At 35.6% G+C, this 72089-nt stretch overlaps 1 protein-coding gene and 1 long non-coding RNA gene across 2 annotated transcripts; one reads left to right on the top strand and one right to left on the bottom strand.

Moving 5' to 3' along the window:
- Positions 1 to 23369: 23369 nt before the first annotated feature.
- LOC127075813 (uncharacterized) lies at positions 23370 to 25654 on the top strand. The gene is made up of 4 exons (XR_007786689.1): positions 23370 to 23761; positions 24708 to 25015; positions 25104 to 25209; positions 25288 to 25654. It is a non-coding gene; the product is annotated as an uncharacterized LOC127075813 (long non-coding RNA).
- Positions 25655 to 33496: 7842 nt separating this feature from the next.
- On the bottom strand, positions 33497 to 54397 carry LOC127075731 (cation-chloride cotransporter 1). Its single transcript, XM_051017231.1, has 14 exons — positions 54232 to 54397; positions 53941 to 54121; positions 53190 to 53321; positions 52732 to 52810; positions 51347 to 51438; positions 50423 to 50537; positions 47580 to 47680; positions 47373 to 47434; positions 41325 to 41546; positions 38744 to 38858; positions 37025 to 37219; positions 36277 to 36677; positions 35644 to 35805; positions 33497 to 34746 (listed from the first exon to the last, which is right to left on the bottom strand). The coding sequence occupies exons 2-14, from the start codon at positions 54111 to 54113 to the stop codon at positions 33659 to 33661; spliced, it is 2937 nt and encodes a 978-aa protein (XP_050873188.1). The 5' UTR covers positions 54114 to 54121; positions 54232 to 54397; the 3' UTR covers positions 33497 to 33658.
- Positions 54398 to 72089: the final 17692 nt, after the last annotated feature.

Here is a 72089-nt window from a genome sequence, read left to right as displayed (position 1 = left end):
GGGGGGGGGGGGGGGGGGTGAATCATGGTAATCAAAATTTGTGATTAATATAGAGTTTGTATTACTTAAAAAGCAAACTGTATTAGTGCCTTCAAGATCAGAGAGAAAAAACAAAAAATAAATTAGAAAAAAAATAATTAAAATAATTAAAAAAAGATAAGGGTTAGAGAGATGACACCAAAGAATTATTCAGTTCGACGAAAATTTGGCCTAATCTTATCCCTGAGAGATCTTCTTAAGATAACACTATAATATTGAGGTTTTATAAGTTATGCCCACAAACCTTTGGTACAAGTTAATCGAGAGATTTTACACGAGCTTATTCCCCAACTAAAAGATATATTTTATACAAGATGAGCTCATGAACTGAGTAAGGATTTCATCGACTAATCTCAATAACCAAACGTAACTTTTACAGGTTGAGTTTTATAACCAAAATAGATATTTTTAATGGTTGATGTCAAGAAACGAACATAATTTTTAAAGATTGCCACACTCTTGAAATAACCACAATGGCACGACACCGATATAATTATTTCCTCATGAGTAGTTTTCACTCACAAAGTACTAAGGCAACTTTCGTGAAAGAAAATATTTAAAGAGAGAGAGAGGAGAGAGAAAATTGTAAAGAATTAGGAAAACTTTGAATTCTTATGTAAAATGAAGTGATGAGAAGCCTTCTTTATATAAGAAAAATATTGACTCAAAGTGGAAACAATCTATGGGTTGAATTGATGACTTAATCGATTAGGCTAGTCGATTTAGTTCATTAAGTAATCAATTATTATGGTGCAAAAAGCAAGGTTTTGATATATAACTTATCGATCATTAAGAGACTGTCATAATTAATTATGGAATCTATTAGGCATCATTTAATCGATTAGGCATATAGTTTAATCAATTAGATAACTTGAAAAATTCTCCCAATCAAGCAAACAATCCCCTAAGCAACTGCTCGAGCCTTCAAAACATTTTTAGGTGATTTTGTTAGGTAAAAATAGGCTTTAAAAAATATTTTGAGTGTGTGTGTGTGAGTTTCCTCAATATCATAGGAGTTACTCTTTTACCTTTACAAGACTCTGGTCATTAAGACGGGCACGACCAGGTGAGCTTTCACACTTCCTCTCTTTCATAACTCTGAAGCTTTCAAGTTCCTTTTGTCAAATAGACCGATCATTTAAGCGCTTAATTATAACCTTGAATCTCATACTTGATGAGGCTTGAGATATCTTAATGTTAATCATCGTCATCATAAATTTAGAAAGATATCACTACCGACTTCAACATTTATTAGCATTGTTGTCATCAAAACATCAAGAAGGTTATCAGCACCGAAATCATCAGATTTATACCTGCAAACACATAGGTCAATATTATTCCTATTTTTGATGATGACAACATATTTGTCGTGGAGGTGGTAAAATAAATAAAAACATATAAATACAATTTTGGAGTGGTTAAACTCCCCCTCACATGAGTAGAGAGTATACTTTATTCCCCTTAAGAGTACACTTCTCCCTCTTTAGCATAATAAGAAAGGCGAGAAATAAACATATCACGTAGATCATTATTTTATATAAAGGGAATAAAAAGAAAAGGAAGAATAAGAAGAGGCATATAAGCATACTAATCCATGCATGATTGATTTAGGATTCCTAGTTCGACTCTTATGAAAAATAAGCTTTGTTTAGGAAGTAGTTTTGTTAAAAATGTATGTGAGATGATTAGATGAGATCACAGACTCAAGTATGCATTCCTCTTTTTCAACATGGCCCCTAATAAAGTGGTGCATAACTGAAATGTGTTTAACCCGAGAGTGAAGTATCAGGTTTTTGGTAAGGTTTATGGCGCTAATGTTGTCGCAATTTATTAGGACAACTCTGAGATGAATATTATAATAATTGAGTTACTACTTCATCCAGATAATTTATAAGCAATAACAAACCACATCAATGTATTCTACCTCGGTTGTGGATAGTGCGACACTTTCTTGTTTCTTGCTATTCCACGAGACAAGCGAGTTCCCAAGTAATTGACACGTACCACTAGTACTTTTCCTATCCAATTTACACCCAGTAAAATCAGAATTGGGGTACCCACCTAAGTCACAATCTGATCCCTTAGGGTACCATAAACCTATTTGTTATGTTCTAGTGGGATATCTTATAATGTGTTTGACCGCACTAAGATGTGATTCTTTTGGAATGCTTGAAAACAAGCACTAAGTGTAGATGTTTGATTGGCTGCATTTTATGGTAAAACACTAGCTGGATTCTAATGTCTTGACTGATGTCATGACATGCTGTGGAGATGTTTGTTTGACTGCATTGTGTGTTAGATCATCTAACTGTACTCTGATGTCTTGACTGATGTCATGACATACTTGAGTAGTATGTTGCAGGTTTAGCTAATACAAGACTTACTGAATGTCAAACTAGATGTTATGACATTCATCCCTGTCAGCAGATACTGAGGAATAGAACCGTTGGTGTTCTTCTATAACTCAGTATTTATTTTCAGTCTATTTATCAAGGGAATAACAGACCTGGCACAAGGCCTACTGTCTGAATGTCAAACTGGATGTTATGACATTCATCATTGACAGCATATACTGAATAATAGGCAGGTTGGTTTTCTGCTACACTTCAGTATGTATCTCAGTCTGTTCTTCAGGAGAACAACAAACCATGGCATAAGGCCTTATGTGTAAATGTCAAATTGGATATTGTGACATTTATTAATGTAAGTTGATACTGAAGTATGGACAGACTGGTCCTATACAGTACAACAAATTTGTACAGTCTGTTTTCAAGAAAAACAGACTTAGCATATGGTCTATGATGTGGACGTCAAACTGAATGTTGTGACATTCATTCCTGACAGCATATGCTAAATTGTAGGTTGTTTAGTTTTTCTGTTTCAGCATTTTTCTCAGGCTATTCTTCAGGAATTCAACAACTGAGCTAAAATCTAGGAAACTAACAACTAAGCTACAATTAATGAACCTAACAAATAGCATATTTGTTAGTACCCTAAGATGTGGAAATTAGGTTAACTTGCTTGACCTTAATTTCAGGAAATACAAGTACAAGGGCTAAGTGCTGCAATATAAAAGGATGGCTATCCTTCATTCAGAACGCGGGGATTTTAGGCGTGAAGATTTTATTGTTTCATATACTTCACTGCTATATTTTTATGTGTGTCTTGTATTAGGTGTATCTTGTGAGCCAAGCAATTATCACCTAGATGATTGCATTGGACTAGGGTGTTCATTGAGTTGTAAGTGTTGTGTCACTCTAAGCTTTTAAGCGTGAGTGTTATGTATCTTGATTAAAGCTGTTAAGCACAATCAAGAGTTGTTTGAAGTGTGACTTCATAATTATCTTTAATCTTAATTAAAGGTTGTAATCACTAAGGTGATTGAGGGGGAGTGAGTAGGAACTCTGATCTTAGTGTAAGATTGAAATTGCATTGGGTAGGTATTAAGTGATAGGGTTAAACAGTTGGTTTAAGGTCTGAATTAATACTACTAATAGTGGATTTCCTCCCTGGCTTGGTAGCCCCCAGACGTAGGTCATGTTGGACCGAACTGGGTAAACAATTCCATGTGATTATTTATTGCACTTACTTTTTAAGTTCTGCATAATTCTTGTTTGCGCAGAATTGGATGTCATAACATCCCGTGTGACATCGAAAGTTTGTTAACTAGAATTTCAATTGGCATCAGAGCAGGCACCCTGCCTGTTAATTTCTGGGTGAGATCTAGGGAAGTTACTTTCTAGTACCATGGACAAGGATGTAGGATACTCAAATAGACCACCCATGCTGGATGGGTCTAACTATGATAACTGGAAGCCTCGTATGATAGTCTTCTTGAGGTCTCTAGATAGCAAAGTCTGGAGAGCTGTCAACAAAGGATGGGAACATCCAACGAAGACAGGTGAAGATGGAGTCAGTGTGCAAATTCCTGAAGAAGAGTGGGATAGGGAGCAAGAGGCATTAACCCTTGGAAATTCTAAGGCCTTGAATGCATTATTCAATGGAATAAGTAAGAACATCTTCAGACTGGTGCATCACTGTGAGCTGGCTAAGGAAGTCTGGGATACCCTCAAGATAACTCATGAAGGTACCTCCAAGGTGAGGATGTCTAAACTTCAGATGCTGACCACCAAGTTTGAAAATCTGAGGATGAAAGAAGATGAGACTATTCATGACTTCCACATGAATATTCTTGAAATCGCCAACACTTCTGGTGGCTTAGGTGAGAAAATGGCTGAAGAGAAGCTGGTAAGGAAAATTCTCAGATCATTTCCAAAGAGATTTGCCATGAAGGTCACAGCCATAGAAGAGGCTCAAGATATCAGCAATATGAAGGTTGATGAGCTTATTGGTTCACTCCAAACCTTTGAAATGGGCTTATGTGAGGATGCTGAAAAGAAGAACAAAAGCATAGCTTTTGTGTCAAATACTGAAGAGAATTCAGAAGTAGGAAACATTGGAGGAAATGAAAGCATTTCAGAAGCCATATCCATGCTTGGAAGACAGTTCAACAAGTTCATAAAGAAGGTTGATCAATAGGGTAGACCTAATGTCAAGAACTCTCCATATGACATCAGTAGAAAGTCAAAATATGAAGAAAAGGTCACTCAAGGCAAGGGAATCCAGTGCCATGGATGTGAAGGTTATGGTCATATTAAAGCTGAATGCCCTACCTTTCTCAAGATGCAAAATAAAGGGCTATCTGTCACATGGTCCGAAGGAGATTCTGAGAGTGAATCTGAAGGAGAATCTGCTAAACATGTCACTGCTCTGACCAGTGTATGTGCCTTTGATGATGACTCAAGTGGAAATGAACTTACCCTTGATGAACTTGTTGCTTCATATAAAGAACTATGTATTAAAAGTGCAGAAGTTTGCATCCAAGGAGAAAAGCAGAAGAAACTCATCAAAGAGTTGGAAGCTGAGAAACAGAAGCAGCTGACAGTCATAAATGGTTTGAATGGTGAGATATCTGTGCTGACATCTAAGCTAGAACAAATGACTAAATCCATCAGAATGCTGAATAAAGGAACTGACACCTTGGAAGAGATTCTAAAGGTGGGGCAGAAGTCAGGAACCATGTCTGGTTTAGGCTATGCTAAGAAATCCTCAACTGAACTCAAGAGATCAAAGGCTGAAGTTCAGAAACTCAAGCAAAAGTCACAACCGATGTCTCAACATCAGGGAACCAGGATAAGTAACCATCAGAAGAAGAAATTTCAAAGATGGAGATGTCACTACTGTGGTAAATTTGGTCACATAAAACCTTTCTGCTACAGGCTGTATGGTTATCCTAACCAAACTATTCAAGTCAGACCTAAGCTGAAGGCATCTAAGCATAATGCCCCCATTAAGAAACAAAAATGGGTTGCTAATAAGACACCTCAAGTCAGACCTAAGCAGAAGGCATCTAAGCATAATACCCCCATTGAGAAACAACAATGGGTTGCTAAACTAGCTCACACATCTCCAAGGGCATCTACCAGACAAGACTGGTATTTTGATAGTGGCTGCTCAAGACATATGACTGGGATGAGCAACTTATTGGTGGATTTACAACCCCATGCCACCAGGTATGTGACATTTGGTGATGGAGCTAAAGGAGAAATCAAGGGTGTTGGTAAGCTGGATTGTCCTGAAGTTCCAAAACTGAGTAATGTGCTGTTAGTAAAAGGACTAACTGCTAATCTCATCAGCATAAACCAGCTATGTGACTAAGGATTCAATGTGCAATTCACTAGGGGAGGATGTGTGGTGTTGAATGGTTGCAATCAGGAAGTGATGAGAGGAGCCAGATCCAAAGATAACTGTTATCTATGGGAATCTAAAGACTCACGCTACTCCTCCAAGTGCCCCTTCGCCAAGGGAGAGAAGGAAGTGAAGCTGGGACATGGAAGACTTGGACAATTTCATTTAAAAGGAATGAAGAAGATCATATCCAAGGGAGCAATTAGAGGAATCCCAAATCTGCTTATGGATAAAAGAACAGACTATGGAAAATGTCTGATTGAAAGCCATGAGTCATTGTCACCTATTGGTCATCATACAAATGATGCAGTTGCAAGGGATAAACAGATGTGTGTATCATTGTCCATGGCAGAAGCTAAGTACCTAGCTTCTGACAGCAGGTGTTCACCTCTGGTATGGATGAACCAGATGCAGACTGAGTACAATGTCACTCAGAATGCCATGACATTGGATGCTACTCAGTCTGACGAAGTTAGGGGCAAAGAGGGAATGTGCTCTTCTGAGAAATTATAGCAACTAATGATGTTGGTTATTTACTGTTTAGTAAGTCAACTTATTAAACAATTAATAGTGCACTCTGAGTGGTCAACAAATAATAGACATTGCTCGTGCAACAAGTGTTTCCTATTCCATCGTTTCAACTTTCAATCTTGCAAACTTTCTCCCAAAGAAACTGTTCAACTCTCCTCCGAGATATTCATCATGTCGCACCAATCCGACTCAACCTCCTACACGACCATGTCTGATTCCTCCAGCTCTGAGTCTTGCAAACCTAACCGGGAGGATCCTGTGGCTGACGCTGCAACTTCGCCTCATGCAAGAAGACCTAAAGAAACGGTCTCCCGATTCTCATCAGCAATCGCACGCGATGAACAACCCAGGGAAGGCTCGAGGTATGTGCATAATGCCATTGCAACTATTGTCACTAATATACTATCTGGAAATCAGAATGTTCCGGGGGTTTCCGTTCCCTTGAACATTATCATACCTGATAATGTTGCATGTCAAGAAAACGCAGTCGTCTTAAGAAAGAATGTTTCTGACAATGCTGAGCAACCTGAGGGGTCAAAATTTGACAAACCCTTAGACAATGTGAGAGGTGAGAAGGTCCGTGTCACTCAAGATGTCAGTGACAACCCTAAAGCTGACACAGTGAATTTGGAAGAATTCTCTGATAATGAACTGTTGACCTCAGTTGTCCCTAGCATAGCCAAAAGGGTTAGGACTAGGAGAGGAAAGAAGACTGTGGTGCAGAGGTCCCCAACAAGGAAGGCTGATGTGGCAACTTCTCCCACTCCAAAGGTGACAGAGAGTTCCCTCAAAAGGAAAGGGCATGGGCCTGCAAAATCTTGGAGCAAAGAGGTGCCCAAGAAAATGAAGACCAAGACTGTTGTTTTGGAGTCTGATTCTGATGTCCCTTGTGATGTCACAACATCTTTGTCAAAGAAGAAGCCAACCACTAGCAAGATGGTTGCTAGTGTCCCTGAGGTACCTATTGACAACATGTCATTCCATTTTGCCTCCAGTGTAAACAGGTGGAAGTACGTCTATCACAAGAGGCTGGCCTTGGAGAGGGAACTGACTCAGAATGCCCTGGAGTGTGAGGAGATTGTAGACCTGATTCAAGAAGCAGGCTTACTGAAAACTGTGACTCAACTCCCAAAGTGCTATGAGACCTTAGTAAAGGAGTTTATTGTCAATGTGTCTGAGGAATGTGCAGATGGAAAGTCAAGTGAATTCAGAAAGGTATATGTGCGAGGCAAGTGTGTGAACTTCTCTCCCTCAGTTATCAACCTGTATTTGGGAAGACCTGATGTAGTTCAACCAGAGCTTGAAGTGACTGACAACATAATTTGTCAAGTCATCACTGCAAATCAAGTCATGAAGTGGCCTCTTAAAGGTAAGTTGGTGGCCAGCAAACTCAGTGTGAAGTATGCTATGCTACACAAAGTTGGAGCTGCCAACTGGGTGCCCATAAATCACAAGTCCACTGTGTCTGTGATGCTTGGAAAGTTCATCTATGTTGTTGGAACCAAAGCAAAGTTTGACTATGGAACCTACATTTTTGATCAGACCATGAAACATGCTGGGAGCTTCAGTGTGAAGGGGCCTATAGCCTTTCCTTCCCTCATATGTGGCATTGTGCTGAATCAATTCCCAAACATCTTGATAGACAATGACTTTGTGAAAAGAAGAGAGAGTCCGTTGGCCTTCAATTACAAACTGTTCCTGGGTAAGCATGTCCCTGACATTGTCATGACAAGTGGAGAAACATCAAGTGTTGGCAATCAACCAGATAAGGCTGCTGTCGTTGCCATACTCAGAGAAACTTGCAAAGAGCTAGAGGCAAGGAAGCTCACTTTGGAAAGGTTGATTATCCAATTGGAGATGTCTGATGATGGTGTGCTTGGTGAAGCTGCTGAGGGTACAGAAGGAGCTGCAAGGCAAAGTGCAGAAGGTGAAGAGGAGGCCAGTTCTGATGATGGCACAGATGATGAGGCTGACTCTAAGTCAGATGAATAAATCATTTTCTGTAATTATGTTATTTGTGTGTAATTCTGTTTATTGTGGTCTGTAATTTAAAGTGTTGCTTTGGCAACATTTTTGACAAAAAGGGGGAGTAACCTGTGATGCCCCAGAACAACAGATTTTTTCTAAACAGATATTGAAGATCCTCTAATCCAGAGGTTGTGTTGCAGCTGATGTTCCACTTCCATGAGTGTGAGTGTGTTTTTGTGTGTTGCTATTAGAAGTTTGTATTTAACTTTTGTATGTGTGCTGATATGTGAAGTTTTTATTTAACTTCTATGTGTGTGAATGTGCTGCTACTCTGAGTGTATTAGCTAGGTCAATTTCCATGTTAGATGTGTGTTTTCCGCTGCTGTGTACTCTGTTGTGAGGCCAAAGTGTTTTAGCCAAAAAAATTCCAAAGGGGGAGTTTGTAGATGTTTGACTGGCTGCATTTTATGGTAAAACACTAGCTGGATTCTAATGTCTTGACTGATGTCATGACATGCTGTGGAGATGTTTGTTTGACTGCATTGTGTGTTAGATCATCTAACTGTACTCTGATGTCATGACATACATGAGTAGTATGTTGCAGGTTTAGCTAATACAGGACTTACTGAATGTCAAACTAGATGTTATGACATTCATCCCTGTCAGCAGATACTGAGGAATAGAACCGTTGGTGTTCTTCTATAACTCAGTATTTATTTTCAGTCTGTTTATCAAGGGAATAACAGACCTGGCACAAGGCCTACTGTCTGAATGTCAAACTGGATGTTATGACATTCATCATTGACAACATATACTAAATAATAGGCAGGTTGGTTTTCTGCTACACTTCAGTATGTATCTCAGTCTGTTCTTCAGGAGAACAACAGACCATGACATAAGGCCTTACGTGTAAATGTCAAATTGGATATTGTGACATTTATTAATGTAAGCTGATATTGAAGTATGGACGGACTGGTCCTATACAGTACAACAAATTTGTACAGTCTGTTTTCAAGAAAAACAGACTTAGCATATGGTCTATGATGTAGACGTCAAACTGAATGTTGTGACATTCATTCCTGACAGCATATGCTAAATTGTAGGTTGTTTAGTTTTTCTGTTTCAGCATTTTTCTCAGGCTATTCTTCAGGAATTCAACAACTGAGCTAAAATCTAGGAAACTAACAACTAAGCTACAATTAATGAACCTAACAAATAGCCTATTTGTTAGTACCCTAAGATGTGGAAATTAGGTTAACTTGCTTGACCTTAATTTCAGGAAATACAAGTACAAGGCCCAAGTGCTGCAATATAAAAGGATGACTATCCTTCATTCAGAACACAGGGATTTTAGGCGTGAAGATTTTATTGTTTCATATACTTCACTGCTGTATTTTTATGTGTGTCTTGTATTAGGTGTATCTTGTGAGCCAAGCAATTATCACCTAGATGATTGCATTGGACTAGGGTGTTCATTAAGTTGTAAGTGTTGTGTTACTCTAAGCTTTTAAGCGTAAGTGTTGTGTCACTCTAAGCTTTTAAGCGTGGGTGCTGTGCATCTTGATTAAAGCTGTTAAGCACAATCAAGAGTTGTTTGAAGTGTGACTTCATAATTATCTTTAATCTTAATTAAAGGTTGTAATCACTGAGGTGATTGAGGGGGAGTGAGTAGGAACTCTGATCTTAGTGTAAGATTGAAATTGCATTGGGTAGGTATTAAGTGATAGGGTCAAACAGTTGGTTTAAGGTCTGAATTATTACTACTAATAGTGGATTTCCTCCCTGGCTTGGTAGCCCCCAGACGTAGGTCATGTTGGACCGAACTGGGTAAACAATTCCTTGTGATTATTTACTGCACTTACTTTAAGTTCTGCATAATTCTTGTCTGCGCAGAATTGGATGTCATGACATCCCGTGTGACATCGAAAGTCTGTTAACTAGAATTTCACTAAGACACATAATATACATGATATCCAACCAAGATGAAATGAGATAAAGAAGAGAGCATATCATACCTCTGTATTTTCTCTCCTCGTCTAGTTTTGCATCCATGTCTTTGTCGAGGTTACATGAGGTTTTCATTGGAGTCGTTATTATTTTGAACTTCTCCATGTAAAACTTTTTTAGTGGCTCTTTGAAACATTTGACTTGATTTATGAAGGTTGCTTCCTTAGTTTGATGATTTTGAAGCCCTAAGAAGTCTTAAATCCCCTCATCATTGACATTTCAAATTCGTTCTGCATAATTTCATAAAACTCCTTACACAAGGATTCGTTAACATCATCAAAGATGATATCATCGACACAAATCTGAATTAGTAAAATGTCATGCTCGATTTTCTTAATAAAAAGAGTTTTTATCAACTTGTCCTCTTTGAAACCGTTTTTAAGCAATAATTTGCTTAGAAGATTGTACCAAGCTCTAGGAGCTTATTTTAGACACTATAAAACTTTATTAAGCTTGAAAATATGATCGAGAAAGGTCGATTTGATAAAACCTGAAGGTTGATCAACATATACCTCTTATTGGATGTACCCATTTAGAAAAACACTTTTTACATCCATTTGAAAAAGATTGAAATTCATGATGCAGCAAAAAGTTAATAACATATGTATGTCTTCTAATCTGACTACATGTGCATATGTTTTAATGAAATATATTTATTCTTGCTGATTGTAACCCTTTCTAACAAGTCTTCCTTTATTTCTTATAATATTGCCATCTTCCTCCAACTTGTTGTAATCACTTGATTAGCTGAAGCTTTAGGAACGAGTTCCCTAATGTTGTTTCATTCAAATTGTTTTACTTCTTATGGCATGGCAAGGAACTAATTTTCATCAATGATAGCCTGATGATTTCTTTTGTCACAATTTATTAAACAAAAGCCATAAACTTACATGCCTTATTAAGGGAGTGTCGACTAGTACTCCCTTAGAGATATCTCTAATAAAATTATGGATAAAATGGTATTTGGTCTCCTAAATTCTCTTGGAAGATCTTGACGATCTAAAGGAGTATCTATATTTGGATCTTGAAGAGGTTCTTAATCTTAGACTAGATTTTGACTTTGACCTTTTTCTACTTCCTGATCATTTTCTTTTAGATTTTTCCTTTCCAAAATACTTGCCCAATTAATAACTTCTAATTCTAATGGCTTAGGGTTAGTTTCATAAAAAGTAACATGAATAGTTTTAAAGACTTTGAAAGCTTTGCATCAAATTTTCTGAGGTTATTTTTCCCATTGTTAAGGATAAAGCATTTGCATCTAAAGACATGTAAATGAGAAATATTTGGATTTATTCCTTTATATAGTTTATAGGGTGTCTGCTTTAGAATTTGTCTTATCAAGATATGATTCATAAAGTAGCAAGAAATGCTTATCGCATCAACCCATAAATATTTATGAAGATTTTTCTCATTGAGGATCTTCCTCGCAAAATCTTCTAGAGATCTATTTTTCCTCTCCACTACCCTATTTTGTTGGGGAGTTCCTGGATGGAAAAAGTATATCGAATATCAATCTAGTTACAAAAAAATTTATATTTCCTCATTTTGGAATTCTTCATCATGGTGTTTTTTAATGGATGCAATGCTTACTCCTTTTTCGTTATGGATAACCTTTGCTAGTTTTCGAAAGGCAACAAACACATATCTTTTATGAGATATAATAATGTTTAGGTGTAGCGAGAGTTGTCATCCATAACTACGAGGGCATAAATGTTTTTGTAAGTATTGAGTGAACCTAAGAAGGGGGGGGGGGGGATTAGGTATTTGAATATTTTTGGATTTTAGAGTGAGTGTTTTTCTATTGTATAGTTTATAGTTACATGATGAAAGCAGTAAAGTACAGAAAGTAAAAAACACCAAAAGTTATAGTAGTTCTACTCATAATTCGAGAGTACGCCTAGTCTTCTTACACATTATTAGAACTCTGTATAAGCCTATACCTAACTTCTATACACAGGCTTCTAAATTAATCACCAAGGAAGACCGACTTGTGATTTTACAACACAGAAAAAGAAATACACTTTATTTCTCCAACCTTCTTGTTTCCAATAATCCTGGACAACAAGATACACATACAAGTATTTGAGTGTTTTATACATATAAGTTTTGTGCAATAGGATAGAATAAATCCTAACAGAATAATTTCTTCCCTTTCAAAATATGGTATATCACAATATAATTTTAAGTGCTCAATAACTTCCATGTTATTTGAATATGAAAATAATACACAAGTTCTTGAAGATTGAAAATGACAGATGCAATGAAATACTCAGTAAATAAATTTTTGAAAGAAGTGAATTTGATCAGAGAAAATATTACATATTTATATGGCAACTTACACCTTTTTAATCAAGACATAACTCTTGTTAAAATGTGATAAGGTGTAATTTTTATTTTAAAGGACACAAAAGAAGGTGTCATGATAAGATGCAATGCGTAAAAGTATTTTTCTGAAATTTACCAGTGGCAATCGATTGAGAGGGATGGTCAATCGATTGCTTCTTTAAAATGTTTAAAAAAATATAAAATTTTAACTAGTGTCAATCGATTGGTCATCCATCACATGCAATTGATTGCCAACCTTAAAAAAAATTCAAATTTGAATGATGACAATCGATTGATGCATACATACAATCAATTGTCTTGCTTAAAAAATGGTTTTTCTAATTTAAAGACTATGCAAAAATTTCTAAGTACAAAATGCAAATACATGAATTTTTATGAGATATCATGGTTTGACTTTAGATAGTTTGAGCACTTAATGTTTTATGTAACTATGAAACACCATATTTACCATCTTATTCAATCATCCAAAACACTGCCATTTGAGTAGATTATTCCATCCTTATGCATTTGATCATGTCTTCACACTATGTATTATCTTCGTCAAAATCATCTTCATTAAAGTATTGACTTCACATTTTCCATCAAAACTTATAGTTCTGGATGGGCCAAAAAGATCCATGTGAAGCTGTTATAAGGGTTGATATGCAGAAACAATATTTTTGCTTTAAAAGAGGCCCTTACACCCTTTTGGAACAAATCACAAAATCAGTTCTTTTTGAAATACAAGTCTAGAATACCATCTACGAGATCCTTCCGGACCAAATTTTTAAGTGGTCCATATACATGTGAGCTATTTTCTTGTGTCATAGTCAAGATTTATCCTCGTTACTTGGAAGACATATATCACTTGAAGGAATTTTATTTAAATTCACTGTGTAGATATTTTCACTTCTTGAGTCTTGAGTTCATAAAAAAAGTTTCATTTGAATTATATTTTATAACCCAATATAAATAAGAATCAAAGGTTACATTGTTACCTTTGCCACATAATTGACTTATGCTAAGTAAATTATGTTTTAACTCTTTAATCAATAAAACTTCCCATATTGTTGGATTGGGTAATTCATCGACAATACAAAAACCTAATTTTTTCCTTATTGTTATCATCATAAGAGACAAAACCTCCCTTCTTGCGAAAGAAGGAGGAGAACAAGGTTTTATCACCAGTTATATGCTTTGAGCAATCGCTATCAAGATATCATTTAACATTTGCAATTGTAAAGCATTCCTCCAATAAAAACACAGGTCTTGACTTTAGGTACCCATATCATTTTGAGTACTTTGTTGTTAGTTTCGTAAATGTATTTATCTTTAGATTTTATATCACGGGTATTTGAATGGGATAATATATTTTTCATTTTGCACTCACAATGTTTTTTATAGAAATATGAAGGAGGATTTCCTTATTTACTTTCATGGCTTTTTTTAATGAAATAAAACACGGTAATACGACCCTTTTTATTACAATAACTTCATTTTAATGTTTTGCAATGTGAGGTGGATCTAGAATTATATATATTACTAAAGTTCTTACTATTGTTGTTGGGTTCATAACCGAGACCGATTATATTATAGGAAACTCTTTGGTTCCCCAAAAAAATATTTAAGTCATCTCGTCTCTTGGTGAACTTGACAAGTGTTATTTGAAGATCACAAACTTCAATTTTTAAAATAGTACATTCATCGCATTTGACATGTTCATCCACCTCTTGAGAAGGAGGAGAGTTTTCGAATATAACACTTTGTCTTTCTATAGGATTTTCTATTTCTTTGACAAAGTTTTTATTTTTAGAGTCAAGTGAAGAAATAGTATCCTTGAAGATGGAGACAATTTGTTCTAGTTTACTCGTTTGTTTTGTTAGCTTTTTAGAAATGAAAAAAAAATATCTTGATAAGAGAAGTAAGAAGTCACCTCATCATCTTGATCATTTTTCATGAGACATATGTTGGCTTCTTCATTGTTTGAGGATTCCATGTCATTGTCTTCCTATGCAATGTAAGTTTTCTCGCCCTTTTTCATAGGTTTCCTAGATTTTTTTTATTAGCACTTTTCCCTAGAGGAGAGTTTGGTCGGATGTGCCTTTTATTTTCACATTGAAACCAAGTAGGAATGAATGAAGTCTTTTCTTCGCTTTTGTCTTGCTTCTCTTGCTGTTGTTTCTCATGTTTCAAGAATTGTCTAAAGTTTCACACCATGAGTTACATATCTCTATCATAATCAAAATCTTCATCTCTGAATGCTAGACTTTATATTTTATTTTCTCCTCCTCATCCATGGTACGACTTTTTAGCTCCATTTCATGTTCCTTCAATTTCCCAAAAAGAGTGTGTGTCCATGGTTGCTAAATCCCTTGATTCAAAAATCACAATGACTTTAGAATGTTAACTATAATTTAGGCATCTAATAATATTCACAACTAATTCCTCATTTGAAAGTATTTTTTCTAGAATTCTAATATGACTCACGATATTTGTAAATCATGTTTGCATTTGGTATATGTTCTTTCCAGGGTTCATTCTAAAAAGTTCATATTTATGAGTTAATATGCTCAACCTTGCCCTCTTTAACTCAGTAGCTCATTCATGGATAATTTGGAGGATGTTCCACATTTACTTTGCAGTCTCATAGTAAGAAACTCACAAAAATTCTTCAAGACCAAGAGTGGTAGTGATGACAGTTTTTGCCTTCAAACTATGCTGCACATTTTCTTTATCATCTTTGTTCTAATCCTTTTCAGGTTTGTTTACTACAATACCATTTACTTTGTGTGTAGGAACAAATGAACATTCCTTCTCTTTCCAAAAATTGTACTCTTCTTTATTAAAGGATAAAGATTTGTTTAGTGAATAACTTATAGTCATTCTCCTCATAGGACGATTAGTTTTTAACATGAGTTAGGCTATGGTGCCACTTGTTGGAAAATTGACTCAAAGCACAAGAGAAGGGTGAATTGTGGTATTCAAAATTCATGATTAATTTAAAGGTATTAATACTTAAAAAGTAAATTGTGCTAATATTTTGACGACCAGAAAGAAAAACAGCATAATATAAAGTATTAAAGTAAATAACAAGAATTAAAAAATATATGGGTTAGAGAGATGGCACCAGAGAATTATCCAAGTTCGGTTAAATATTGACGTAATCATGTTCCTAAACGATCTTCTTAAGATTTCACTATAATATTGAGCTTTTACAAGTTATTCCAACGAATGTTTCATATAAGTGAATCGATAGAATTTACACTGGCTTATCCTCCAATCAAAAGAGAGATTTTCCATGGGATAAACTCATGAACCGAGTAAAGATTTCACAAACCGGTCTCAATAAATGAACATACCTTTTGCAGGTTGAGTTATATAACTAAAACAAAAGAGATGGCACAAGGAGACATCTTCATTTCATCTTCCGTTTGGGGAGATGACTATAACTTTAGATAATATCTCCTCCCTGTTCCATCTCCCCATCAGAGGTAGATTTTGGCTGACTCATGTTCTTAGCATGCCACTTGCATGTATGATTGTTGCACGAGATTTGGGGGTTTATGAGGAGGATGTGCAAAAGGAGTTTTCCATCAACAAGGGCGCCCACCTTTGCATGTCTTGGCTTCACCAGACATACGAAGACTTACAGTGACTGGGAGTTATGAGGATACTGCTAGGTTGTACATGCTACATCTAGTAGTATGTACTCTCTTTGCAAACAAGTCATGTGTTTATATTGACGCCCGATATGTGTGCCTATTCAGTAGCCTCAATGTTACCAATTGGGCTTAGGGTTGTGTTGCATTGACCATCTTGTATACAACACTTGGAGTGGCGACAATATTTGAGACCAGATAGCTTGTTGGTTATTTGAGTCTGTTACATGTATGCTTGAAATTATTATTTATTGTTGATTTCTTATTTAATTGTTCCAAATAGCATTTCTTATTTACTATTTGTTATGTCTGTGTTTTGATAACAGTGTTGGATATACGAGCATTCCCCTACCATCTGTGACAAGAGGGTGTACCATTCCATAGTGGGGGCCCACGGGCGAGGAGATGGAAGAGGAGACAATCACATCTGAGTGGTGGTGCTGAGTATCGGAGGAGGCTCGATACACTGATTGTAGATCATGTCATATGGGCACCATACACTGATCATAGAGTCCACCGTGAGTTCGTGGAGTCTTCATTATATTCAGGTTATATGAGATGGGAGACCATGGTTGCTAGACACTTGCTTGAGAGGTGTCTGCAGCAATATGGTTATGTTTAAAGTATCCTAATACCAGTTCCAAATATACCATCTGCGGACATTGATTAGTGGTTTAGGAGTAACTTCATCAGCTCTGATCGTGCCATTAAAGATGAGCAGTTGGGGTTGAACACCCCTCGTAGTGTGAGGATGGTGACTTAGAGTGGTACCTCATTGTATCACGCAATCACATAATTCCATCTATTGAGAATCCGGGTGATGATGGGCCTTCTGATGCTGAGGTATTTGTTGATGACGTGTCGTCGCTGCCTTCTACAGCTGATGCCGATGACCAGCAGCGCCTATAGATGATTTTAGTTATTATGGATAACCTCATGGATTTGGTGAACCCAAATGGCGAGGTTTATATTAGATTAGTTTGGGTTGCACACATAGCCCGTAGGGGGGCATATTTAGAGGTTTTTTAAATATTATGCATTATTTGTATATTACTCAGACATCTTTATCAGATTTTTTTTACATAATATTTTTGATCTTCCATTCATGCTACGTCAACATAAACTAACATTTGATAAACAATTACATAAATTAAACATAACTTAAAAAATGATGATAAATAAGAAAACCTAGGCACAACTAGATGATTCTGGACGTTTCATCATCTTCACTATATCGTCGATAGACCTTGAAATCTTAACATCTAACTCGATCGGCCCCTTTGTTATCCTACGAAGAAATGATATCCACATATCCTTCACATCTTCATCTGTCTTCAACTCAACAAGGTTGTATTTCACCCTCCCGTCAGTATCAATTCATTCTTCACGAAACTCAATCTTTCTCACCTTTATGTTTTTGATATCGGGCAACAATTCATTCAACTCTACAGAAGGTAAAGCTCCATTGAAGTACACTTTTGCCTTAATAAAGAACTAAGGAAGAGGTATTTTTTGAGATGTTTTTATCAAACAACGGGTCACCCCTTATTTATACAACTTTGCACTTACTCTAGATCATACAAAATTGTCGGTGCAATCACAACTATCCAAAACTGATGACAAAATCCCGAGCGTTAAAAAATTTCACACAAATAACCCTACCATAAATTTCATTTTGATTGAAGTTCCCGGTATAACCTCGTAAATTTCAAAAAAAAATCTAAAATTATTTGGAACATACCGAAAATTTAAAATACACTACCGAAAATTTCATTTTGATCTACCGAAAATTACAAACGTAAATTTCATTCAAAATACAATCAGGGGCTGTTTTGACAATATGAAATTATGAGGGGTTTCGAGTTTAATTGGAGGCATGTCAAGTTAAATGCTCGGTTAGATAATATCCAAACCCAGATATGGTTAGATAATATCCAAACCTATTCATTTGATTATTTTCTGATTGATTCCTTTTGAGAATTTCTTAATGCTCCCTAGATACTTCTTAGCCACCATGCAAAATTATTTAAATGCCCTTAGTTTCTAGAGATGCATCTCCAGATGCACCTATTTCTGAATAAACATTGAAATATTCTGAAGATGCATCTCCAAAACAATTTCAAACATTCAATACAACCAACTCAGAATACATTTACATTTGAATTGTATCGGAGATGCATATTCGTGGATATTCCAGAGATACATCTCCATAATGTATCATAACAGGTATTTAATGTTATAAGTTGTTTATTTGTGTTTAGATGAAGTATAATGTACGATCGAAGATAAAAAAAATTGACGTACATAATAATAAGAGACTACTACTATGTGTGTAAAAAATAAAACGGGAATACATGTCAAAAATTTCGTTCAATCGAGATCCAAAATGTAGTAAGACAGTCAAAATAAAGTACATACTCTAGTACTACAACAAAATAATAAGAGACTACTATTGTGTGTGTCTGACAATCTCTCATATACCTTCTCGACCCGCTCTACCTCCTCGGCCATCAATTTGCTCATGTCCTCTAATGATGTCTCCAGTACAATAATGCCCCATGTGGCTTCGCCATGACGACATCTAGGACTCACCTGACGCCAGACCCATCAGGGAAGATACCATTGTCAATGTCTTCCCGAGCAATCTCCACTATGCAATGACACCTAGGCAAGACATCATCAGTATGATCTAGCTGAGCATGTTCCTCTTATAGTATCTCCTAATGAGTTGGTCTTGACGGATATCTTGGAGCAGCATGCACCATGTATGAATGTGACACCTTAAAGAACCATTTGAGATACCATTCAACGTAATTATAATCTCTCTCAACTATGGTAGCCCATGCCTCATCCGGTAGTAGATAACCCTCATAATCATCAAACATCTCCTTTATCTGTCTACATGTCAAAGCAGAGGGAACCGAAGGCATCATAGTCGCCATCAAACTTTATTTATTCTCAAAGGAAAGGGAAAACATCGATAAAACTCGGGGAAAGATGAATTTGGGTAAGGATGTCGGTTATGCAAAGGAATGGTATTAGAACTCATAACATCCGTTGTACTAAACGGGGACTATTTTGATTGTTCTTACTCGAATGGGTGTTATATCTAAGATTACTCGAGAAAGGATAGGGAAGAAGAAAGAATATATAAAGTGCTCAGTGAGGACTGGGGTCCTCATGCCTACGCATCCTTATAGTGCAACAAGGAATTCAGAGCTCCGTAGTTAATAGAACTAATGATGAGAGGTGAAAAGAAGTTGTGATAAAGGTATGGTCTTACCAAAGGATTATATGATTTGAACTCCAAAAGGGATGAAATCTGAACCCAAGAGTAAAACTGGTGTTGACCAATATGCGAGTAATCGCAAGCGTGTGCCATTATATATGGTATAGCCGAAAACAAAGAGAATTAAGTGTTTGGTGTGACAACACAAACATCTCTTGGTTCACAAGAAGACACTAAATGGAGCTCAAAGAGATAGTGTACTTGGCTCAAACCAATAATATATCATATGAAGTGAATAAAAGTAGAATTATGGATACATCATGGAGATGAATGGAGTGATAGAAAAAAGTAACCAAAGTCACAGAAACAAAGATTTGGTAAAAGTGTCTGAATGGTATAATTTGGAACCAAAGGTAAGGGTATATTAGAATCCATAGGAAAAATGGAATTTGTACCATAGAGGGAAATGAGCTTATTGGCCAAAAAAGAAGGAATACAATGTTTGCGTACGAGACAAACAACTATAGGTACAAATGCGAACTGCCGATATATCGTCCTAAAAGGGTATATATGGAATTCCAAAGAAAACTGTATTTGTTTTCAAAGAAACAATATGTTAATGGGGTTAATGGTTCAGTGATTGAAGGTAGATAATGAATTATGAAAGGCATGAATGGTGCCCTAAGGCAGAAGAAGGAATAATTAGGATTGTAATCTCTAAGGATTCGCATCCTCGTGCCTACGTATTCTCACTATGTAATGAGAAAGTCAGAGCATTTGTAGTTCGTGGAACCACGAGAACAAAGATAGAGGTTGAAAGTGATGAAAGTATAACTTGCACCAATAGAATGGTAACATGGGAACCCATAAAGGATAGTGAACTTTGAATCAAAGAGTAATCAAACGTCTTAGCCAAAAAGAAGGAATAAAGTGTTTGTGTACGAGACAAACAACTCTTGGTTCATAAGGTGGACTGTCACTATATCGTCTTAAAAGGATGTGTACGGGGCCCAAAAGAAAGTATTGTTTGGTATAAGGAACAATATATCATTGTAGGAAACAAATAATTTGAAATCAAAGAAGAATTGTATCTTGGATCCGTGAAGGAATAATCTCTGAACCGGAGAGTAAACAGGAATCTTTGCCAAAAAATAATAAAGTGTTTATCTATAAGACAAACAACTCTTGATTCACAAGGTGGACTACCGCTATATCGTCCTAAAAGGATGTGCATGGAGTCCAACGGGAAATATGATATTTGATCTCAAAAAGGTGGTATTGATTGATGAATCGAGAAATGAAGGATTTATAAATAAGAAAGAAATAAATAGGTAGCTCCCAGAGAATTTGAATGGTCGTGCCTACGTATTCTCACCATGCAATTAGTAAGTTAGAGCTTTCATAGTTTAACCAAATGATCCGCTGTCGCACGCGGATCAAAAACGAGTATTTTTGACAAAACGTAGTTAGCGACAAATTGACTCGGATTATCGTTCTCACAAGGATTCTTGAATGAATTAACCAATGATAGTAACGATTAATGGGGTTTTGGTTGGTTTAGGATTCAATTAAAAAAATATATTAAAATAAGTGATTATTGAAATAAGCTTTAACAACAATTTACTGATTCGGTCTTTGCCTATCATCGACTATCGTAATTCCAACCGCAGATTAACTATTCCTATTCGATTATAATATCAACTGACAAGCGCAATTGATAGTATAAGTTGTATGTTCCTATTATCTGAATTAAGCAAACGGGATTAAGTTTCATGAATTAAGCAAACATGAATTAAACGGACTCGATAACGAATTAAGCAAACGAAATCGTGACTATAGTTAGGAACACACAATCAATCAGATTAAATCAATATAGCATATGTAAATCGGATTAAGCAAACAAAATACATATATTAATATTGAAAGGAATAAAAAACCTGAATAAAAATTACTAAAATCTCAAGGTATCGGAACCCGAATACAACAAATTGTTTAGATCGATTAGTTCTTCATGAGAATTCTTGCCAAAGTTTTCAAGTATTTCGGGAATAGTGATCCCCTAATGTTATGCGGCTGCTAGATATATGGAAAACAAGGAATTTGGTTTACAACCCAACTGGATCGAAAACATAACCCAAGCCCAAAACTAATGACCCAAAATTTAAATAAAACTAATGTTGCAACTTCAACGAATTTCCTGGCCCTGCTACAGTCTGATTCAGCTCTCGACTTCTGAACAAAAGTTGTATATCTTTTTCTTAGCTTTCCATCGACTGGTAGCACGTCTCAATTCGATACTCCTAGCTCAAGATATGATTTTTCTCGCGAAAGCTGCTAATGCTGAAAATTAAATACGAAAATTAAATAAGTGCAAAAATAAATTAAATTATGAAAACACATTAAAACATAAAGATAATCAAAGCAAACCGAAGAAATGCTTAAGTACAAACATGGAAGAACGTGCATCAAAATGCACTGATCACCAAACTATGGCTAACACTAAGAGACTGAGGCAAGAGATATGATTGATGATGAAAGATGAAGAGTACTTGACATTCATTTGATATGAACCACACTAAAGTCTATGAATGAAGACGAATACTTTGAGTAGCTAGGGCTTATGCCCCGTATGCAAAGTCATTCTAGAAAAGGGTAGGAGAAACTCCATCTCAACATTCTTCATTACTTAAGGCTCATGACATGTGATATTTATCATAACTGACAAGTTGTTGGAGAAAAATCCTTGTTGCTCCTTGGGTTGATTTTGCTCTAGTGAAGAAGACTTGACAATTTATTTTATTTGTGTTGCATTAAAATATATGAATGAATATGAATGCTTTGAATAGCTAGGGCGTACACCCTGTATGCAAAATCACTCTAGATAAGGGTAGGAGAAACTTCATCTCATCATTGTTCATTACTTAAGGCTCATGGAATACAATTAGAACCACAATTGCCAAGTGTTGACCTTTCTTGTATCTTTGCATAATCCACAACTTGATTTGTCTAGGATGCCTTGCATGAAGGTCTGAACTTGAAGCCATGAGATCCACATCATTGAAATAGTCTTATCAAATGATCAATGAACTTTTGATCACTTGAATAGAATGTGAGATTATACATGATCAAAGGATTTAGTAAGTCATAATTTCTTTTGATCAACTTGAATCGAAGGGTTTGAATTAGTTGGTAATTATGGTTAACCTAATCTAAAGGTTAAAATATGTACAAATTCTACCTGAGGGATCATGCAAAGGTTAAGATCAAACCAATCAAATACCACAAAAATTAATTTGATTAAAATGGATAATTATTCTAAGTTCATTCCTAATCTTAAGGGAACATGGAATTTGCTAAAAACCCTATGGTTAGAATTATTAAATCTCATGGAAAACCAATATGGAAACGAATTAAAATCTATTAGAAAAACAATTATTCTAATTGTCTAATTAACCTAATGATAACTAAAACCTAATTAATTCTACCTAAAAACAATTAAATTCTAAAATTCCTAATACTCTAATTAATTATAAAATGCTAATCAAGATTAATATCTTTAATATATCCTAATTACCCTAATTAACCATAGTCAAGACTAAACAAACAATGATTAAAACAAATAATAGAGCGGGCCTGCAAAGGGGGTGCAAGCCCTGAATTAAGGTATGCCAAGCAAATGACAATTGGGCTTAGAAGCCACAAGCCCAAAATCAGAGTTATGCAGGCAGGGGGTGTTGAAGCATTGTGGTAGTGATGAGCATTCCAGGACTGAGCCCAACATGCAGGCTCAACACACCAAAGAGTCAGTGCACATGTGGACCAAAGTCCAGTCAACACCAAGATTACCAAACAACAACAGGCACATGTAAACTGGAAATTAAATTTAAACTTGACGCACCATCCAACATGAATACTCAGACTTCAGATCCTTCTACTACCACCATGTCAGAGCTCATCACCGGCAGCAGTGGAGCATCCATACATGAAATCATATACTCATAAATTATCCAAATTTCGAGCTCATTTCAAATCCGCAATCAGAATCCACTAATAAATCCTCCAATCTCCAAATCGAAAGGAATAATGCCAGAACCCTAAATATTTCAACAAAAATTAAATGGAGGATAGAAAGAATCAGAGCCTTATATGTTAGGGCTTATATTTGTCTCAGCAAAGTTACATCGTGGTAACTTACTCGAAGAAATAGGATGAAGATTGAAGATACACTCACTGGAACAAGAGCAGGAAAGCCCAGGTAATCTCTCAGAAACTTTTCGTATCTTCTTCTCCTTGGTTCTTCTTCCTTTGACCCTCTTTTGAAACTGAGAATCACATGAGTAGAAGATGAATTCGAGAGGGAGAGGAACTATGAGTTCTGAGATTTCAAAAACGGAGAGTGATTGAGAGTTATGCAGGGAGAGATGAGATTGTGATGATGCTTGTGAGGGTGATGAGAGATAATGACTGAGCAACCAATAGAGAGAGTTTAGATTCAGAAATTCTTGTGTGATAATTGTGTAATGATTCTCAGTGAGTGTCAAAAAGTGAATGATTCTAAAGGCGAGGGATTAATTTATAGAAGGTTGAGTTGTAACAGAATGGGGCACTCCGGGTAGTAGTTAAGTTAGTTTCACATCTGTTAGACTTTCCAAAGCAATTTGGTTAGGGGTTATAACTTTATTATCTTATGTTAAGAATCAAGTTGAATTTGTTGTGATGCTGAAGTAATTCAGTTAGTGTCAGTTAGGTTGTGTTATGCTAATTAGTTGGAATTCGATTAGTTCAGTTAAATGTTAACTTTTAGTTCTGAGTCAGTTCACTTTGAATTGAGATGTTAGTTAATGACTTGGTGTTAGTGAGACTAGTTATGATTGACTCTGTTAATAATCTGTTAAGTGTTCGTGTTAACTGAAATTACTTAGTTAGATGAACTGAAGTTAGTTGTTAGAAGGTTGTGAAAAAATCGAAATTAACTGGAAGTTAATAAAAATGAAGATGTAGTTGGCTAGTTAAACATGTTAAATCTATTAAAGCTTTGTTAGAAACAATTAGCATTAATTAGGGAAATATCATTTGTGGTTGCTATCAAAAGAAAAAATAGTTAGTTATTAGTTCTGTTAGTGATGTTATCATGAATCAGTTAGGTTAGTAATGGTTATTCTTACTACTGATGATGCAATATGGCTGTTGGTATTTTGAAGGTTATCTAAGTGGAATGCCTATGGTTATGAAATGGTGATGACATGTTGCATCAACCTTGGTTCAAATGTAGGTCGTGTCTTTAGGTGGATGGAAGTCTGAGTTGATGACTTGTTGAACTAGTGGCTCACAAATTATATTTGTGACTCAGTTGCAAGGTGCTTGGACATCTTTGGACAGGCTTAATAGGTTACAAGTTAGGTCATATCAAGTGGTAGTTGCATCAGGTTATATTATTGCAGGTCACTTTTTGTATGACAATGAAGGGCAATACAATGGTTTGGGTGGATTGTAAACAGGATATGCCAAGGTATGTTCAATGTTTGATGCAATGTTAGTGTGTGTGTGTGTGTGCAGCTGTAAGGCATGCAGGTCATAAACTGTTAGGAATTTTGCAGGGTTTTGTAGGCTTGCTGCAGGACCATGGTTCAAGGAGTGTTGGCTGTAGGTTGCACGATGCTAGTGCAAGGCTTGTGAACTGATGCATATTTTACTAATGTCATGGTGAGTTCAAGGCTAAAGTCCATGTGCATTGTTTTGTCAAGTTAGTCATGTATGTGAAATGTTTGATCATGTGATTAGGTGTATTTGATTATTGGAGAATGCAAGAATAGTTTGGCAAGGTAAAGTTATGGTTGGCAATGCAAAGTGTCCAAGTCATGTCACGGAGGATCAAGTCATGACATGGTGTGATCAATTTGCAACAATGGAGTTTCTAGCTTATGAAGCAACATGGAAGCTCATAGAATCAAATATGAATAAAAATGTAATTAATATAAGGATTTTAGGGTGAAAAAGTAATGGTTGACTTTGTTCAACTTGTTAACCAAAAAGTCAACAATCGATCAAAAGTCAACTTTTGTAAAAATGTATTTTTTCTTTCTCTTTTTGTAATGGATTATGTATATGCTACACCATGAATGAAATTATTTGAATGAAATTATCATGATTGAATGTGAACCAAATTTGATTTTTGAATGAATTTTGCCTAAAAACCAATTTTGATCCAAGACTTTTAAAACCTTTAAATCACAAAGATCATGAATTGCATGATAATCACATGAGTTAAATGGACCAAAACAAATGGATGAATCAAGGATTAAGGGCCTATAATGCCCTATGAATCACAATAGGACAATAACAAACAATGGAACAAAAGATTAATGCAATCATGAACCATACACTAAAGACCAAGAACTTATGAACTTAAAAGTAACATAAGCTTAGAATCAATAGATTATGAGTGTTCAAGTAGAATACATATGCATGGATGCTTGAGCAAGGTCTTGGATCAAATGAAACCCCAAGCATGTAAACATGTAGGTCAAATGAATGATTCTCATGCATAAAACAAACTTTATGATTGATGATGCATGACATGATGGGCAAGAACCCCCTCCAAATAAATTAGGGTTTGAAACAAACACAAAGGTTAAAAGTCAAATCAATAAGACACACACGCACCAAGATTCCCTGATTAGGGTTTTATGATGCACACCCTCTAACCAAAGTATTCAAACCAAGCATGAGGATTCATAGAAAGATTCCCAATACATGGATCCATGATTAGGGTTTAGATGATCAAGCCAAAGCTCAAGAACCACCCACAAGATCCCATAGTAGTACAATCAAGAATTGGGGTTTCATTTGTCACCATATGAAAAGTCAAGTCACAAATCACACTAGGACCATACCCTTCAATCAAGGCATTTGAATGGATCAGGATGCTTTACAAGAAAATCTCTAATGCAAGAGCCTTCAACTAGGGTTTAGACAGCCAATACAAGGCTCCAAGAGCATCCATAAGGCCCCATAACCAAATCATCAAGGAATTAGGGTTTAAGACCCCCTTGAGGAGTGTCATGATGGAATCTTGTTGAATTCATGCTTCAAGGATCAAGCAATTTAGGGTTTTACCTCCTCAGATGAATTGTCAAAGCCATGCCCTTGATCTTTGACTCACACACAAATCATAGCTTGCAATCCAAGAGCTTTGAATACATAGTGATCAACCTGTTGAATGATTGATGCATATGAATGAGACATGAATGCATACAAATGATTCTTAAGTCAAGGATTGAATGAAATGATAAAAAGGATAGGGAAAATTTTGGGGTATGACGGCTGCCCCTATTTAATCTACTTAAACCTGAATGGTTGAATTGCGAGATATTTTTTGGATATTCAAGGTATGAGTGGATCAAATACCGAAGTATCCAAAAATTTACCCGTTGAGAACGATCATATGAAATATAGGGATGGTGGTTTAATTTTTATAGGTTTGTCTGCTGGGTTTTTTTGATAGTGTGTGGGGATATCAATTGCAAAAGAGGAACATGATATGCATGTTGTATGATGTATGCTTTATTTTCATGATGCATGAATGTCTCATATGGTCATATGGATGTCATTCACAAGGTATGGTTTTTGGCACAAAGGAAACGTCGACTCGTCACCAATTATACCAAAGAAATTATTATTATGAGAATACTATATAGTAACACCGTTGTTGAGGACCACATGGTCTTGCCGAAGAGCATAAAGGTACATGATCTAACCGGGAAGTCATCAAGACATTTACAGATGTTCAAACAAACTTTTCAAACTACCGATCATCTTTTAGGATTCTTCAGAAGATTAAAGCAATGTATAAGGTTTTCTGTTAATGTACCTTTTATTATTCCCCAAATTTTTAAAGCATTATGTGATAAAAATAAATCAGTTATTTTTGCAAACAAAATGTAGGAGAAATAAAAAGCAATTGATAAAAAACTGAATTTTATTGATTGAAAACAAACTTGAACATATGATGCGTACAAGAATGCAAAAATCCTTAAAGAGGAAATTGCAATTGAAAAATAAAGGAAATTGCAATGAGAAATATTTTTTTATATTTTTCTATTGATTACAACATCGACTATCATCCACTGACGATGATTGGATCGATCTTCGACCGCCTAAGATCTAGCTTATAACAAAGTAGGCTCAAGGAACATAGTCAAATGCCTTTATCCCAAACTTTTGCCTGGACATTTCCTATTTTTTTCGTCTACCGGAAAGCTCAATTTTGCCTAAGTCTCCCTTTCGGATTTTCAACTTAGCGAGTTGTATATTTTTATTTGATCCCTAACTTTTGCATGAACAATTCATTTTTTGGCCCATTGGAATAGCAATTTTTGCCTACATTAATCTTATGAAGGTCAATTTAACGAGCTTTTATCATCATTTCTTTTAGGCATAATATTTTTTTGACTCTGTCAGCATTCACTGACGACGAAAAATCTTCTCCATCCATTGTGGTGAGGATTATGGCTCCACCTTAGAAGACCTTCTTAATGACAAAAGGTCCTTCATAGTTGGGAGTCCATTTACCCCGAGGGTTCGAGTGAATAGCAGAATATCCCTTGAACACGAATTTTCCTACACGGTACTCACGAGGAAGAACTTTCTTATAAAAAACCCATTTGAGACGCGTTTGACATAACTGACCATGACATACAGACGTCAAATATTTCTCTTCGATCAGATTCACTTGATCATATCAGGATTGAATCCATTTAGATTCATCACGGTCAACCTCCATAATAACCCTGAATGAAGGAATCTCAACTTCGATTGACAAAACAATTTCCATCCCATACACTAATAAGTACGGAGGTGCCGCAATGGATGTACGAATAGATGTCCTGTAACCGCACAAAGCGAAGGGTAGCATCTCATGTCAATCCTTATACGTTCTGACCATTTTTTGGACAATTCCCTTGATGTTCTTATTAGTTGCTTCTACGACGTCATTCATCTTAGACTGATATGATAAAGAATTATGGTGCTCGATCTTAAATTCTTCGTACAAGAGAACTAATACATTTAGATATTTCGGAGATCATCTCTAGAATTTTCCATAGTATATGAAACGCGAACAATTCCGGAGATGCATCTCCTGAATGTTCTGCAACTCAGAAGTTACGTCGATAGCAAATATACCACATGCAATTTGAAAAAAATATGTTATGATTACCATTTTCAACCAACAAATAATTTATATACTATGTCTAAACCATATTACATGTAATTGCTATATATTTCTAACCCTAATCATTAATTTCTACTCATTTATACTAAAACTCAAACATTTATCGAAAACTCGAAAAACTTACTTGAAATTGACGGTTCTGATGAAGTTTGATGTTCCCTTGAGTTCCCTTGAGTTTTGTTTGATGAAATTTAATTTAGTGTATGGAGTATATTAAGAGAGTTTGAAGTTCTTGTTGAAGAAATGTGAAATGAGAAAGAAGAAGAGTCTGACGCGACTCTTATGCTGCAAAATATTCCAGAGATACATCTCTGAAATATTTTAACGTTACCTTACATTTGAATGCATCCGAAGATATATTCTAAAAGCATAAGACATTTGTAAAAATTTACATGATACAGTAAAAATAGTTAGGATGCCATAAAAAAAACTCCCTTATAACATCACTGCATGAGATAGAACCGAATTTTACTAACCGGTCAAGAACAATTTTAGAAATTCATTTTAGTTTAGTTTATTTTATCAAAACCATAAAAGATCATATAGTTTTCAATTTGGTTTGGTTTGTTATTCGATTTCTTTGATTTTGTCCTAATTGTTGTAAATATTAGATTGTAAATAGTAATTATTTCTATTAGTAATGAGGCCCATTAGTCAAAGCCCATTAGGTTTTCTATTCTCTCTTATTTAAAGCATGTAGATGTAACATGTAAGAATGACTTTTTAATATATCAGTAAAATATTTTACAACATGGTATCAAGAGCTCCCGATTTTGGGGGATTCGCTTCCGCCTAAACCCTAGCCGCCTTGTAGCGGAGTTTTTTTTTACTGCAGTTTGCAGTTTGTTGTTGTTTTTGGGTGTTTGGGTCATTGTTGTTTTGTGTTGTAGCACATCGTGCTTCTTGTTTTTGTTCACTCATCTTTGAAACCCTAACCCATCCTGTTTCTTGGTTTATTTTCTCTCAATTGTCCTTTCAATGGCTGAGATTATTAACGATCAACCACCTCCATTGTGTTCCCAATCTCTTACTGTTTGTGGTAATATTCCTAAGAATGCGTGGATTCTTGACTCTGGTGCTACTAATCATATGACATTTGATTCCACATTATTATGATCTTATACCACACCTTCGAGTATTCCTTATATCACTGTTGCTGATGGCTCTCATGCTTGTGTTGTTGGCACTGGAAATATTGACCTGCAACCTCCATTCCAGTTGCAATCTGTACTTCATGTTCCCACACTTTCCCACAATTTAATTTCCATCCATAAGCTTACCCGTGATCTGAATTGTAAAGTAATTTTTTCTATGTCCCATTGTGTTTTCAGGACCTTACCACGGGGCAGACGATTGGAATTGCTAAGGAAAAAGAAGGGTTATACTACTTCTCTGATGACCATCCAAAGGTGTTGTCCTCCTGTTTCCAGTCTCAGTCTTCCTCTTCAGCCTCACAAATTTGGCTTCAGCACAAGCGTCTCGGTCATCCTCCATTTTATATAATTAAGTTTATGTTTCCGTCGTTGTTCTTACACCATTCTGTTGAGTCTTTTAAGTGTGAGGTTTGTCAGTTGGCAAAACACAATCGTGTATCTTTTCCTTCCAGTTTTAATAAAAGTGATGAACCTTTTGATTTGATTCATTCTGATGTTTGGGGACCTGCCCCTACCTCTAATATTTTTGGTGCAAAATGGTTTGTCTCATTTATTGATGATTGTACTCGGGTAACTTGGATTTTCTTGATGAATACTAAATTCAAAGTACCACAAATATTTATCCAATTTTATAATATGGTACAAACGCAATTTGGGAAAGACATAAAAAGAATTCGTTCTGACAATGATAAAGAATATGTCAATCATACCTTTTCCAACTTCACTAGTAAACATGGCATTCTCCATGAATTCACATGTGTTGACACCCCACAACAAAACGGTGTCGCAGAAAGAAAAAATCGTCATTTACTTGGAGTTGCTAGATCTCTCCTTTTTCAAATGTCTGTTCCTACCTCTTATTGGGGTGAGGCAATTCTTACTGCTGCCTATCTGATTAACCGGGTCCCATCTCGAGTGTTAGGTAATAAAAGTCTTGCCCAATTTATGCTTTCACGTTTTCCATCTGTTCCTATCTTACACACTCTTGAGTCTCGCATTTTTGGTTGTGTTGCTTTTGTTCATGTTCACAAACAATATCGCAACAAATTGGATCCCCGTGTTGTCAGATGTATCTTTCTGGGTTATGCACCCAACAAAAGAGGGTACAAATGTTATCATCCTTCGAGTCGAAAATTCTTTGTCTCCAAAGATGTCACCTTTCATGAAAATGTGTCGTATTTCACTCGTTCTCAGTCTCAAGGGGAGAACATAAGTGACTTAGAGTCAGAGTCTGAGTCTGGGTCCGAGTTTCTGATCCTTGGTCCTAGCCTCCCTAGAACACCTATCAGTGTTCCCTCTCTTGAACCCGAGTTGTCACCTAGTTTGAGTTCGAGTTCTAGTTCAACACCTGAATCTGAGCCAGTAAGTGTTCCTGGTCCTTCAAGGCCTTCTGTTTTACAGGAATCAACACCTCCAGCACCAACTCTAGTGTATCAGAGAAGAAGTAAACCTGACCTTCTCCAGAAACAAATTCAATCGCCTGAATCGGAGGTAAGTACTGAAAATGATTCCTCTAGTGATGATTGTGCCATTTCTGATACTTGTGACACTAATCCAGTTGATTTACCCACTACTTTAAGGAAGGATAAAAGATCTTGTCCCTCCCTATATCGACACCCTATCTCTCAATATGTCTCCACTAAACATCTTTCCACACAATATCAAAGTTTTATTGCAGCTGTTGATTATGTGAAAATCCCATCATCTGTTGAAGAAGCATTGCAAAATAGAAATTGGGTCCAAGCTATGGATGAGGAAATGAGAGCACTTGAAAAAAATGGTACTTGGGAGATTATTGAAAGGAAAAGAGACAAAAGTCCAGTTGGATGCAGATGGATCTATACTGTAAAGTACAAATCTGATGGTACACTTGATCGGTACAAAGCAAGACTAGTCGCAAAAGGTTATACTCAGACGTATGGTATTGATTATGAGGAGACATTTGTCCCAGTGATAAAGATGAATACTGTTCGAATTTTACTATCTCTTGCTGCTTCATGTGGATGGGAATTGCAACAGTTTGATGTTAAAAATGCGTTCTTGCATGGAGACTTAGAGGAAGAAGTGTATATGGAGATTCCACCAGGTGTTGGCATAACAAATGGAGCTAACAAGGTGTGTAAATTGAAGAAAGCCTTATATGGACTAAAGCAGTCCCCTCGGGCATGGTTTGGAAGATTCACAAAGGCAATGATGTGTTTAGGCTATAAGCAAAGTCAAGGAGACCACACTTTATTTTTTAAACATTCACAAGGAGGAAAACTGACTGTACTTCTTATTTATGTTGATGATATTATTGTTACAGGAGATGATTTGATTGAGAGACATTCCCTCAAAGAGAAATTATCATCAGAGTTTGAGATGAAAGACCTTGGGCAACTCAAGTATTTCTTGGGAATTGAGGTAGCCTACTCAAAGCAAGACATCTTTATTTCTCAAAGGAAGTATGTGCTTGATCTTTTGCAGGAAACTGACAAACTTGGATGCAAACCTGCAAGTGTTCCCATTGAACAAAATCACAGGATAAGCTTTGAGGAGGAAAGTGACAAAGTTGACAAGGGTCAATATCAGAGATTAGTGGGAAAATTGATTTACTTGGCACACACTAGACCAGATTTGGCATATGCAGTCAGTGTGGTGAGCCAATTCATGCATGATCCGAGGGTGAGACATTTGCAGGCTGTAGACCGCGTTCTACAATATCTTAAAGCAACTCCAGGGAGAGGACTTTTGTTTAAAAGAGGTGGAAATTTAACTATGGAGACTTACACTGATGCGGATTATGCCGGATCAGTGAGTGATAGAAGATCTACGTCAGGCTATTGTACTTTTCTGTGTGGTAACCTTGTAGCTTGGAAGAGTAAGAAGCAAAGTGTAGTTGCTCGATCAAGCGCCGAGGCAGAATTTAGAGCTATGGCACTAGGAATTTGTGAGCTATTGTGGATGAAACAAATTCTAGAAGACTTGAAGATACAATATGAAGGTCCTATGAAATTGTTTTGTGACAATAAATCAACTATTAGTATTGCTCATAATCCTGTTCAGCATGACAGGACTAAACACATTGAGATTGACCGACATTTTATTAAAGAGAAGTTGGATAATGGACTGATAACTACATCTTACGTTCCTTCCGGGCATCAGCTGGCAGATGTGTTAACAAAAGGCTTACCAACAGAAAGATTCAGGCAACTTGCAAGCTGGAAATGATAGATATCCATTCACCAATTTGAGGGGGAGTGTTGTAAATATTAGATTGCAAATAGTAATTATTTCTATTAGTAATGAGGCCCATTAGTCAAGCCCATTAGGTTTTCTATTCTCTCTTATTTAAAAGATGTAGATGTAACATGTAAGAATGACTTTTTAATATATCAATAAAATATTTTACAACACTAATCATTTGCACCTCTATGTATACTCGTGTCTCAAAAATTGACATGCCCATATCAAAACATGTATTGAGAGTAGTAACTAGTACTATTATAGTTAATTTTGCATGCTGCAACATCTATACAAAAATTATCATTATTCTGACACTAGATTTTGGAAACGAGCATAGCGAACATTTGTTCTCATCTTATAGGAAATAATTACAACAAAGTCAATGAATTTATAATTTCATATCTTTCTATAAAATCTTACAAAAAGATCCTCATCATCAAGAAAATTGATACAAAGAATGAGCCCTGCCCTCCATGTAAGCTCTACAAAAATATAAACAGTGAGATAGAAATTTGATTACTGTCCTAGAATCCTTTTCAAGCTATGTGAATAGAGTTACAACATCTCTACGATATCCTCTCACAATCAAAATCCTTGGTATATTCTCCAGCAACAGATCCATATACTCCATATAGAAATATGCTGGGTGGCTCAATGGTGGGGGAGGAAGACTTACTAACACAACAGCAGCCATTCTTGAGTATCTCAAAATTATGGAATTGAGCTTAAGCGTTGTGTATAAAAACTTCTCAACTTGCTTCTCGTTCACAACCACGGGCTTGCCATCTGCCATTAGGGAAGTACCTTCTCTCTCTGCTCTTGCCTTCATCTCGGTTAAATAATCAACAATTCTTTGATTAGCACTGGTAAATGCATCTAATGATTCATCTTGCGGAGTTCCACTATCCACTTGTACATCCCATTTCATTGTTATGACAAAGACTTCTGCTTGCATCCGAAGATCGTAAAGGAATTTTTTAACATCAGCTTTCAGCCCCTCTGCATCTGCTTCCTCTTCTGCAATACAGAAAACCTGAATCTTACAACTCTCAAAGCTCTCCTTGGTAAGAAGCAATTGAGAGAGAAGTAGCATGAGACCACCATCTCTTACAATCCAATACAAGTCAATTGTACCGTATTGCTTCTGGTACACATTTGGCCATTCATCGAGACCCTTTACTATAACTACTGCCTTGTTTGCAACAATGCAGTCATTAATTATACCAACAAAGGTGGCGGGGATATCTGTTAAGTTCTCCCTGCGCCAGATTTCTGGATAACGCATCACCACGATGTTCGGCTTGAGGTTTCCAAGGCCCATTGTCTGAACGATGCCTCGAAAACCTACAGACATGTTAGGAGCTACAACAATCTCGGCCACACCTTCACAATTCTTGTACTCAATGTAGGTACTAAGTTGTTTACAAGCTGTCTTGGCATCTTCCGCACATTCATGGTAATCCCCGTCTAGTATGGAGACAAATATAGTCATTCCTCGACCTTTTTTCTTCATACAGTTAGCGAAGTCAGCAAGTTTGGGATGACAGGGAACATTTTCGGGCAGTTTTCCCCAAGGCCGACAAAACACTAGCGGAATTGGATACCAATTCTTTGGGTGCACTTGATTTGCTACAAACATAAAGAAAAACAAGTTACAGAGTGAAATAACTTCAAACGTGTGCATTAGAACTTTAGCTATGCATAATTGAAAACATTTCATTCATATTTTGATACTTCTAAAAGTTGACCATTGGACAAGTTTGTCCTATAACTCCTTAGATTCTTATTCCAAAGGGTATATGATATTATGCAAAAAAAATTATGACAAAATAGAATAAGAGATGATCATGCAATATTGGAAAACACCAGCTATTCAAGTTTAAAAATCTCAAGTACTAAGATTCAAGGTTGGAATCATGCAGCGTATACACATTGTTTTTCCTGAACTATGCGTGATAGAAGTTGAAGTCAGAAAAGTGGTGCAGAAAAGCCAGACTTCTCTTGCTTGGATATATCAGAAAACAGAGGAGAAAGGATTAAAAACTTCTGCAGCCTACAATATGGGATAAACCAACCGGTCACATCTTTCTCATGTACCAAACCTATTCTCTGCAATTTCCCACCTTTTTCACATGTATATTATTTTGCAAAGAAGGAACCTGTTTCCTTGCTCAAACTAACTAAACCTTAACCACTCAACAAAATTCGCACATGCCTTTCATGCCACTCTCAGTTCTTCTTTAACTATCTCACCTCCTTTCCTCTTGATGGGGCTGATCAATGGTGATGAAATCACCTTAACCAACTCTAATAAAACCTCCGCTAAGGTAGCTGAGAGAAAAACACCAGCAAACCGGACAGCCATGCCATGTGTAACATGTACTTACGGAAGAGAACATCGAAGTGGTTCAACCAAATCCATATTAACAATCAAATTATACAGCATCACGAAATCAATAGTTACCAATTACCATATTCAGAACCATATCATCTACTTGAGTGGATGATTGAATTTATAAGACATACCTCCTAGAGACCGAAGGCTACGAAGTGCAAGTTGGAAATAAGCGCTTTTGAAACCGTCTCCCCAGTCTCCAGCCTTTCCTTTGATGCTCACGTACTTATATATAAGACTTGCAAGGGCCAAAGAAACCACAGTGAATGACCAAGAGATTAGGAACATGATCACTGCATTGCAAACAATCATCGCAAAATCAAGCTTCAAAATGAAACAGAAGCAGTAATAAGCATCTACTGGGTTATATTTATAGGCGTTCTTAACAGTAGTTATTACACAACCATGTTTGATTTGTACAGTTGCAATATCATCTGTGCACAACTCTTTCCCCATTTATAAATAAGACTTGAGACGTAAATTTGAATACTATAAACTGAACAAAGGGATTCTCACTACATCCTTTTGCCTAAGAGAAAAAATTGACAGTGTCATATATGCTGCTTCACCAATGATGTCTTAAGAGTACTATTATCTCTTGTTTAGTTTTTATTTCAATCATTAACATTTACAAAAAAGGATTTTTCTTCTATCTTTGTTGTAGCCTTCCAGATTTCATTAGATCAGATATAAAACAGGGAGATAAAGAAACAATGGAAGCAGTAAATCTACGAAAGAAATACACATGATAACTTGAAGCATACCTACACAAAGTAATGCTCCTAGAAGTGACAAACTCCAATGATGAAATTTCCACCGAGGACGCCAACTAGGAGCATCTAGTAGATCGAGAAGGAAGCAGGACAAGTTAACACCCGAATAACACAGAAGGAAAAACATGGTCACAGTTGGAGTGATAAGATCCAGATTCCCAATGATGACACACCCAATACATAGGAAAGCAGTAAAAAGGGTAGCAACATGTGGCTCGCTACCATCTGCAACTTTAAAGTAGTTTAGAATAGGTAAAATATCATCATTGGCAATAGCTGCAAGCAGACGTGGGGCGCCGGTCAGGCTCTGAAGAGCAGCACCCATGGTTGAAAGAATAATCCCAATTTTAATTAATGAAGGAAAAGGCCAGGCAACTGTAGCTGAAAGCAACCTGCATAAAACTCCAAATCAAAATAAAACCAGTTAATAGAAAGCCCATCAATATCCAAGATTATAAGCATACACCACCGAATAAAGAAAAACAAAAAAGAAACATGGAATCTGGCTTAGAACCAAGATCAATTATATGTCCATTTGCATAGAAAACAAGGAACTTCCTGATACAGTTATTGCCAAACTAACCGCTAAAGTGAAAACTAAAGTGATCAAAAGGGGTTAGTGCATTTCATGAAGCACGAGCAATTTCTTTGGTGCGCATTCAGAGGAAGTAGATATTTTGAGCTGATGCTTACATTATAAGAAAAAGTTACATAAACAACTTTTCGACTAAAAAAGTACCTGTCAGTTAAAAGCTTCTCTCTGGTGGCAATGGCGCCAAACATTATCACAGAAATAAGATACATACAAGAAGTTACAAGAGTTGCAGATAAAGTTCCAACAGGAATAGATCGTTGAGTATCTCTCAGAGAAGATGATCGGTTAGAACCTGCCATTATTCCTGTCACTGCTGGGAAAAAGAGGCCCACCAAAGAACTGGGGGGAAAATTACAATTAAAAAAATGAAAAAGCATTTCAATATCATAAACAAGCCATTTTTTTTTAAAACTTAATCCCCCGAGGCATAGGCATTAAATATGAAATAGTTTTAAATTATATTAATGCTAATAAATTGTAATGTTATGAAACTCGGTCCCCATATTTTTATCCCAGGGTTATCAAACTCGAGAGTTTGGGTAAACTTGTGGAGCCTTAGGAAAACACAAATCATGTATTTGATCCACAAACTCTCAAGAGATTACATAATTCAAATACATTGTTTTAAAATATTCAGTAGCAAGATATGTTTTAGCATAATTCATATTCAACGTCTAAACTCAAAGGTTGGGACATGAAATTTACATATAGTATAAGCATAACTTAATACTTGATGCATTTATTATATTATACTTGGCCTGCAGTTACATTGTTTAGTAGTTTTGTTTAGCAAAACAAAACATAAATAATCACGCCAACATAAAGTAACTTCATCAATCCAATACATTTAGAAAAAAAAAATAAAGGCAATCCAAACAAAGCACCCAACAACATCAACCAAAACTATAGTTTTTTATGCTAAAACGTGTATAAATCCAGAATCAAACTCACTAGTAGAATTGAGAGTTTACTGAAATGGAGTTGATATGTTATCTAACTCATCTGTGTTCGGAGATTGTAAAACAGAAGAGTTAACTCAAAAGATTAACAATCATGTTTTCTCTGTGCATGATAACTAGAGTGAAAAGAATTATTCACGCACATAAATATTTGCCACTACCAGCTGGTCCCATACCCCATGGAAAACCTCTGATAGCAACTGTACTGAATATAACATTTCATTGAATATAAATCCATTTAAATTCTACTTTTTTTCCTTTGAAAGCATTAGCCCTTGTGTAAATCAAATTAAGGTGAATAGAATGATAATGCTGATTGAAAACTTTTTGTGTTTATTATTTGTTTATTAGGCAGGACTCTATATTCCTTAGTAGCTGATTTTGTTTTCAAATGATCCTAGAATTATGGGATTGTATTTGCTTAGCCTCTTGCATATATAAACTTGTAATTTTCTTATGAATACTTGAGAAATATTCAGATTTAAGTAATATGAGAAGTCCGTCATGGTGATTGTAGACTATGAATGGCTAGTTAGTAAAACTGAGATGTCTTATAATATAAACAGTAGTTTAGAAATATCTATATACAAAATAGGCACCTTAAATACACTACTTATTTTTCTTGACATATGTGAAAATTACGAAGTGAACTTAAAAAAGGAGCAGAGGTAGTACAGATTTAGTCAAATGAAAGTCAATCTATTATAATGTTGGCTGAGATTTGTCATATAGCACTTATATCAGTTGAAAAACTTTTCCCACCAATGATTCGCTGATAGAAAGTAAAATCCAAAGCCCATCAATAATTACGCTTTTTGCAAAAATAATGAAAGATATAATCATATAAAGCATAAAAGGAGGACATAGGAACATTAGTAAATGAGAAAAAACTACAAAGTCTTACTTGAAATTCCAGGTTACAGAACCATTGGGATCTGGAATTCCAGCATCATTAGTCTTTTGATAATCTGAACTCCAATTTTCTTTAATAGTATCCAAACTCAACCCAGTAATTCCCTCTGAAATAAATATGGCAGAGTGAAGAAAAAGTAATGAATTAAAGAAATTCAATAGCACAAATCAGTATAACTCTTTAAGTAAAGCTTATTTAAATAAAAAAGAGAAAAAAAATCAACAGTCAACAACATGAAGGGAGCAGGAGCAAGAGCAATGTGAGTGAGCCCTAAAAATTTAAAACAAGACAATTGTGTCGGTCCAATTCAGTAACCTTTATTTCGTAGCCGGATTTGATTCTCTTTTTTGTCAATGGTCGAGAGCATCTTAACCTCCTATCCCAGTACTCTTGCCTTTTATGCTCCACTAATTTTTCTCCAATCCCCAAAATAAAAAACTAAATCCTGTTTAGCACTGCTTCCCAAAAAAAAGATGTGTGTGACCTTCGGCAGCTCCCTGCCTCACCTGGAGGTCTATATTCTTACTTTATTCAAGTTTAGCAGCAGACACTACCCTCCCCTCTTGCCCTACATCCATTTGGAGAATAGTTGCATTTCATAACGTGTTCCATAACAAACTGAACACATGTTTTTTTCAATGCCAAATTGTTAGTTATTAGTATAATATTTACACCCTTATCAGGTCTTGAACCCTGGACCTCCAACTCCTTTTAGCCCTTAACTCAACTGGTTCAAGCCAGTTGAGCTACCCCTCCCACTCATATACTTAACACATGTGTCTTGCAAACTAGATCATGCATCCTATCACAGTATTAAGGGGGGTTTGGTGAATTTAGTAATAACTGTCTAAATATATATTACCTTCAAAGCAACTGACAGTGTTATCAAATTGCCCCGCCATAATCCGGAAAACGGCGCCGTAAAGCGGCCGGTATGGCGGGATTTTGGCTCTCCGCCATGGACCGCCATCGACAACACTACTGTAAAATGCAAGCTTGGACTAAGGTGCAGTTTTTCTGTAGACTGAAGGTTATTAGGCTGTCTTATTAATCCTTGAACCATAAGAGTACAAACTTTAACTGAAATCTAGATTTTAGTCATTTTATATAGACAGAGTGAAATGTCCTTCAAAGGATATTCAAATTAATACTGAATAATATTTAAGGGTTAAATATATTTTTTTATCCCTACTAAATTGACAAATTTTGATTTTGGTCACTAGAAAAACTGTATTCGTTTTCAGTCCTAACAAATGCAAAATTGTGTGCTTTTAGTCCCTAACGAGACTGTTGATGGATTAAAACACAATTTTTGTTAGATGTGAAGACTAAAAATGAATAAAACTTATCCAGGGATTAAAATCATATTTTTCCAATTTTATAGGGACCAAAGAAATTATTTAACCTTCAAATAAAATATTTCTATATCCATTCCAATAAAATTACAAACTTTCTTGTATAACAAGGTCCACATTCAGGGATGTTTTATTATGCACTGATGAAATTGTCAGTATTCCGAACTTGCTTTTAATTTTTTTCTCTTTTGATAACAGCTTGCTATGTGGTAGGGGGTAAAAACAAACTATCAAAGCCTTTTCTCACTAAGGTCTGCTTGATGGATCAAATAACGTCATAAAACCACCTACGAGGAGATTCTACCATCTTGGTACAATAGGAGCTACCCCTACTTTTTTCTATATCAATCATTCATAATCCTATCTTGTCATATGTGATCATTAATCCGTCATAACATTGAGACATATGCAGCATTGCTCTTATTTTCCAAGGGTCCCTCTAATATGGGCCCTCTAATATGGGCCCTCTCAAACATGGTCCAACAGCAGACCTTTAGTACTAGATATATAAAGTTATGCCAGTTTTTCACAAACACATTAAATTTGCTATATATGTATTTTGTCCTGTGTACATGTTAAACCTGCAAGGTCAAGGAACCCCCCTTGGTTTTTTCCCAAGTCATATAAGATTTTTTTATCCACTTGCTTTTGCTCGCTATTGCCGAGAAAGAGATAAAGAGGAAGCACCGATCGCATTATTGCAAACAATGACAACAGAATAGTATGACAGTCGCAAGAAGAAAAAACTCGGTCTTGTTGTGCATTCACAATAAGAAGGATATGATTAGGCGATTAAATAATTGGGTTTGCGTTCAGATCATATGTAGGGACACCCATTTTCTTATTACCTTGGCAGCCAAACATTCAATTTTGTACAATACTGAATATCTTATAGCTACATACAAAAAACTTCCTTTAAACTAGAGTGACATTTTATCATAAAATTAAAACTCAACTACTACTCCATTTCATGCTCCTACTGGAATCATGTGGCTGATATTTGCCTTTGTCTTCCCTTTATTTTGTAAATGCTATAGAGTACAGTATATTGAAAATAAACTTATATTTGTTACACCTAAGAATCAACCAAGCCTTACCAAACTACAAAAGCTAGCAGAAAAAAAAGTCTACATGTGAACTTGAGCCCATGATGAAGCCAAAGCATTGATACTAAACAAAGTGCAAAAGGACAAGTTAACAATGTGAATAAAACACACCTGTGGGATGATCCACCTTTGCCAACAGAATTCCCACATATATGCAGACGAGTGAGAATAAAACAGGTATAAGAAATGCAGGTGCAACCCGATTTATCATCTTCACTCCTCCAAATACAATAAAGCATAACACAATCGTCACAACTATCCCATAAATTTGCAGGTCATGTGAACTTGGACTCTGTACCGCAAGTGTGGTACCATTAACTTGTGTCATAGGCTCTGCACTTGCAATAATAGAGAATAAAGGAAAAAGAAATTTAGTTTATTTAAATGATCAGTTTCCTACTTTAACATATTGCTCATTTTTTTGTCAAAATACGCGTAACAGTGCAATTGTTTAACTCAAGAGAAAAGAAACTTTTGCACATGTGCTCAAAGCAAAAAGAAAAGCAAACATGCAACATAAACAAAGGTTTTGGACACGTCAGTAAATGCAATTGATATGTAAAGAAACGTCAGTAAATGCAATTGTTTCCATCTTTTGTATAGCATTTATTTCCCTTTTTATGTAAAGCTGATTTCATATTTTTCAATTATTATTCTCTTTGCTTAAATTTAAGATAGCCATTCATTGTTTTTTCCATCTTCCAATTTGATATCGTTGCTTATATAAAGTATTGGGCGACCCACATTTGTACACGCTCCAAATGTCAGTTTTGGACATGAAGGTGTTGTGATGCAGAGTAGGAAACTCCAGCAGCCTTTACTGCGGGCACCTTGGCCTGCCTTCATTGTGGCAACTAATGGTGGCTTTTGAGATTGAATTATGGCTACCAACTCCAAGGCTTGTGCTCAATAAATTTTATCTTATTCTGAAAAACAGATTCTCCAATAACTACTGAAAGCCTCCAAATTCCATTTAACATGTCACAAACAAAACACTAAATTTACTATTAAAAAAACTAGAAAAACAAAGTGTATCCTTTTATTTTGGGTTATTTATGCTTTGTCCCTCACATTTGAGCGAGTTTTGATTTTAGTGCCTTGGAGTGAGAAAAAACAGATTCCACCCCCACAATATGAGATTCCATCACTTTTGGTCCTCGGATATCCTAGTCACAATGAATTTACTGACGTGAAAGGAATCTTGACGAATGGACTTTGCCATGTGGAACTGAGTTTCCACGTCCTCAGTGTCAGCATCCAATGTGTAATTGTCACGTGGTAGGAACTAAGAATAAAACTAAACAGAATTACAGGCATCAAAAGCAAAAAAAAAACTAAATCACAAAGCCCAAAAGCATAAATTACCCCAAAAACTATAATTTCAGTTTTTGAATTCAACTACCACATATGCAAGTCACGCATCTCCTTCAAATAATAGATTTTTGGTCTTATCTTCTCTCTTTTTTCTTCTCTATCTATATAAAGACTATATTTAAGTTGCTTTTTATCTTAATTGTTCATACTCAATACTTCCGACAGAAGTAGAGTATTATAGTACTTGCCTTCATACCAGCTCTAATCCATTCTTAAAAAAAAATACAACTGTACAGACTCGTAGGTATATATTTTTTCATATGGGTGACAATTAGTAAAGTCATTGTAGGATATTATAGTACTTGCATTCATAACTTACTGTATTTTGAAAAAAATAATATGCAGACTCGTACGCACATTTGGGGTATCAATGAGAACTCACATTTGTTGTGAGATATGAGTTTTAGAGGGATGATAGTAATTGAACTTTTTAATGAAATGCTAAATTTGAACATATTTTTAATTGACGTGTTGATGCTATTTTAGAGGGATGAGATGATAAAAAAATGTGTGATGCTGGCCACATGCTTATTGCCAAGTTGTTGTAGAAAACATTTTTCCAACGGAACCTTTTATAGTAGATACTAGATACTAGTTGGATTTAAGAGTTGTGTTGGTAGAAGTAGTTATTTTTTACACTTCACTTAAGTATGATTAATGTGCATCTTTTTGGTGTCATGAAGTTAAGGTGAAACAGTTTTGTATCAAAACTTTGTTTTTTTTTACCCATTTAGTTCTAGCACATGATTGGATATCCTCTCCAACCCTTTATAGTAGGTGAGGGAGTGCATACTAATGATGTTGAGCTAGATGTTATCAATACAATCTTCTAAGAATAGATGTGAGTTCTCATCACCAAAACATGAAATGCTTCTAAATGTGAGTACGAATTTGTCTAGTAGTAATTTTTTCAAAATGCAGTAATCTAAATGTGTCTACAAGTTTGTATAGTATTTTATTTTAAATGCAGTAAGGACGGTAAGAAGGCAATAACTATAGTACTTTCAGGATTAAAATGTTTGGAACCTTGACGAGAGAAAGAGGTCAGACAAAATTCCTTGGTGTAATCACTGCAAGCAAGAATGGTATACGAGTGAAACTTGTTGGACGCTCAAAGACATACCTCCTAACCGGAAGAAGAAAGGTGACCGTGCATTTCAGACTAGTAATTTTGATCAAGGACAGTAATCCCCTTCGACTCAGCTTCCACTCACTAGAAACAACTATACAGACTGTACAAACCCTTGAGACTCCAACCCTTTCTTACTCTATAACAGCAAAAGATAATTTTGCATATCTTAGTGTCAGCCCCTGTCATACTTGGATAGTAGACTCAGATGCATCTAATCACATGACAGGTGAATCTACTTTGTTCTCTTCATATAGTCCATGTGCAGGTAATCAAAAAATAAAAATCGCAGATGGTTCCTTTTAGGCCATTGCGGGTAAAGGGTCAATTATGTTGTCTCCAGTGTTGACTCTTAAAAATGTTCTTCATGTTCCAAACTTATCATGTAATTTAATGTCCGTTTGTCAAACTAATTTTTTCCGATCTCACTGTGTCTTTCAGAATTTGAACTTGGGGAAGATGATTGGCAGTGCTAAGGAGAGTGGATAACTCTACTACCTTGACATTGGAGCTTCATCACAATTACCTTCAAAAATAATAAGTACCTGTTTTGAGTTTTTCTTCTGTTTTGAATAATAAAGATGACAACATTATGGTATGACATTTAAGATTAGGTCATCCTAGTTTTTTGTTACTTAAGACACTTGTTTTCTAAGTTATTTCATAATAAGAACTTTTCTTCGTTTAAATGTGAAGCAAGTGAGTTTGCAAAGCATCATCGTACCCAATTTTCAATAAAACTTTATAAACCATCAAAACCTTTTTCTATTATTCATAGTGATGTTTTAGGCCTAACCGTACAAGTACAGTCTCTCTCAAAAAATGGTTTATCACACTTATAGATGACCATACAATAGTATGTTGGGTGTACTTGCTAAAGGGGAAATCAGATGTTTGTTAGGTTATAAAGAATTTTTTCAAAATGGTCTAAAGCAATTTGAAGCAAATATCCAAGTCTTTAGAAGTGATAATGGCAATGATTCTTTATCTGATCCTACTCCTATTACGAGTAAGGAACTTTGTGAATCTGAACCTACATTTTCTCTTGTAGAAAACAATGAGAATCATGAAAACGATGATAATGATGATCTAATTGAAATGCCACAAAATAATAAGTCACTTCAAGAAAACAAATTTGAATTAGAAAACAGGACTTTGAAATGGAAGGTTTTTGCGAAAAAACACCACAAAGGAAGGGACAATTCCACATCTCAACACTGCCAGGAATCTGAACCGGGGAATGATCAACCTCCTAAAAAAAGGAAAGGTAGGTTTATCTCTATTTCTAAGAGTCATATTTTCTATCCTGATATAGATGATTCTGTTGCCATTAGAAAACCTGTTAGATCTTGCACTAAACACCTCATATCCAATTTTATATCATATTCAAATTTGTCTTGATATTTGTATGCCTTCACTTAAAAATTGTCTAGTGCAGAAATTCCAAAAAGTGTACAGTTTGCTCTAGAAAATCTGAAGTGGAAGGAAGTTGTACTTGAGGAGATGAAAGCTCTTGAAAAGAACAAAATTTGGAATGTTACGACACTGCCAGATGGCAAGAAGACAGTTGGATGCAAATGAGTGTTTACTGTGAAGTATAATTCAGATGGGTCGATTGAAAGGTGCAAGACTCGCTTGGTGGCTAAAGGCTTTACTCAAACCTATGGTATAGACTACTCCGAGACATTTGCTTCTGTTGCAAAATTGAACACTATCAAAATTCTTTTATCTTAGACTACTCAGAGACAGTTGCTCCTGTTGTAAAATTGAACACTGTCAGAATTCATTTATCTCTTACTGCTAACCTGGATTGCCCCCTACATCAGTTAGATGTTAAGAATGTCTTTTTTAATGGCGATCTAAAAGAAGAAGTATATATGGATACTCCTCCTGACTTTGAAAACAAATTTGGATCAAATGTATGCAAATTAAATAAGTCTTTGTATGGATAAAAACAGTCCTCTAGAGCCTAGTTTGAAAAATTCACTCAGTCCACAAAGAAACAAGGGCACATCCAAGGTATGTGATAATATTGTCCTTGGATGTACCCTTGTTTCTTCACGGACTGAGTGAATTTTTCAAGGGTACATCCCAAGTCCTTGCTGCCCTGATTGTGTATGTTGATTGTATTGTCCTTACTGGAGACAATAATGTGGAAATGGTAAGAGTAAAAGAGAAATTGACAGTAGACTTTGAAATCAAGTACTAGGGATTCATGACATATTTTCTAGGTATTGAGGTTGCTTAGTCAAAGAATGTTATTGCAGTTTCACTAGAGAAATACATTCTAGAATTATTGAAAGAAATAGGAATGAGTGGATGTCGTCCTGCATATACCCTTATGGATCCTAATGTTAAACTTTGGGGAGAAGGTAATGCTCCTGTTGATACTGGAAGATACCAAAGATTGGTTGGAAAACTAATTTATTTGTCACACACCCGATCTGATATTGCTTTCTTAGTGAGTGTAGTAAGTCAATTTATGCATTCTCCTTTCGAGGAACATCTTGAGACTGTCTATAGGATACTGAGATATTTGAAGAAAAATTCTGGAAAAGGCTTATTTTTTAAGACTAGTGAAAGAAATGTGTCTATCTTCACCAATATTGATTGGACAGGTTCAGTCACGGATAGAAGATCAACCTCTGGATATTATACCTATGTTTGGGATAATCTTGTGACATGGAAAAGTAAGAAACAAGGAGTTGTAGCAAGAAGTAGTGCAAAGTCGAGTTTAGAGTTATGTCTCAAGGTATTTGTAAAGGATTATGGATCCTTAGAGTCCTAGAAGAACTTAAGATGAAAATTGAGCTTCCATTGAAATAATACTCTGACAATAAAGCTGCTATGAGCATAACTCATAACCCAGTTCAACATGATATAACCAAACATATTGAAATTGATCGACACTTCATAAAGGAGAAGTTAGATGCTGGAATTATATGTCTACCTTTCTTGACTTCAAATCAGCAAACTGCAGATATCCTGGCCAAAAGTTTGACAAGACCTACCTTCGTGCATTTGATAGGCAAGTTGGACATGATAAATATCTATGCACCAATTTGAAAGGGGTGTTGGAAAATATTTTATTTTGCGTTTTATTATTCTTATTTATTTACCTTTATTTTCTATTAAGGAGAGAATTAATTATAATAATTATATTCTCACTATATAAGTCAGCCTTTAGCAGAGGAATAAAAACACAAGTTTTACCTATTATCTTCAATAACAACTTCCCTCCCCTTTCCAATTTTGCATAAAATCTTAATTTTAACTACATTGGACGTGACACTTATGACATCGCCAATCGAGGATTGCAAAAAATAGTGATTTGTTTAAATTATGTTACACTACAGTGCTATAGCGTCAACGCTTCTTACTAAACAACTTATCAGTCACAAAACAATAAGATTTATTCAAACTCCACTACACTAGCATTAAGGTGCCGCTATAGCCATTATTTGCCAACACTCTCAATAATACAATTCCAAATGTGTAAACCATGGTTTTGAGGTGAATTATATTTGCAGAAATAATTTTTAGGACGATTGTAGGTGATAAATAACATGTAAGTATTAAAATTTTAAATAAATAAATCACAAATGACAACTTAATTACACATAAAAAAAACAATGTCTAGATTCATAAGTCATTACCTCTAAAAATTCCAGCAGAAGGAATTGCTTTCAAAAATGTTTCTACAGCTCCCAATACATACCTAGAACAAGAAACTTCAGAATCCTTTGCACAGTACATAATAAGCTATGATGACACATAATTTAGCAACACTTGATTCATCCTCTACCTAGCTTGATCTCCATTAAATGTTTAAAATGAAAAAAAGGTCCATATCATGCACTTACAGAGCTCCAGCAACTGCATTTCCAAGGAAAAAGCATAAACCAATACTAACTCCAACTTCTGGACCAAGGGCGCGACCTATGAGATAGTATGGTCCCCCACCCTGGAGAAGAACAAACAAAAGAAAAAGACTTGACAATATTAATAAATGAACAGGGTAAACAATGAAGTGCATGAGTGGATTTATTTAATTTTAGAGAGAATCAGAAAAACCCTTATTTGTATAATGCTTTATCAGGAAAAAAAACTTTATATTACAAGATATTGTAAACACTTGATAAAAAATTGACAAACACAGGGATGGAAATAACACGGGAGATATAAATAAATGAAAAATCTCAAAGAACAAACAGAATTTTTGTGATTTATTAAAATTTGAAGCTAAAAGTGGCGCCTTTTTTGCAGCATATAGCATAATCAATAGCCCTGTTTGTAGGCAGTTAACACTTCCAACAAAATAAAAAATAGCCATCTCCAGACAGAAGTTGCCACTAAATGACAGAAATTCCAATCAGACAACTATTGTTGGAAAAAGCAGCAGAAACAAGGCTCTTTCTTATTTTTCTTTTCAAGGCTAGATAGAGTTATTCAGGGAATATAAGATAGAAGTAACCAACTTGATTAACTTAAACCAGCCAACGTGTGCAACAAAGATTGTAGAAGCCCAGATAGAGTACTCCTTTTCTCAATTTCTGAAAATAGCATTTATTGAGGAAAAGATGGTGGAATCGCGCCCAAATATTTTGGGCATTTGAGAATATGACGAATAGCAATCATCACAAGTCATACATAGAGTTGATCAAGGGGAGGATAGCCCAACGACAAGAAGCCTATGATGTACCGACCCGTGAAATTTCATCTTGTATCGTCTTCAATACGTTGATACGATTAGGGTTACGTTTGGGCCTAACTTACGTGGTCCACTATCCTTTTTTTCAACGATTGTTGATTATGTTTCATGCTCGGGGCATAACACATTCATGCTTTTTGTCTTTGTAAACTTGTTTATTAACAAGTTTTTAAGACTTTCGTAATCAAATACCCATTTATTAAATTTTTGAAAATTTAGAAGAGTGTGTATTATAAGTAACAAAAAAACATTACAAGTATTAAATCATGTATAGTTATTGATAAAATTTTCCTTATATCATTTTATTTTTAATAAGTATTTATAATATAATATCCTAAAATTACTAAGGAATGGCATATCACCGTAATCAGATATATCGTATCGTATCTAAAACCTGTATCGTGTTTATGCATAATTATTAGAGGCGAAGGGAAACTTATAAAGGATTCAAATCTTATATCATTTTATTTTTAAGAAGTATTTATAATATAATATCCTAAAATTACTAAGGAATGGCATATCACCGTAATCAGATACATATCGTATCGTATCTAAAACCTGTATCGTGTTTATGCATAATTATTAGAGGCGAAGGGAAACTGATAAAGGATTCAAATCTGAAAGGCCTCTTTGAAGACTTAGTATGTGGACACAACTCAATGTCTACTGCCAGTAGCTGCTAGCTTCAGGTACTTATCTGATCTTGATAGATGTATACACATTTGTCAATTTAACCAGTCAAATGGTTAGAAAGTTGCAACTGTATCAAGGTTAGTTAACTCTCTATCTCTCTCTATCTCTATCTCTATCTCTATCTCTATCTCTATCTCTATCTCTATCTATCTCTCTCTCTATCTATCTATCTATCTATCTATCTATCTATCTATCTATAGGTTGTATCTGAAAATCATTGTTTCGAACAGAAACTTGATTCTCTTTTCCATTCTCTTTCATTTTTTCTCACATAAAATTTTACAATATGCTCTATCACCTCTAGCAAACTCACTGATGAGCCCTACACCATTAAGTTCTCATCTGCCACCAATAATTCATCTTCTCCATCTGTCAGAACTTTCTGCATCCGCAGCAGTGGCATTCCCCCACATGGTTTCAAAGAAAACTGACAATAAACTTCTTTGGATGCTACATTCTGAACCCATTATCGAAGATTGACAATTACAAAACCTGGTGGGGAATCTTGCTATTCCTCCCAACTGATGAATGAGAAAGATCTAGATCTAGGGAAAGTGAACAAGGCCTTTTCATTTTTAGGAGCAATAAGATCAGTTGCTCTTTTCATGGTTGCAGTCCTTTTTGTCAACTTCAATTCTTCACTCAAGTAATCAGTTGATTCCACTCTTGGAAAATATGGGAGTCATACTTACTACATGAAGGCTAGTCACCTTAAAATTGAGCTCATAAATATAAAAAAGGCACCAAAACAATCTCTTAACTATTGCGTCGTAGATACTCAATTATTCCCTTCTCGCAAATCAACTAGCTTCATAGCGTGAACTACTCATGACAGCAAACTCCTTTTTCAAATTAACTATCAAATACAGTTTAAACAACTTGTGGAATAATACAACACATTTGCATAAAAAAATACTACCTCCGTTTTTTATTATGTGTCACTTTGGAAAAATATTTTGTACCACAATATAAGTCGTTTTATAATACCAATGAATCATTAATGTTATTTTTCCTATTATACCCTTAAATATTTATTATTCTCTCTCCTTTCAATTATGTCAATTTGTCTTTCCAATATCATTAATGAAGGATAATTTTGTAAAATCTCTCATAATTTATCTTTTTCATACCATAATTATTACATTTCTTAATACGTGTGAAAAGTCAAAAACGACTTATAATAAAAAACGGAGGGAGTAGCTTATTACGTAAGGTGTAGTTAATTTTAATACTCAGATGTTGAAAAGAAAAGGACTGCATTTGTATCAAATAAAAAGTAGTTCCACTTGCTCAGACACTTACCTTCATGGCACCATTGGTTGCAATAGCACTCAGTGATATTGAAGTAAGGAACGTACAAGTGCCACACAAAGCAACAAGAACCAATGTCTCTCCTATGCCAGCCATACCAACAATCCTACAATAATAACAATTATTGAAAAGAAAACATCTAATTTTTGGCTACTTGACTTATGATAAAGTAATAAAATAATCCAATTCAATTCAATCAAATACAAAAGGAAAAGCAATTCAATTCAATCAAGTAGAAAATAGAAATAATCAACGTATTCTAATATTACTTGGTTTAATTAATGTTACTTGCAATACTCCGTTAATGAATATAACTTGCTTAGTCAAATACATGATATGTGAGTTTACATAGTTATAATGCTATTTGGATTCATGACATGTGAGAGTTTACATAGTTAATATGCTATTTGGGTTCAAGATATGTGTTAATGGTATATTATTATGTTTGGATGATATTATAGATTTTTTAGATATTATTTTTGAGTTAAGTAAACTCTTATAAGTCTAAGGACCTTGCCTAGATTTACAAGATTGACAAACCTGCATAGACTTTTGAGTTTGATATAGTTAATATGCTATTTGGGTTCATGATATGTGAGAGTTTACACAGTTGACATGCTATTTGGGTTCAGTATATGTGTTAATGGTATTATATTATGTTTGGACCTTATTATAGTTTACCATTAGACTTGTTAATGGTATTATATTTAGGAGTATTATGTTTTAATTAAGTAGACTCTTATTAGTCTAAGGACCTTGCCTAGATGTTTGAGTTTGACAACCTAGCCTAGACTTTTGAGTCTGACAACCCTGCTTGTGATTGACTGTTTTCTCGAAGCAGGTGACATTGATGAATGAAGTAGTTACTATCTAATATAATATTTGACGTAAGATTTAAAGCAACATGCAAGTTACCAAGAGAAACGAATGTAGTAGATGATGCCCAAAATGCTTTGAACACAAGGAATGAATACACCCATCATTGTCCCTAGTTTGAGAGCTTCAGGCTGAAAAAAAAAATAAACATGACATAAAATCAAGTTAAAATCAAAATCAAAATGATCAAATGCAATCCATCGTAAAGGTTACAAGCCCCTTTTTTTTGGCATTCACAAACAGATACAAAATTATATTTAACTGTCAACATAAAAGATGAACTAAACAGGTCTAAGTAATAGGAAAATAAAAGCTCCAGCAATGTAGAAGTACTTATTTGTGTGTGGGGAAGAGGGAAGGTGTATCATGTGAGAAAGTTTTTTGTGAAAATGAGGGCCATAAATCGTGTGACCAGTGAATCAAGCTGGTTACGATTATTATATAATACAACTATACAATGTAATGTGACTTCTATGAATGGTAATGCAAGCATGTCTAAGAAAATGGCAAACAAATGTTATATAACTTCTGCCATGGTAGAGTCTAGGGAAAGGTTGAACCACTATCTAGGCAACCTTACACTACATTTGCAAAAGGTTAATTGTGCTACTCAAACCTACCTCCTACACTATTAAAACCTACCTCCTATACTATTCAAACTTACCTCCTAGCCGCACGGCAACAATTTCAATTATTTGAACCTGCTCCCCTTCACTAATGTGAGTATGTGAACTTTAGTTACCCAAACCACATATGTGTCTCCCAATAGTCAAGATTTGCTCCTCTAAATTAATACTCTATGTTCACATGAATCATAACTAACATGTGTCATGTGCATGTGTGTGTATGTAAATATAGCATATGGAAGAAGCCATTATGCACACGAATCACTATCCTAAAAGATTCATAATAGTTTCGCAAGCACCACCAAATAAAAAAAAATTAATAAGTTTCCTTATAATGAATACTACCTCGGTCTTGAATATAAAAACTAAAACATATATGTGGTGTTCCAAAATATAAGCAAGATTTAACTAATTTCAGTCTATCTAATGATATTGTTCCGAAATACCCTTCAACTAATTTAGAATTTAAGATTGCAATAAATCCTTTTATTTCAATGAAACAAGTTGCCATGAAGAGCAATGTGGAGAATGCAATTATTTTCCTTTCTATGTTCAGAAAATTAAGCAAATAACTAGTATTCTTAATTAGAGTAAATTAGTTTTTTTTGCTTATATTTGAGATAGGAGGTACATACAAACAGTAGACATTTTAGTGTGTACAGAGTGTGCTTCCAGTTTTCTATTTCTTGTTTTGGTATATTCAAGCTATAAACAGACATCTTTCTTAAATATCAATGACTACAAATGAATATGATAAAACTGAATGGATGTATACTTGTACTTGAGAAATTAGCATACCTTTGGCAGCCCAGCAGCAACTGTAATATCCTCACCATCTCTAGGACTAGACGGCGGTGCAGATTGCTCACCAGTCATGCTGGGGAAGGATAGGATATAGTCCATAAGAAATATTTAGCATAAGAGAACCAAGAAAAAGGTTCAAAAATAAACCAAAATCAAATTTGACAAACATTGACCTGGGACACCCCCCTCAGGTACAAAAAAAAAATTAAGACCTGTCTGTTAAAACTACTTTTAATCCTTTTTAATAATAATTAATCTTTTAGAAAAACAAAAACATCAAAAAAATTGCCGTTTAAATACTTTTCTTGAATGTTAACAATAGTAACAGTAGAGAAAATATCATATCACACATGCACAAAACAATAACAATAGTAGTTTGCAAACTTGGAAAGGGCAGTATCCAACAGCAGATTAAGAATAAGGATTCAGAGTGTAGCTAGCAAGTCAAGTACCTTTTGAGACCAAGAATATTGACAAGAGAATCAAATCCAAACAGCTCCAGTTTAGATTCCTGCTGGGGTCCATTAGGTTGAGGTTGCCGAGGAGAGTTCCCATCTTTAGCATCTGAACTTACATTTATTTTTCTAAGAACAACAATGACACCAATCAGTAAAGCCGTTCTCCAAAACAAACAGACAAAAAATCAAAAACCAAAATCAACTAATCACAAACAATTAACTTCAATTTTTCTTAATAAACAACAAGGTTTTAAATAACGGTCCCGTAAAGACTTTCGCGATTTCGATCGGTACACGTGTCGTAACAGTGATTGTATCTGGTCATCGCGGTGTGAATGAATCGCACTTTGTTCTTCATCATTAAAACAGTTAATAATGGTATTGGCACCTTCAGATACCATTTTATGGAGGTGGTTTTCGCACGGACCCTTTTTTTAAAAACCTTGATAAACAAGATGAACACTAGTCAAAAGAAGCCATTCTTCAAAACAAAAACATTGAATTACTAGTTTCAATTCCTTCATAAACACTAGAGAAAATAGACTGTCATCAGAATATACAAAAAAAAAAAAAAAAAAACATCAAATTACTACTATAGCTTCAATCCCTCTACAAAAACACCATAACTCACTCCCTGTCAAAAGCAAGCACCAGCTTCACTAAAATTCTTTCACATTCATCTAATTTCGGATTGCAAAAACGAATGAAAATAACTGAAATCATTCAGATCGAAGAGCACCAATACCTGAGATTATGAGGTTGATCTGGAAAGGCTGAGGAAGAAGAAGATCCTGGATCTATAGAAGACATCTCAAGTACAGCACGATCGTTAGCCAACACGGGACGATACTTACGGCCGATCGGAGAACGAAAACCGTCATCTCCACCGCCGCCGCCTTCAATGTCACTATCTCCCATTTCCCGATCTGTTGCGGAAACGAATGAAACAAATCTGAATCAGATATCGGAAATGGAATATGCAACTGAAAATTGAAAATAAATGCTTTAACAAATTGTGTATTTTCTTTTTACGTACTCGACAACAGAAGGATAGATTAGAGATCAAATACGGATACAGTTGTTTGAATGGGAATGGGAAAGAAAAATGAAATAGGAGAACAAGTCGAAGGAAAAGTAAGAAATTTATGAATGTTTCAAGGTTAAGCAAATATTTAATATTTTTTTAAGTGTTTTTCTTTTCAAAACAAAATGCAGTTTTAATTTACATATATTTAAATTTCAATGAAAATCAATTCGCATAAATTATTTTTTATATAAAATTATTGTCAAATAATTTTAAAAGTCATCAAATTACAATATTTTATATAAATTTGAGATAGTTATTATTTAATATATCTAAACCTAAGTTCTTAAATATATCTAATCCACGATCAAGAATTCAAAATTAATTTATAATAATTATTTATGGGATTTAAAAATCAGAAGATTTTTATGTGGAATTATAGAGAAGCGGTGAATAAAATTTTTTTACGAGTTTGTATGCAGTATTTTCAAGAGTTTTATCTTGATGTTTTGATTGTTTTGGAAACAATAGTGGATCTAGGTAGATGGTCAAAGAAGATTAAGGTCTTAGATTTGGATGGATATAGTGCATGAGAAATAGCTATGGCGCGGAAGACTGGCAAGGTGGAAGTCATGATTGTGGAGAAATATTTTCACTTTATGCATGCAAAGATTAAATATGTAGGAGGAAAAGATTTGTACTTTACGGATAATTATGCAAGTCCTAAGAAAAAGAAATAAGGGTAATGTTAAGTTGTGTCCTAGGGGCATATGTTAAGCATTAATTATAGAAATGTTTTTTTGGAACTCTTGTATTATCTTTATGAAAGTTTTATAATTAATATTTTTACTAATTTTTTCAATATAGATTTTCTATTTATGAATTACTTAACACATACCCTTAGGGCACAAGTTAGCATTACCCAAGAAATAAAAGAGTTATGAGATGAATCGAAGAGGTTTGCGTCCAATGTGAATGGTGAATGGTTATTAGGAGTTGGTGAATGGTTATTAGGAGGAGACTTGCTGACAAAAATGAGAAGTTTTCAAGAATAGGGTAGACGATTGTAAACTCACATATATGTGTTTTGTAAGTCCAAATTATCATGAAGGATTCAGGATTTATAAAAGATTGGAGGAGGGTTATGCATTGAAATTTGGTGAGTACAAAATCCAAATGCATTTTGATTTAAAACAAAATCATTTGAAAAATTAAAGTTTAAAAACATTTTGAGTAAATACGCACCAAAAAACTAAAGGAAAAAAATACTACAAAGTAAAAGAGTTAAGGGAGAACAAATAACACCATAGAATTACACAAGTTCGGCCTTAAAGTGACATACTACTATCCCTAGAAATTGTTCTTTAGAGTGTCCAGTAAAACTTGAGAGCTTTAGTATAATGTGCCCACAAACCCTCCTATACAAGGAAATTAAGTTTTCAAGTTAATTTCTAATCAAACGACAAGCAAGGATTAGATCGGCCAGTCTCCAAACCAAATAAAGATTTTGTACTGGTTGATCTAAAATCAAAATAATATTTTAAGTTGGTTATTCTCCAAACCGAAGCAGACTTTTACACGTGTTGTCCACGAATTTAACCTACTGGATTTTTACATCAGGTTGAACTCTGAAATCTAGTGAGATTTTAATTAGGTTGATCTCGAATCAACAGAGCTTTTAACCGGGTTGTGGAGATTTTCATTGGTTGGTCTTCACGAATCAAAAGAGAGTTTTTTTCTTCAATGGTGAAACTCACAAACTAAACTGAGACTTCCTAAGACAATCCCCCATATAAAAGAAAAGCTTTTAACTGGTTTAGCTCACAATCAAAATATCAATTTCATATGGAACAATTATTTACACAAGAGAAAATTCATTCTTGGTACATTTATAACTTTATTCTCATCCAAAACAAATATTCTCACTTAGACCCAAGAACACTCTCGAAGCAATATGGCTAAAATATGTGAGCAAATATGAGAGATTTAGAGAGGTGATAAGAGAAATAAAAAGTGAGTTTTTTCTCGTTTTATGGAACACATAACGGTTGAGTCTAAGATTGCCCTAATCGATTTTATACTCACTTGAACATCAACAACCACTTTGCCCATTAAAATGCTCACTTGAACATCACACCATATACAGTCCCACCATAACACTACCTTTTCCTCCCACAAGTTGACAACAATGACCAAGTCAACCTTAACCAAGATTTCATGAACCAGGACTAGGCTCATGTTCAACTTTTATGCATGTGTTTCTCATTTGTGTTCAATTTATGTTTTTTGGCTTTGTACTATTATGCTTAAGACAATTATACATTATCTTATGCACTATCTTATTTTGGATATGTAATGGTTATGCTTCTTGTGCTATGTTTACTTTGTGTATGTCTTACTTGATGTATGGTTTAATCTTTCTGTTTGCCTTCCCTTTCTTTTCGATAATGCCAAAGGGGGAGAGAAACCTATGAAATATATATGGTTGTATGCTTTGTTGCTCTCTTAATTCTTTTTCAGCATATCAAGAAAAAATGACATATTTATGGGGAGTTTCTCTCAAGCATCTGGACATAAGATTAAGGGGGGCTTATTTATGCACTTAAGCAAATATGAAGACATTTATGTCATGGTCATGCTTCAAATATTATGCTTCTCAAATTTCATGGTTGTCATCATAAAAAATGGGGAGATTGTGAAGACAAGCTTCCAACATATTTTGATGAAGACAAGCTCTACAAGACATGACCAAAGAATGAGAAAGAAAATATATTGAAGACTTAACCTCTAGTACAAGACTTTGAAGGTATATGAAATTTTTGACTTATACGATCTTAGTGCTCAAGTTTTTATTCATGCATTGAGACAATTATTTCATCTTTTAAACCATGTTAAAATGATTTTTAAAGTTCATATTTGATCTTGGTTAAATCTCTAGATGATGGACTGTTTTGAGCCATTTTTCTAAACAAAAATTCAAAATTCAAAGCACTACAATCGATTGACCTCTGGCCACAATCGATTGCACCATAGTTGATTTTGCCACTGCCAATGTTGAAATTGCATTTTATATGCATGACAATCGATTGTGACAAGACAATTTTTCAAAAATTTTAAATGTTAAGCCTAGAACAATCTATTTTCCTTTTATCATAATCGATTGCACCTTTGTAAATTCTGAAAAATGCTTTATTTCATTACACCATTTTATCATATCTCTTCATGGCAACCTTCACATTATTTCACTAATAATTTTTCAGAATTTCTCAAATCATTGCCATGATTTTTGAAGGCATGCTTTCATCACTATAAATAGATTTCAAAATTTAATTTTACATTCACCTATTTCAATCTAATCATAAAATCTCTACATAGTTTTTATACTAAGATACTTTTTTAAATACATTTTCATATCATATTCAACAAAAGTATCTTTGAGCACTTAGAGAGTATTTGTTCTTGAATCTTCATATTTTGAAAGAGAAGAAGATTTTAACCATTTCATTAAATCTTGTCCATTATACAAACTTACTTCTTATACAAATTATTGGTATAAACTCCTAAGTATCAAGGATTGTTTGATATTAGGTGTGGTTAGTTATCATTCAAGATTGTTGGAGATAAGGTTCAAGAAAAGGGAGGATTATTTTCTTTTCTTGTGAAACAAGTTTCAAGAGGATTGTTCTTGATAACTTGGTTAAATTTTTGTTTAGGAAGAGCTAACTATAATAAATCTCTTACATGTTGTAAGGGGACCGGAGTACTCTCGGATTGTGAGAGGAACCAGGATAATTCTCGGTGTTCTTTATTTTCTGCACTTTACCGCTTTCATCGCTTAACCTAATCAGAAAAGAAAAAACCAATATCCACAAAAACAGGATAAATTTTTAAAAGTTATAATCCACCCCCATCTTCTTAGGGTTATTCATAACTTACAACTGACATCAGAGCAGGTTATTGGTAACTTGCACCTAAGATCCAGAAGATGGCTTCCGCAAGTGCAAATCTTGTTTTCAAAGATGGTGGAAGTAACAAAAACCACCATTATTTTCTGGTGAATACTTTGACTTCTGGAAAATACGCATGAAGGCTCATTTAGAAGCACAAGGAGATGAATTTGGAATGTTGTTGAAAATGGTCCATTTGTTCCCATAAGTGTTGTCAACAATGTGGGGACAGTAAAGATTAAGAGTTCATGGGACGATGGCAACTAGAAAAAAGTTCTTTACAATAAAAAGGCAATCAATATACTTCAGAGTACTCTTAGCATGGATGAATTTTTTTGTGTTTCTTAATGTGCAACCGCAAAGGAATTTTGGGATACATTAGTTGAAATTCATGAAGGAACCGCTGAATTAAAAAGGTCTAGATTGAATACCTTAAATCAAGAGTACGAGATGTTCAGGATGCAGCCTGGAGAATCTATCATTGCATTGCAAAAAAGATTTGTACACTTGACAAATCACTTAATTGCTCTTGGTATGACTTTTACTAACGATGATCTTAATCTTAAAGTGCTTAGGTTTTTAACCAGGGAATGGTAACCAAAAGTGACGGCAATATCGGAAAAAGAAAAGTCTTTATACCATGACTTCCGCATCCTTGTTTTGAAAACTTCAAGAGCATGAACTTAAACTCGGGAGAATTGAAAAGCATGAGAATTAAGAGAAGAAATCCAAAGACATTTCTTTGAAAGTTGTCTCAAAAGAAGAACAAGAAGATGATGCTCTGAAAGAAGATGAAAACTTCATGCTCCTTATAAAAAGGCTTGGTAAGTTTTTTGGCAATAACGATAAATCTTTAAATTATGCTAAAAGAAACAATTTTTTCAAGAAAAATGATGCTTCTACTTCTACACAACTGTCACTTGCTATGAATATGGAAAGCAAGGACACATAAAGAAGGATTGTCTAAAACTCACCAACAAGAACGACTTCAAAAGTATAAAAGAGTCGAAATCTAAAAGAGCCTATGTTGCATGGAAAGATAATGAAATAAGTTTATCATCTGACTCGAAAAGTGATGAATGTGCAAATCTTGCTTTGATGGATTCACACCATTCCGATGATGAAAATGAAGAGGTTAGTAATGATTTTTCCATTTATGATAATGATGCTCAAGGTGTTATGGATTAACTTCTCAATGAATGCAAAATTTTGTATAAAATAATGTCTAATCAAAAGAAACAAATTTTATCTCTTGAAGAAAAGATTGACACCCTGGAAAAGAATTTTGAAATAAAAAAACAAAATATTGTTAAAGAACAAAAACAAAATTTTGTATGCAAAGAGTGTGAATCACTTTCTTTCTAAATTGTCCAATTAAAAAGAGTTATTGAAAGATATGAAAAGGGACAAATTGGATTGGAGTGTGTCCTTAGTCAACAAAGATATTCCAATGATAAAAGTGGACTTGGTTAATCCAAATTTAATAAACTAAGTTCGAGTAAAACTATCTTTGTTAAGGCAAGTGACCAATCCAACAAAGAAAATGTGAACAAAACAAACAATGTGCATCAATACCCTAAAAGGAAAAGAATTGTTAAGATAAAAATCTTATGTTCCTAGATATAAAAGTAATTTTGTTCCTACGTGTATTGTGGTATAATTGGTCACACACATAATGCTTGCTATGTACGGAATTTTAGTGTGGCAAGTGGGAATTATGTGTGGGTCAAGAAAGGAACTAATTATGAAGGACCAAATGCAATTTGGATACCTAACAAAACCTAATTTATTTTGTAGGTATGCTTGAAAACCACTACAAATCTATGGTATCTCGATAGTGGTTATTCTAAGTATATGACAAGAGATATCAACAAATTTTCAAATCTAAGCATATGAGGGATATATCAACAAATTTTCAAATCTAGTGCTTAAGGCCAATGTATATGTCACTTATGAAGACAACAACAAAGGAAAGATTCTTGGCATAGGTAAAGTTGGAGCACCACATTTCACATCCATTGAATATGTTTTTTATGTTGAAGGTCTAAAGCACAATCTTATTAGTATAAGTCAACTTTGCAATAAAGGCTTCAAGATCAAGTTCATCAAGGATGAATGCTTGATTGAAGATAAAGCCACTCGTGAGGTAAAACTCAAAGGTAAGATAATTAATAATATTTTTATGATTTTCTTAGATGATTTATCTTTGAAAGTAAAATGTCTCATGGTAAACAACAATGACTCGTGGCTATGGCATAAAAGAGTTGCTCATATTCATATGGAACATTTAAACAAACTAGTCAAGTATGATCTTGTCATTGGTTTACCTAAGATAAAGTTTGTCAAAGATAAACTATGTGATGCTTGTCAAAAGGGAAAACAAATCAAATCAACTTTCAAACCTAGTAATGTGGTGACTATTTCAAGGCCACTACAATTTTTACATATGGACTTGTTTGGTCCATCAAGAGCGAGAAGTTTTTGAGGTAATGTATATGTGTTAGTTATTGTTGATGAATTTTTTAGATATTCTTGGACATTCTTTTTAGTACAGAAAAGTGATGCATAAAGCGTTCAAGAAGTATGCAAAGTAGATTGAAAATGAAAAATCTCTTAAAATTGCCTCCATAAGAAGCGGTCACGGTGGAGGGTTCCAAAATGCACCATTTGAAGAGTTTTGTGAAGAACATGGGATCTTTCACAAATTTTCAGCACCAAGGATTCCACAATAAAATGGAATGGTGGAGAGAAAGAATAGGTCGCTAGTAGAATTTGCAAGAACGATGCTTAGTGATTTAAATCCATCAAAATACTTTTGTGCGGATGCGGTAAGCACGACATGCTATGTAAGTAATCGAGTTATTATTAAACCTATATTGAAAAAGACTCCATATGAACTCTTCAAGGGAAGAAAGCCAAACATTGCTCACTTTCACATATTTAGAAGCAAGTGTTTTGTACTAAACAATAACAAATACAATCTCGGTAAGTTTGACGAGAAGTCTGACGAAGGTATTTTTCTAGGATATTCTCTTACTAGCAAAGCATATAGGATTTATAATAAAAATAACTTTAACTATAGAAGAATCATTGCATGTTTCCTTTGATGAATCTAACACCTCTAAAGAGGATATAGTTGTTTGTGATGATGATGGTGATGATGATGATTATATTTTAGAAGGTCCTATGGAAGATGCTACCAAAGTTAACAAATATAACCATTTGGAACACAAAGAGGAATCAATCCAACAAGAGTCAAATCAAAAGGATCTTCCTCAAGAATAGAGAATACATATAGATTATTCTATTGATAAAGTTATTGGAGACATAAATTAGGGAGTATCAACTTGTTTAAATCTTAAAGATGCTTGTTGATGCGGTGCTTCTTGCAAGTATACGAACGCGTCAGAGTAATATAAAAGATTGTCGAATCCACAGAGACCAAGTGTCAATCTATCGTTATCTATTGTTATGGTGTTTATCAAAGGCAATCAAAACAGGTGTTTTTAGAATGTGAAATGAAAAGTAAAGTATTGAATAGAGTTTAATTAATAAAGACAGGGTCGAATGTAATTCACGTAATCAATTAATAATCCAAGTACTTTCTAACAGAACTACTTATGGGCAATGTTTTCTACTTTGAGAAGAACTAATTTAACAGGAACTGTCGCTTTCGCGTATTCAGAACCGAGTTGTACTCCCTAATCAAACCCTCTTATTGTCACTTATAAAAAGGCGCGCATTGCGTTAGAGTAGTAAACCTATTTTTAAGAAATATAGTATCTTGACTAAGTTGAAAAGTATTATAACCTGGATTTCTTAACCAAAAGAGGTTCTCACGAACCAGACTCTAAACTTATAAACGCGTCCGAAAATAGTTTTAAAATCTCTTTTCTTCTTAAGTTAAAAACTCCTAATGAACTAAACAAAGCGCTTTCGCTGTTTTTGAAATAGTTAAAAACAATTAAGTTTAAATAGATGTTGGACGAGTTTCGATCTTACCCAACGGAATTGAAGTGCGGGAAAACTTAAGTTGAAAGTCAAAATAGCCCTCAAGTGTTTCTACGAACAATTGTACGGATTATCGGTTCAATTACGATCCTTACATTCAAACCTTATAGATTTAGTTAGACATGGTAAAGTAAAAGTGCATTAATTTAAATAAAAGTAGTGCGAGTGCGGAAAGTAAATAAAAGTAGTGCGAGTGCGGAAAGTAAATAAAAGTAAAGTGAGTGCGGAAAGTAAATAAAAGTAGTGCGAGTGCAGAAAGTAAATAAAAGTAAAGCGAGTGCGAGGAAATAAATAATTTAAAGCGAGTGCGAGGAAATAAACAAAAGTAAAGCAAGTGCGAGGAAATAAATAATTTAAAGCGAGTGCGATAAAATAAATAAGATTAAGACAAGTAATAAAAATCTGCTCCAATCGGAGGGTTGAATAAATTACAAAGCGGAAATGAAAATGGCGGCAGAATTAACTTCCTTCCAAAGTGCTCCAAACTCGATTACAGACTCTATCACAAACTTGATTACACAATTGTGGTAACACTCCAATGCGAAGCGATTACCACTTTAAAATACTGAATATATGCCTAAGTGAAACAAAGTTGCTTTGAGTTTGCCTCTGCTCTAAGTTTGGATGATTGTAAAAGTGATTTCGAGTTTCTATTTATAAGCAAGTAAAAAGATGGAAATGACAAGGATGTCATTCAACTTGAAAATGGGAGGGAAAACTTTTCCTCTTGTGGCGCCTGCCACAAGGCCATGGCGCCCGCCACAAGGCCAATCTGAGGCGCCTTAGTTGAAGTAGTGGGGAACGTGGCAGTTGAGGGAAGTTGAGCTTGGACACGTCATGGCAGGGTCTATGGCGCCAGCCATGGGGTAAGTCACGAGTACAAAATGCTGAATTTTAGGGTTTTTAGCTCTTTTTCACTCCTTTTCTCGATCGGGGCTCCGATTAAAGTAAAAACCTGAAAACATAGCAATAACACAACAAAATAACAATAAAACAACTAGAATGCATGTGAAATCGGAGTCGAAAATACGGTAAATTTCAGTGTTATCAAACTCTCCCACACTTAAACCTTTGCTTGTCCTCAAGCAAAACATTAAAAAATTCATAAAAGAAAAACTGGTGCAAACGAGTGTTTCAGGTAAAAATTATAGTTCAAGTCGGGATGCAATGATAGGTACTAACTGAGTGAACTAAAGGTATCATGATGACACTAATCCGCGAATACGGACATAGACTTCATTCCTATATTAACCAACCCATATTATCCCACAATACCTAGGCATGCCTCTTCATCTCTTTTTGTGTCCTTTTCATTCAGGCGCAATCACATTAAGCTCGTTATCCGTACATGCTTCATAGTAGAGTGGCCTGTTATTGATTATGATCTGAGCATGGGGTTTCTGGAACATAAATATGTGTAAACCCTTTTATTGGACCCAACTGTAGTTGTGGGGGATCGGATCGTAATCCGCCCTACCGAGTTCAGTGCCAGATACCTCTGAACCAACTAACAGTGGGTAAGTTTTTCTTTTTCTTTTTCTTTTTCTTTTTCTTTTTCTTTTTGTTTTTGTAGCAAATTTTTACAATTATTTGGTTTAAATGACTTTGTGAGGGTCACCTATACCGGAGTTGCCTTTTTGCTTTCTTTTATTTTTTTGTTTTGCTGGATCATTCACTTATTTGCATCGGTCCCCTACGTAGAAGATGCGTAGGCCGGAGCTGACTACTGAGATAAACTACTGAGGACTTATACGGAAATGATGATTAAGGCCATGGTGTATGGGGCTTCGGGAGTGGTTCCTATATTTACGAAGTCTATGGTGCTAAAATAATACTGATGTTTCGCAAAGTTCTCCCAAGTCACCGCATCCTTACTCAAAACATGTCTTTAAAACCTGAAAACTTTCAGAATAACACTATTTTCTTTTGCAAATTTTTTTTTCGGTGGGGCTAAAGGTATGGGGAGGTAGGATTGTACTAAAGATCTACTATATTTGGTGACTCGTCAGACTCATGCATTATACTAAAAAGCAAAATAAACAACTAAAAGGAAATAAAAACAAATAAACTATCTAAAAACAGCAAAGAAAAAGCGATAAAGGAAAAAACGAGAAAGGTAATAAAGAAAAGACGATAGAGTCTCCTCCCACACTTAAATCGAACATTGTCCCCAATGTTTCGAAATAAGATAAGGGAAGAGTTACCTGACAACCTACTGCTGACCACTAGTGCCCTCGTCATCCTGAGGTGGACGACGGGATCGGGTACGACGACAGTCTCTCTGATCCATCCTCACCTGCAGGGCATCCTGAGCGGTCCTCACCTCTCGAAGGTTACCCATAATGGAACCTTGAGTGGCTTCAATGAGTGCCATGTGTCTCTGGTGGTAGTGTTGCTGACGGGCTTGTGTATCTGTGATCGTTTGCAGGGACTGTAGAATAGTGTCGTATGACCTGTCTGTCCTCCGCTGCGACTCCTGCATGAAGCTCATGTTATTCGCCAACTGTTGTTGGATGGTAGAGAGTAGGTCGTCACGCCTCTTCTCTCTAGCCATGTGGTCACGCCACATCTCCTCCGTAATATAAAAGCCAGGAGCGGTACCTGCAGAAGAAGAAGATTGTGCGGTGTGTGATGGTGAAGGATGATGGGGGGACACATGGGGTATGGGAGATCTCTCTCTCCGATCATATTCATCATCAGTGTCATATCCCGCCTCATCAGGAATGTTAGGAGGAAGAGGACCCAAAACAGGTGGAGCATCTAAAGCGTAGGTCCAATTCCTTTCATCTCATACATCTGTACGTCTAGTGCACGATAAAACAACAGATGGGATGGCTACACCATGAACCATAAGCATATAGCCTCCTTCTCTCCTCAAACGGCACAATTTCATGTCTCTCAGAAATTTTAGGTTAATTGTGCGAGGAGGTAAGGGGTCTAGGGTAGCCATCTCATTATTCAGGTTAAGTGCCCGAGCAATAGACGTAATCAATCCACCAAAGAAATCGGTCCCGCTTTATTCAAAGTTAAAGTCATATGGGCAAGCATGAACGGGACATAATTAATTCGTCTATTTGTGAGGCTTCCTTGCAAAAATAGAAGCTCTCTAGCATTAACCTTATTTGGATTCTCCCGGCCAAAAATAGTACATGCCAACAGATATCTAAAAACTCTGATGGCCGGGTTGTGGATAGTTGAGGCAAGAACTCCTTCAAAAGAGTTTATGGAAGTGTTTGATAATCGCTCCCAGAAGGAAAATACCTCAACTGACCACTCTGAATCCAAAAGGGCCTTACAAATAGCACCGTCCCCATGAGGGATTCCTAACAAGCTGGCTAGTTCGTCGGTACTGAATTCATATTCAACAGCAAACATTCTAAATCTGACAGTACCAACTGTGCTAGCAGTGTTAGGGTTGACAATGTAAATTAAGGAACTCAATAATTCAATTGTCAATCGCTCATAGGTGGGTTCTTTGTTGGAAAAGAAATTATGCAATCCTAAGTTATCTAATAAATGAATTATGCTATGATAGATACCTAAAGTGTAAAGACAGTTTTCGTTAACATACCTTGTCGGGAGGATCTCCCGATTTTGCAACCGTTCGATGATTTTTCTTTGTCTATCCCCCGGTTTCCCTCCTCGAAGAATGAATCCATTAAACTCTATTTGAAAGCTCATGAAAAGTGACAAAGAAGATGAAGTGGAATGTGAAAAGGTTGGATTTTTACGAAATCCGACGGATGAAAATGAAAATGGAAATCGGAAAAATGATTTGTACGGTGTGGTGAGTAGGAAGGTATGAGATTTTTGTGGGTTCAAGGATGTTTTTCCAAGGTGAAAAAATGGGTTTGGAAGGTTGTAAGGTGTGAAAATGGTGAAGGGAGGGGTTTTGCCCCGACCTTTTACAGACGCTGTGGCGGGCGCCACAGGGTCTATGGCGGGCGCCATAAGGCAAAATCTGGTTGGGCCAGATTTTGGTCCTTTGGCTTGGGCTTCTCTTGTCTTTTGGCTTTGAGGGGTCCGGATAGCATTTGTCTTGTGATTTCCTAGTATCATTGGCTTGCATAATTTTTATAGAAGTAAAATAAAAATAAAAATGAAACAAAAATTAATTATTAGACTAATAAATAAATAAATAAATAAATAACTGAAAAATGAAAATGCAAATAAAACAAACATAAGACATATATAGATAAAAGTAGAAATATCAATGTATAGACATAGTTTATATAATATTCCAAATGTGATAATATAAAATGAGTTATGTAAATACGAGAAAAGTAAAAAAGAGATAAAATAAGATGAAATGGTGAGATCATATATTAGGGATGTCGTCTTCTTGAGAGGATCCACAGAGCATGGCTACCTCCTGCCTGAGCTCTGCGATCTCCTGATATAAACAGTCGGCTTCGGTAGCATGGGTGAGATTAGACACTCCCATTTGTAAAGTGAGGTCAGCCACCTCTTGTCTAAGCTCTGCGATCTCTCTACGACACTCAACAATCTGGATGCGGATGTCGGGGGTCTACAATGAAAGATTATTAGAGAAAACAGTTATTCTGGGAGATGGTGGTGTAGGCGTGTATTCAGCAATGGGTGGTGATCTCGGCTCCTCGACGGTCTCTCCCTGGCCCTCTAGAGCATAACTCCAATTCGCTGGATCATGCATACTAGTCATCATAGGATCTAGCAGTGTGAAATAATGGATAGCCTCGTTGTCGACCAACAATCGGAACTGATATGGGTGGAAAGAGGCTCTCCTTATCAACCCTCTGGTCAAACAGAAGTCGATGTCCATGGTAGTGTACCCACAGTAGATCCGGAGATGTGACAGCTTGCGAGACAGACCTAAAGCGACAGCAATCTGCGTGATGATTCCGCCCATATGGATGACTCCTTCGGTAGATCTGGAGACACCGCTGAGACTGTATAACAAAAAGTTCCCACATGCTACTGAGCGAGACTGGGATGCACAAAATAATAGGAAGATCTCCTCTTCACTCAGTAGTGTCTCTGCATCTGGTCTTCCCAAGAAGGAATGTGCTAATATCATCTGAAAGTATCTAAAGGCGGGGTTATGTATAACATGAGATAGTTGCGTAGATGGATCTTGGCTTCCGCCACCTGATATATCACTCCAAAACTTCTCCACCTCCTTACCCATAAAATATCCCATAGGTGTCTCCGGGATAGCATCAGGAGTGGTCTGGAAACCCAATAGGTCGCCGAACTCTTTCTGGCTGAAAGAGTACTCAACTCCAAAGAGCCTGAAAGCAACATACCCATCTGGTCCAGAGTATGAGTCATAGTCGAATGAACTCAGGAACTCCAATGTCAGGTTCCTGTAGGTGTTACTCAAGTCATCAGCAAACTCGTCCCAGTGAAGCTGGTGGCTAAGGAATCGAATACTCGGCTCGATGCCCAGTGCCTCCATACAGTGCTGATCAGGATAACGTGTGGGTGCCATAGGGCGCTGATACAGAGCGATGTAGCGCTCTCTCTAAGCATTATCTTTATAGGCCACGTGCATATCATCGAAATCCTGCATCCTGTAAAAGTTAAGAAAGTGATCCTGAAAATGCAAACCATTCAAATTTTTAGTCTCGATGCAAAATAAAAATAAAATAAAATTAAATAAATGCGAAAAAGTAAAATGAAAGAAAAACCATGGGTTGCCTCCCACGCAGCGGTTGTTTAACGTAACTAGCTTGATGATTAGAATTTATACACCTGTAGTAGTAGGAATCAGTGGATCAATCAGAGTGTGGCTTGAGTAGTATGTTGGAATGTCTCCTCCTTCGTAGAGCTTCAGTCTTTGTCCATTTACAATGAATGGACTACAGGTTTCCTTCTTGATTTCCACGGCTCCGGATCTCAGAATCTTGGATACTTCGAATGGGCCAGTCCATCTTGAGCGTAGCTTTCCAGGGAAGTGTCGTAACCTAGAGTTGAAAAGGAGAACATGATTGCCTATATTGAAGTTTTTCTTTACTATTCTTTTGTCGTGATAAGCTTTTGTTCTTTCTTTGTATAATTTTGCATTCTCGTAGGCAGATTGCCTAAGTTCTTCTAGTTTATGAATGTCTAGGGTACGCTTTTCTCCTGCGGCTAGGTAGTCAAAATTAAAGTTTTAATGGCCCAATAGGCCTTATGCTCTAATTCGAACGGTAAGTGACAGGATTTTCCATAAACTAGTTGGTAAGGAGTAGTTCCTATAGGGGTTTTGAAAGCGGTTCTATAGGCCCATAATGCTTCTTGAAGCTTCTGAGACCAGTCTCTCCTAGAAATAGAAATAGTTTTCTCTAGGATTTGTTTTATCTCCCTATTAGATACTTCTACTTGGCCACTAGTCTGTGGATGGTATGGTGTTGCTACTCTATGCCTAACTCCATATTTTCTTAAAAGTTTGTCAAATATTCTCGATATAAAGTGTGATCCTCCATCGCTTATGACTAAACGTGGTGTTCCAAATCTAGGGAATATATAGTTTTTAAATAGTTTGATTACTACCCTAGTGTCGTTTGTGGGCGCAGCTATAGCTTCAATCCACTTAGACACATAGTCTACAACTACTAAGATATACTTGTTTCCTAAGGATGGTGGGAAAGGTCCCATGAAATCTATACCCCATACATCAAAGAGTTCTACTTCCTGAATGTTTCTTAGAGGCATTTCATCACGCCTTGAAATGTTTCTAGTGCGTTGGCATCTATCACATTTGACAATGCAAGCATAGACATCTCGCCACATGGTAGGCCAGAATAGGCCAGCTTGAAGAATCTTGGCGTATGTCTTAGAGGTGCTCGCATGTCCACCATACGGTGCAGAATGACAATGCTCGATAATACTATTTACCTCTTCTTCTGGAACGCAACAACAAAAAATGCCATCTTTACCCCTTTTGAAAAGGAGCGGGTCGTCCCAATAGAAGTTTCTCACATCGTGGAAGAATTTCTTCTTGCGGTGGTAGTCAAGATCAGGGGGTACTATATCAGCAGCTAGGTAATTAACGAAGTTTGCATACTAGGGTACGTTACTTATTGCTAAGGAATTTTGGGGATGCTCATCGGGGCTTAGGTTATCATCTTCAAGGGTTTCTACTCTAGCTATCAGTCTATCATAGGCGAAATCATCATTTATGGGTACTAGTTCAGGTTTTAGATGTTCTAGACTAGAAAGGTGATCGGCTACTACATTTTCAGTGCCTTTTTTTATCTCTTATGTCTAAATCAAACTCTTGTAGTAATAGAATCCATCGGAGTAACCTGGGCTTGACATCTTTTTTACTTAATAGGTAACGAATGGCAGCATGATCAGTGTAAACTATAATTTTTGCTCCTACTAGATAAGATCTAAATTTGTCTATAGCGAAAACTACAACGAGTAATTCTTTTTCAGTTGTTGCGTAGTTAAGTTGGGCAGCATCTAGGGTTCTACTGGCATAATAAATGGCATGTAATTTTTTATCTTTCCTTTGTCCTAGAACGACTCCAACTGCATAATCACTAGCATCGCACATTATCTCAAAAGGTTCCGACCAATCAGGCAGTTTCATAGTAGGTGCTGAGATCAATACTTGCTTTAAAAGATTAAATGCGTCATTACATTTTTCATCGAAAATGAATTCAACATCTTTCATTAAAAGTCCAGTTAAAGGTTTGGTTATTTTGGAGAAGTCCTTAATGAAACGCCGGTAGAATCCAACGCGTCCAAGAAAGCTTCGGACTTCTCTGATGGTTTTTGGTGGTTTTAGGTTTTCTATAACTTCTATTTTAGCTTTATCTACCTCTATACCTTTTTCGAAAACTATATGTCCTAAAACTATTCCTTCGGTCACCATGAAATGACACTTTTCCCAGTTTAGCACGAGGTTCACCTCCACGCATCTCTCCAGGATTTTCTCAAGGTTAGCAAGACAATTGTGGAAATCAAATCCGCAAACCGAGAAATCATCCATAAACACTTCCATGATACCATCAAGGTAATCTGCAAATATTGACATCATGCAGCGTTGGAAAGTAGTTGGGGCATTACAGAGGTCGAATGCATTCGTCTGTAGGCAAAAGTTCCATAAGGGCATGTAAAGGTAGTTTTTTCTTGATCTTCGGGGTGGATAGGTATTTGGAAGAATCCAGAGTATCCATCTAGATAACAGAAGTAAAAGTGTCTGGCTAGACGCTTCAACATCTGGTCTATAAATGGTAAAGGGAAATGATCCTTCCTAGTTGCTTTATTTAATTTTCTATAATCTATACACATCCGCCATCCTCCTTCTAAATGTTTTGCTACATGTTCGCCTTTATCGTTTTGCACGACTGTGATGCCTCCCTTTTTAGGTACTACATGCATAGGGCTCACCCACTTACTATCCGAGATCTGGTAGATTATACCTGCCTCAAGTAACTTAAGAATTTCCTTTTTAATAACATCACTCAAAATATACGGTTTATTCTTCTCTGATGTTCCCTGGAGGGTTTTGAATCTTCTTCGAGCGAAATCCGATGCATGCATATGGATGGGCTTATACCTTTTAGGTCAGAGATATTATATCCTAAGGCTGAGGGATATCTTCGTAAAACGTCTAAAAGTTGGTTAGTTTCCTCTTGGCTCAAGGTAGCACTAACTATAACTGGACGGTTCATCTTTTCATCGAGGAATTCATATCTTAGGTTCTTAGGCAGTTCCTTAAGTTCTAAAGTTAGTTTCTTAGGGCATGGCATAGAATCTGGAGTAAGGGATAAACATTCGTGAAGGTTATCATCGATGTAGGGTTTCTTAAAGTCATCATCTTCCCTTATGAGAGTTGATGGTAACTTAATTATTTTTATAATTTCTTTTTGTTCTAATTCTCTAACACATTCATCAATGATATCTAAGGCATAACACGAGTCTCCCATCACAGGTGGCATAAGAAATTTCGAAAATATAAATTCTATTTTCTCATCACCTACCTCAAATGTCAACTTTCCTTTCTTGACATCTATTATGGCTCCTGCAGTCGATAAGAATGGTCTACCTAAAAGGATTGGTATATCATTGTCCTCTTTGATGTCCATGACAACAAAATCAGTAGGGATAAACAACTGACCTATCATAACAGGGACATCTTCTAAAATGCCTATCGGATATTTAACAGATCTATCGGCTAACTGAAGTGACATCTTAATGGGCTGTTATTCTCCTAAGTTTAACCTCTCACAAACTACTAAAGGCATTAGGCTCACACTAGCTCCTAAGTCTAGAAAAGCTTTTTCGATGACATGATTACCCAAAAGGCAAGGAATGGAGAAATTTCCAGGGTCTTTATCTTTCTTTGCTAATTTGTCCTCGGAAATAACATTACATTCCAAAGGCTTCGGATCGTCAAGTCTACGTTTGTTGGTAAGGATGTCTTTGAGAAACTTTGCATAAGAAGGTATTTGGGTGATGGCTTCTGTGAAAGGGATTTCTACATGTAATTTTTCTATACTTTTAATAAATTTTTGATACTGTTTATTGATCTGGGTTTGTTTGAGTCTTTGCGGATATGGTATAGGTGGTTTATATGGCGGGGGTGGTACGTAAGTTTTGTCTTTAGGTTCTTCTCCTTTTTCTCGACCTCCCCGGTTTTCAGGTTCCTCTGGTTCCTTTACTTCGTCTGTGGGTTTGGTACATTCCTTAGAAGTTTCGGGTTCACTCAATATAGGGTTTGGTGGCTCATCATAAGCGTTCCCACTTCGTAGGGTAATGGCATTGGCTTGTCCTCTCGGATTTTGTTAAGGTTGTCCAGGGAATTGTCCTCCAGGTGTAGTCTGAGGGGATTGGTTTAAAGCTGTAAGAACAAAAATAGTTCTACAATAGATTCCATGATTTTGATGATAACAAAGGATGAAACCAAAAATGGCACCCTAACGAAAAGTTTCTAAGTGT

This window comes from Lathyrus oleraceus, chromosome 1 (genome assembly GCF_024323335.1).
Source record: "Lathyrus oleraceus cultivar Zhongwan6 chromosome 1, CAAS_Psat_ZW6_1.0, whole genome shotgun sequence".
Classification (NCBI taxonomy): Eukaryota; Viridiplantae; Streptophyta; class Magnoliopsida; order Fabales; family Fabaceae; genus Lathyrus; species Lathyrus oleraceus.
This window is presented reverse-complemented; position numbering and strand designations above follow the sequence as displayed.

Bases quoted from the DNA above. Each gene is read 5' to 3' on its own strand.
- LOC127075731 (XM_051017231.1), bottom strand. From the start codon at position 54,113: ATGGGAGATAGTGACATTGAAGGCGGCGGCGGTGGAGATGACGGTTTT. The intron at 35,806-36,276 runs GTATGCTTCAAG...TTTGCAATGCAG, and splicing joins AGGAGCATTACTTTGTGTAG to TGATCATGTTCCTAATCTCT. The intron at 34,747-35,643 runs GTATGTCTTATA...TTATGTTTGTAG, and splicing joins TAGCCTTCGGTCTCTAGGAG to CAAATCAAGTGCACCCAAAG.